This window comes from Pristis pectinata, chromosome 25 (genome assembly GCF_009764475.1).
Source record: "Pristis pectinata isolate sPriPec2 chromosome 25, sPriPec2.1.pri, whole genome shotgun sequence".
NCBI classification, from domain to species: domain Eukaryota; kingdom Metazoa; phylum Chordata; class Chondrichthyes; order Rhinopristiformes; family Pristidae; genus Pristis; species Pristis pectinata.
Genome location: NC_067429.1, coordinates 16,420,776 through 16,492,864, shown reverse-complemented (window position 1 = coordinate 16,492,864; position 72,089 = coordinate 16,420,776). Strand labels below are relative to the sequence as shown.

At 40.7% G+C, this 72,089-nt stretch overlaps 1 protein-coding gene across 1 annotated transcript; it reads left to right on the top strand.

Moving 5' to 3' along the window:
• The first annotated feature begins 39,629 nt into the window (after positions 1–39,629).
• Positions 39,630–58,405, top strand: LOC127582960 (peptide YY-like). Its single transcript, XM_052038618.1, has 4 exons — positions 39,630–39,700; positions 43,036–43,223; positions 50,434–50,509; positions 58,174–58,405. Exons 2-3 carry the CDS (start codon positions 43,036–43,038, stop codon positions 50,447–50,449), a joined length of 204 nt encoding a protein of 67 aa, XP_051894578.1. The 5' UTR covers positions 39,630–39,700; the 3' UTR covers positions 50,450–50,509; positions 58,174–58,405.
• The last annotated feature ends 13,684 nt before the right edge of the window (positions 58,406–72,089 follow it).

Genomic DNA, 72,089 nt, shown 5'->3' with positions numbered 1-72,089 from the left:
TAGTGAAGCAGGCATGAAGGGTTCAGTCAATGTGATTGACTCTGAACTGCCCTCTGAAATGGTCTGGGAATCCTTCTGATTCCAGAGTGATAATGAGAACTAAGTGCTTCATCCTACAACTTAATTTGAAAAACATTGGTAAATATGACAAATACTCTATCCCACCTCAGAATATAAAGAAAAAGACTCTCCGACATGTATTGGAAGAATCTCTGGCAATCTCTCTCAATCTAAAGTGACAAAAATAACTCTTTATTGATGGAAGACTTCAAGCTGCTATTGGTTGTTGGTTTTCTCAGTTGCCAATGGGATGGCTTAGCTGATCAGGGCCCCATGGTGGTCCTTAGTTACCTAATTTCTATTAAAGATATTCAATAACTGTCCTCAACCCAACACTATTTGCAGCCTGATGTGACTTTGCTGGTTTTTTTCCGCTGGCTCCCAATGACAGCATTCAATGTCATTAGCTCAGACCTCGTGTTGTAAGCTTTTAGGTCACATTTTATCAAATGCCTCCTGGAACTGCAAATGCATTGCATCTAATAGTTCCCATTCATCCACGCTGTTCACTACATCTTCAAATTTGTCAACTATCTTTTCCCTTCCACGTCTACATGTTTACACTGCTTGATTATATTTTAAATTTTTTACAAGTTCTGCTACTTCTTCCCTGATAATGGATGCCAGTATTTTCCCAATGTCAGGTGTCAGGGTACCTAACCTTTAAGTTCCTACTTTCTGTCTCCCTCCTTTCTTGCATAGGTTTGTTACAATAGCAATTTTCCAGTCTACTGGGTCCTATCACAACATCGCAAGCAACGCCTCCATATGTCTACAGGCACTTCCTTTAAGACCTTAGGATGTAGTTATCAGATTCAGGGGACTTATCATTTCTTTAGTCTCTACTCTTTGTCCAGTGCATTTTCCCTAATGATGCTGATTGTTTGAAAGTTCCACTTCCCGATTTGCCCCCAAATTATCTCTGCAAATTCCTCCAATTTAAGTTTTCTTTTGTGCCAACCCTGACATTTCTGGCTGTGCCTTTGGCTCCTGTTGTCCTAAGTTCTGGTATTCTTCCCTGTACTTCTCCATTGAGACCCTCTTTCATGTCTCCCTCTTTAAGCTTTTGATGACACATCTTGATCTTTTTTGGCTCAATGTTGAGTTCTATATGGTTATGCTACTGTGAAGCACCTTACAATGTTTCTTATTTTACAGGTCCCACGTTCCATCAAATTGCTTTACTTCACACTTGGTTCAGCCAATGAGAAGCCAGACAGTTTTTATTTTAATACTGCTCATTGGTAGATGGGATGCTTAAAATAAAACAATGCTTTTAGATGTGATGCTTAGAATAGGCCCCCCATTTTAAAGGTGCTCAAGGGCTTATCTCCACCTAATCCAACAGTGGGGATAAAGAGGCTATGGGGAGAGCAGAAGGTCAATTGAGGGAGTCTGAAAAATATGGAGACTGAATGCAATTCAGAGGTATCAAAGGATGGTTCTCACTTAAGTACATGAAGACTACATGCGGGCAAATCCTTACTTAAATGCATATGTCTGCTTTGATCTTGATTCCACAGGTTGATTAGGCAGTGGTCAACATGGAATGTTCTGCAGGAGAAGGACACAATGGATCCTGTGCAATGTTTCCCCGAGCAGATTGTCAATATCAATTGGCAGAATGCCTCATCATCAGAATTCACAAGCAAGCACCAAGACCCAGCTTGGCTGGTGGTGAGAGCGGGCTCCCCTTCAGATCCTTCCTGCACAGTTCCTAATGCACACTGGCTTCAAGATGGCTGCGGTTCAGATGAGGTGTTTGTCCACCTCTTTGTGGACTGCGCCTTTGCCGAGAAGGTCCGGAAAAGATGCAATGGTCCTCGTTGAAGTTCGTCTCAAGCAGCTGCCTAACAGAGGACTATCTGAACCACAGGCTGTTCCCAAGCACACATACTGAGACAGACATCGAGTGCTGCTGGAAAATCATCAACTTTGTGAAAGATGCACTTCGCCTTGCTTCCCTCTCCACTGATGCTGCACAGCTGGCTGAGCATTCCCAGTGCAACCAGATGTTCGTAAGTGAATGCTGCCAACTGGCACATTTCAGGGCGCTGAGGGATGCATTGAAGCTTGGCACAGTCAATGCAAAGGCTTTATGGGGAAGAACCACAGTCTAGGGTCCTGCCATCACTGGACATTGAGAGGCTGGGTCCTGTGTAACAGCCTCTCAAACACTTCATAGATACATTGGTTTAAGAGGAAACATGAGTAGTATTGATGCATTGTAGGAGAATGTATTGATTTGATAGCACAAAGGAAGATATATACTGATTGTATTTCCTGTATATATTTTTATGAGCAAAGTATATTTTTGAAACAAAAAAAAATAATTAGCAGTGTAATATTTACAGAGGGCCACATAAAGGCACAGGATACAATGGGCCTGTCATGCTGACTGACACACAGCCCTTCAGCTGGCAACATCTCGGACATCAGTGGATATTTGGTCAAACACAGAATCTGACCCTGTGGATAAAGGTAGGTAGTTTGCTTATTTTCCTCTATTTTCCTCTATTCTAATATTGTTGTTTGCTAACATTCTATTGTTAATTGAATTAATGTTGTAATTTTGTTTATTAAATAAACTGCCTTTAACTTGTTTGTAAAATTCAAAAGCTGGCTGTCAAAGGCTATCAGACCTTTATAGGGATGGTGTCTTGGGATGTGACTCCTGAGCCCTGTTCGCAGTGTGGAGCTCACTTTGTCTCCCTGTGGGGTGTGTCTTGGGTGCTGTCCTCCGCATCCAGAAAAATTAACCATTGACACCACAGACAGTGAGTCTGGGCAGTGGGCTAGATCCAGATTTGTACTGATCTACTTAAAATAATCAATGAAAAGAAATAAACTTAGTAAACGTGAGTGTGTGAAGTGATGACTAGAAACTGCAATTGCATATGTTTGATAGAGGTCATTTTTAGTACTTTGGAATGTGAAAATGAAGCTCAAACTCAATGTGGAACTCCAGTAATAATACTTTACCGGTTCTTCTTTGTGTATTACATTAAATTGTATTGACCCTAGGGAAAGAGGAACATGAAACAAAACTAAAAACAATGACATTTTAATTTTGTTTTCTTTGCAAAGTGTGTTTGTGACTGTCTGTGTTTGCACCAGCAGATCTCACACTTACTAATTTCTCATAAGAAACATTTAGACAGCACATGAGCAGGGAAGGATTTGAGGGATACAGATCATGGGCAGGCAGATGTGCAATTTAAGATGGCATCATTGTTGGTACAGTCATAGATAGATAGATGTCTTTATTAGTCACATGTACATTGAAACACACAGTGAAATGCATCTTTTGCGTAGTGTTTTGGTAGCAACCCACAAGTGTCGCCATGCTTCTGGCGCCAACATAGCATGCCCACAACCTCCTAACCCGTACGTCTTTAGAATGTGGGAGGAAACCAGAGCACCCGGAGGAAACCCACGCAGACCTGGGGAGAACGTACAAACTCCTGACAGACAGTAGCTGGAATTGAACCCAGGTCGCTGGCGCTGTAATAGTGTTACGCTACTTGCTACACTTTCTTAATGCCCAATGACGTACCAGCTAGAAGTGGTGAGGTTGTGGCACTGAATGATTCACAGAGCAAGAGTTGTCCAGAAGAATAGGGAAATGGTGGAGAAGTGTTTCAGTTGAAGAAGAAGCTTTGAGAGGTGGAGAGCTGTCCAGTCTAGGTCTCACCTTCTTGCCTCAGGTGAGGGACAGTTAACGGAAGAAAGAAATTACAATTATCCTGCAATTTTCACAATCTTAAGCTGTCACGTGGTGCTTTAGAGGCAAGAATTACTTGCTGAAGTCTCCTAGTATGCAAGTGTAAAGTAATTTTTATGAAGTACCACAACCGATGTTTGGTAATGTCCAGATCATCCAGTGTCATTGACTGATATTCCACAGGACACAAGAGAAAAAGTTCATTTTTTCCAAAGAATAGGAAGCAGAAAGAGCTTCAGTTTGACATCTCATCCAAAATTGCAACATTTAACAATCAAACACTTCCTCATCCAATTCCTCATTTGAACCAAGATTTGCTGTCTACTTGTATTGAACTCATAACCTTGTCACTGAGAGGTGAAGGTGTTGCCAACTGGATGGATGAAGAATGCAACTGTGTGCAAGCTTGGCTAATGAACATGTGCCACAACGAAGCAGTGTGAGCCTCCGTAGCTGATGATAGTGATGACATTGTGGGAATTTTCTGTTGCTTGCTGGCAGCTTTCAGCAATCAGTCAGCACATCCCCAGTCAAGAAGTGAATAGAAATATGTGGGATGATTGCTTGAAATTACTGCATTAAAGAAGTCTGTGCACTAACATGGTTTATTGTTTATACAAAAATAGGTGCACTCATTCTCTGAGGATTACTGGCAAGGGCATGTTGGGATGAAGAAGACAGATGTCTTTTAATTTTGTAGGACAGTAGTAGAATGAGGGAATGTGTCTTTATCCATTGGTGGGTAAGAAAAGGGCATTGTGAAAAGCTGCAACAATGCCTGTGACACTTTGGTAAGACATGGTCTTTCTGAGGGCTTGATGTGAGCTACTCTGCCTATATATTCTGCATGATCATGATGAGGTTAATAATGTGTTGTATCATCTGAAAAACACTGACTGACTTTGGCACCATCTTGTGTTGCTCTTCTCATGGGGTCATAGAGTCATACCACAGAGAAACAGGCCCTTCTGTCCACCACATCTGTGCCAAATGTTGCATCCATCTATGCTAGTCACCGTAACCATTTGGTCCATAGTCTTCCATCTCTTGGTGATTCAAGAGCTCTTCCAGATGCTACTTAAATGCTGTGAGAGGATCTGCCTCAACCACCTCCTCAGACAGTGCATTCCAAATTCCAACCGCTTTGTGTGTGAAAAAAATTCCCCTCAGATCCCCTCCAATTCTCCTCACTCTCACCCATGCCCTCTTGTCTTAGACACCCCCACCAGGGGAAAAAGATTTTATCTACTTTATCTATCTCCCTCATAATTTTCTATACCTCTGTCAGATCGCCCCTAAGGCTCTTTCGCTCCAGGGAAAACAAACAAAGTCCATCCAGTCTCTCCTTATAACTGCAATTCTCCAATCCAATCAACATCCTGGTGAGTCTCCTCCACACCCAATCCAGTGTGATCACATCTTTCCAATAGTGTGATGCAGGCTCACCTCCATGTTAATTCCTGATCTGTGAATTGTTGCTCTAGAGATCCTCCTGAGTGGCCTCAAATAGCCTTTGGAGCGAAAGATACTGAACTGTTTCTGAACTGCGGAAATCACAGTATACAAGTTTCAGAGGCCTCAAGCATGTGATCGTAGCAGCTGCTGTACTTCATAAATAGTCATTCAGAGTGCACTCTGTGAACCCAGGGTACTTGCAGCTGCTATGTCACCAGTTCTCATTCCCGCTGATATAAACATGATCTCAGTGGGCAGGCGGCTCGCAGCAATCGTAACATAATGCAGAGCAGAGAGGTCAATTGGTTCACTTAGCCTACACACATGTTCTTTCACCATGTTCCTCTAATTCCTCTTGCCTTTGCAATATTTGTCAAATTCCCCCTTGAAGTGTGCCAATGAATCTACGTTCACCACACTATCAGGCAGTGCATTCCAAATCCTAACGATTTGTGCAATTATTTGTTTTCTATACCACATCTAGTTACCTTAAGTTTATGCCTTGTGCTTGTAAATCCTCTAGCCATGGGTAATCATTTCATTTGCACTACTCAAACCCTTCATGACTTTCAACACATCTGTCAAAACCTTCCTTGCTCTAATGTGAACAACAATAGATTCGCAAGTTTATTCAGGTAATCCCCTACCACTGGACGCATTCTAGGAAATCTGTTCTTTATCCTCTTCAGAACCTTTGTCCTGTCTAACGTGTGGTGTTGGAATCAGACACAATATTCCAGCTGCTGCTGAACTAGTGCTTTATACAGATTTGGTTTAGCTTTCTAGGTTATGCTTCTATTTATAAAACCCAGAATTTCACATGATTTATTAACCTGTCCTGCCACTTTCAAAGATGTGTGTAAACAGCCTGCAGGCCTCTCTATTCTTGAACCTAGTTTTAAAATTGAATCGTTTAACACATATTATTTTCTTTGATTCCTCCTATCAACATACATCACTGCACATTTTTTTGGAGAAGCCAAACAATTCAAAAGCTGCTTGCATTAGATTTCCTCATATTTGATAAAAGATGAAACCATATATTACATTGCCACCATTAAATGGTTACCAGAATCAACATCAAAATTATGCAACATTTACAAAAACATAATCTAGGTGTCTTTCAAGACTTGAATATGAATTATTTATTGTGGGTTTATATAGAGCATCATAAGTTTAAAAAGCAGGTAACATTTTGCAATGTAACTCATACCCTGGCTCCTACAATATCAGATGCAGGATCAACATACTGATTAAATTACTGGATTGGTGTTCAAGAGCCTGGACCATTGATCTGAAGATGTGGGTTTTAATGTTGCCAAGGTGCATGCTTGTCATGGAGTCATATAGCAAGCAAACAGGCCCTTCAGCCCACCAAGCCCATGCCAACCAACAAACACCATTTACACTAATCCTACAGTGATCCCCTTATGTTCTCCCCACATTCCTAACAATTCCCTCTTGGTTCAACCATGTCTCTACACACTAGAGACGTTTTACATTGGCCAATTAACATGCAAAAGCACACATCTTTGGAATGTAGGAGGAAACCCGAACTCTTGGAGGAAACCTACCCACTCGCAGGAAGAATGTTCAGGGTAAGAACAAGTTCTGCCAAGCCGATGAGAGTGCTGGTGGAGGGGAACAGGTTAGAACAAGACCTGGAACAAAGATCCGACCAGCTCCCCTCCATCAACACTCTCATCCGCCCGGTAGAACTTGTCCTTCGCCTCAACAACTTTTTGTATGATTCCTCTCACCTCCTACAAGTCAAAGGTGTAACCATGGGCACTTGCATGGGCCCTTGCTATGCCTGTCTTTTTGTTGGCTGCATGGAACACTCCTCATTCCAAACTTACTCTGGTACCACCCCCAACTCTCCCTCTGCCTCCTGCACTTGTGTGGAACACATCAGTTTTATCACCTTTGTTACAAACTTCTACCCTGCCCTCATATTCACTTGGACCATTTCTGACCCCCCTCTCCCTTTTCTGGATGTCTCTGTCTCCATCTCAGGAGATAGACTATCTACTGACATTTCCGCTCCAGTGGTTTGTGTTTTTTTGCTCCAACTTCCAGTATCTGCACTCTCTTGTGTGGCCAAGGAAGGTACTGGAAAGACAATAGAGTCCTGTGAAGTGGGCTGGTGGTGATGGGGCTGGGGGAGGGGAGGGTCATCAGGGAGGGGGACTAGCATGGAAATTGTAATTTGTGAGCAAGTATTTTGGATATTTAGGGAAAACCAGAATTCACTTGAGGAAAAGCAATCCATGCAAGAATCCTCACAGTCCAGCAGTGGCCCAGGTAAGAATCGCCTGTTGAATAGCACAGTAGCAGATCTCCATTTAATATCTGCTTCTGTAGCTGAGGTCCAGGCTGTTCTTAAATACCATTGGCATCGTGAAGAAAAACACAAGAGCTCTCAGTAATGCACTGTATTGTGTTTGACATCACTCTTGTGCAGCCTTCATGCATACACACGCAGCATGTGTATTGAGTATCACATGACAATTTACCAACAAGCACTGTCTGTGTACAAGCACAATCGAGTTTTTCATAAAAATTCTATCACGTGAAACATAAAAATGTAATGCTACACAGCAGAATTGTTTGTGTTTGCAACTCTGGTGATGCTTCTTTATTAACACCTTCTCTGCCTCAGTTGGATTATTTCCTTATGCATCTATCATCGGTCTGAGAAAGATTCTCACTCCCTCCCCCCCACCCCCAACAATATTGAGTGTGGCAGAGGTTATTAATGAAAAAAAACAAAGGGAAATCCTTCATATGCAATACTAACAAGGTGCTGAAAAGCAACAGAGAGCACACAGTTTGAGCCCAGAAGCATGCAAAGATTGTGCTGCTTTGGAATCCGGTATTCTGCATATTCAGGATAACGTCTTGTTTGTGTGTATAATTCTGTTGTGGTTTCTCTGCCTCAGATGAATTGCTTCCTTCTACATCTGCTGCAGCTGCCAATTTTGTCTCATTATTTTCTTCCCTACCTCCTGATCCCAGACTCCATACAGAATTGTACTTCTAGCCTATGTTTCAAAATTAGACTGACATAACTAGTTTCCTGCTATGGAAATGCTCAAATAAGCTCAATGATACCAAACAAGCTCAACAGTCTATTTTAATGGGCAGCATGAGTCCATATACCCAGCAGCCTTGCAGAGAAATGGAAGTCTTACATATATATCTCTCATGACCTCAGAACATACATTGCAACAGCAACTGCATTTCAAAGGTTCTCCATTTGCTGGAACATGCTTTAGAATAAAAGGCACTATATGAAAGGCACTATATAAATGCAAATCTTTTCTCAGCATTTTACAACCAATGAAGAGTTGTTGGATGCATGGCAGCTAAGGCCACTGATCAGAAACGTTAGCTGTTTTGGCTCTCTCCAGATATGCTGCCTGACCTGCTGAGTATCTCCAGTATTTTCTGGTTTTATTTCAAATTTCCAACATTTGCAATGTTTTGCTTTTCAAAAGTAGCAGCTGGTTTTCCACAGCATGCACACACAAAAGGCCAGTGAGGTTAGAACCAGATAATTTATTTCATCACGTTGACTGAGGGATAATTATTAGCTAAGACACTGAAACTACTTCCTGTGATCCTTACAACGTCTGCGTCAAGAAGGCATGCACAGGTGGGGACTATAAACATATGATGTTTTTGCCACTCAAGAGCATTGTAAGGTAATATCAGTAAAATTTAAAGACATAGGTAAATAAGAAATAGGAACAAGAATCATCGGACCCCTTGCAGCTGTTCTGCCATTCAGCAAGATCACAGCTGATCTTCCACCTCACCACCATTTACTGCCCTCTTCCTATAACTCTTGATCTCTCAAATATCCAAAGTACATTAATCTCAGTTTTGAGTTAAATTAGTGACTGAGCCTCCACTTCACTCTGGGTGAGATATTTCCGATGATTCACCTTTTGACTGCATGGTAGCGTAGCGGTTAGCGTGACGCTATTACAGTGCCAGCGATCGGGGTTCGATTCCCGTCGTTGTCTGTAAGGAGTTTGTACGTTCTCCTGTGTCTGCGTGGGTTTCCTCTGGGAGCTCTGGTTTCCTCCCACATTCCAAAGACATATGGGTAGGTTAATTTGGGTTTAAAAAATGGGCGACGCGGACTCATTGGGCCGGAAGGGCCTGTTACCACGCTGTAAATAAAATTTTTAAAAAAATTTTTAAAAATTCTGCTCATTTCGGTCCTAGGTGGCAGAGCCTTTATTTTGAGATCACAATCCCTTGTTCTAGACTCCTTAGGCAAAGGAAAAATCCAGCCCTAACAAGTCCTCTAAGAATTGTTTGTGTTCCAATGAGTTCACTCTTATTCTGCTAAACAGTAAGGAATTAGGGCTGAGCCTACATAGCCTCTCCTTGTATGACAGGCAAACTATCCTTGGAACCAGCCTGATAAATCTTCGTTGCATTTAATCTGTAACAAATAGGCCCATTTTAGGTAAGGGGATCACAATAATATGCGATACACCAACTTGAATTTATGATAGTCATTCAGTGACTGAAAATCAAGAACTCTAACCTGTGGAATATTGGAACATTGTTATGGTACTATTTTGCTTGGCCTCCAACAGCCAATGTCATTTTTGTAGCATGTTTGGCTCCAACAATGGGTAAGTTTTTTTCAGTGATATGCCATGCTTGATTTAATGATAGCTCGATATTGAGGAATGTCCACGCACACCTTCCCATCTGATATTCATCTTGTACCAAGCCTAGATTAGACTCTGATGAGGCCAGAAGGCAAGTAGCTGAGCATTGGCAAGTAAGTTAATGGCAAACAGATGATCTCTTGATAGTATTATTCGTTACTACTTTGCTAATCTCCAGGAATCCGAATGGGCTAATTTATATTTGTCATTTTTGGCAAGTATATGCAGGGCCAATTTTATTGAGAAGGTAATAGTTTCATCGATCCACAATGTTCTATTGTTGAAGTAGTTTCATGAACATTGTTGTATCTACTATAATCAAATGATTTGTAACAGGTTCATGGATAGGAAAGGCTAAGAGGGATAGGGACCAAGTGCAGGCAAATGGGACCAGCTCAGGAAGGCACCTTGGTCACCATGGACCAGTTGGGCTGAAGGGCCTGTTTCCATGCTATGCTATGGCTCCGAATGTAGTCTCATCCTATGTAACTGTAGTAATTTTAAAGTAATTTCTTTGGAGAAACACGAGTTGGTAATCCAACAAAGGAAGTACTTTGTGCAATTATTCATTCATTTCCGCAACAGAGCAGCCCCACATGAAGAATAAAATAACAACAGATTTCATAAAGTGTATTTGTCCATCGAGCAAATTCCATCTTTTATTTTCAGATAAATGGTATTAAACATTTGCACAAAGGCTGAGCAATTGCTTGTAATAGCATCAATGAAGTGCTAACGGATTGGTTAAGCCTTTCCTCTGGATTGTTTTAATCGTAATTGATCTTAGTTCCACATCTGTGTAGAGATGAAGATCTAAATGGTTAACAACTACTCACACTTAGCTTGGTTATGTAAATATATGACACTGTATAAATCATCACTTGTATTTCAGGCAAGGCTGTCAGTTAGTGAAATGAATGTAATTTAGTTTTCTTTGACTGGAGACTTGTGCTTTAAATAGACATTTTGAAATCCTAGCAGCTTCAGTTGAATCCTCTTGATTGCCGACCTGCTGTGGTTTGACTCACTGAAGCTGAGGTGGATCAGTGACGCCATAAACGTCTTGGTCTTATAGCATACCTGACACACTGCTGAATCAGACTCAATTTGCAGCTAATTCTCAGTGTGAACAAGTCTGTCACGCTTGTCAGTAATGGCTGTGCATCTAAATTGTAGGATATTTTTTAAATCCATTCCGAAGATTATTAAGGGACAAAATCACAAAAGCACTCAGGACATGTCAGTGTGGAGGAGTGAAATGAGATCACATTTAAGGAGTGGTTATATTAGAAGTGCTTGGTCTTCGATCCAAATCACTTACTGAAGTGCTGAGCTGGGGGATTCCAATTGCACTGCTCTCAGTAACACTGGCATGCTGTAGGTCAGGCACAGAGCACAGACACAACTTTGCTGTTCAGACAGCTGAGTTTGAACATGCTTAGAGTGTGGACAGGGAGCAGACTATTTTCTCAGATTGGAAATGAATTCCTGAATTTGGGAAGACGGAAGAAGGAGGTGATTTTAAATGTATTGCAGTTATACCTGGACTCAGCTCCATTTTCGATATTAAGAAACTTCAGTGACCACCAATCTGCCCACACCTCCTCCCAGCCTCAAACACTCTGATATCACATAAAGAGGTAGGACTGGCAGGGTAACAACAAGGTCCATGTTTGTCTTTGTTTGTGCCAGAGGAGAGTCCGATTCAAGGGATGGCTGAAAGGAGCTGATGGAAGAGAGACAGCTCCATGTTTCCTGAGCACTTGAGATGAGCACTTGAAAGCACCGCTATGTTTCGTCTCATAATGATTCTATGCTCAAGTATTGAGTTGGGATCAATCCCTGAACACCCTTGAAGATGAATGTCCAATCCTGCTGGGGGAATGGGATTCAGGACCTTTCAGTTCCTAAGATTCTCACATCCTCTAAATCCCCAATGGCTCGCCCAGGAGCTTTCAAAATCTAGTTTTCTATTCAGTTGTAATTTCACCCCCTTAGTAGGATACTCAAGATGTATGAAGTTACTATCTGGAGATAGTTTCATACAACATCCACAGAACTATCTCTGGGAGGTAATCTCATACTGTGGGGCAGGCAGAACAATAATGATACCTGCATTGAAAATTTTTCAACAAAAGGATCCAACGTTCCCTTTGATAGAAAATTCAGAGGTAATGATTTACATTTATAAAACCTTAGCTTTGCTTTGTGGAACACTTGCTTCATTCTTGCTGTACCTGAAGCCTCATTTGAAGACTGCTTTCAAGGAGCTAATGCCATAGCTTATTATATTGCAAATTGTATGAATTTATTCAGAACTTCAAGATTCTGCTCACAAACCTATAACAGCAGTACAAAAATTTTGTTAGATTCCTTTCTGAAAACTTGTAACAGAATTCTTGATAGAAGCACAGAAACAGAAATTAGGATCTTGTTATGCATGGGACTGCTATAGGGGTTCTGAGAAGACCTGTGGACTTCCCAGGACATAACCCTTCATGTCTGGTTTCTCCAAAGTGTAACAAAGAATCAGAGGATTATAGAATCACAGAGTGTCACAGAAGGAAGTCATAGAAGGATTGCTATTAGTGAGACTTGGTTGCAGGAGGGGCAGGACTGGCAGCTTAATGTCCTGGGGTTCCGTTGTTTCAGACATGATAGAGGGGGAGGGATGAAAGGGGGAGGAGTGGCATTACTAGTCAGGGAAAATATCACAGCTGTGTGTAGACAGGACAGCCTGGAGGGCTCATCTACAGAGGCCATATGGGTGGAGCTGAGGAAAGGGAAAGGTGTGACCACACTAATAGGGTTGTATTATAGACTGCCCAATGGTCAGAGAGAATTGGAGGAGCAAATCTGTAGAGAGATAGCAAACCGATGTGAGAAACAGAAAGTTGTAATAGTAGGGGATTTTAACTTTCCACATATTGACTGGGACTCCCACACTGTGAAAAGGCTGGATGGCTTGGAGTTCATCAAATGTGTTCAGGAAAGTTTTCTAAATCAATATATAGAGGTACCAACAAGAGAGAATGCAATACTTGATCTCCTATTAGGGAACCAGACAGGTCAGGTGACAGAAGTACGTGTAGGTGAACATTTTGGGTCCAATGACCATAATGTCATTAGTTTCAAGTTAATTATGGATAAGGATAGGTCTGGTCCTTAAGCTGAGGTTCTAAATTGGAGAAAGACCAATTTTGTGGAAATGAGAAAGGATCTAGGAAGAGTGGATTGGGATAAGTTGTTTTCTGGCAAGGATGTGTTCGGTAAGCAGAAAGCCTTCAACGGTGAAATTTTGAGAATGCAGAGTTTGCATGTTCCTGCCAGGATTAAAGACAAAGTTAACAGGCATAGGGAACCTTGGTTTTCAAGGGATATTGGTGATCTGGATAAGAAAAAGAGAGAAGTGTATAGCAGATATAGGCAACTATGAACAAATGAGGTACCTGAAGAGTATAGAAAAAGTAAGAAAATACTAAAGAAGGAAATCAGGAAGGCAAAAAGAAGACATGAGGTTGCTTTGGCAGATAATGTGAAGGTAAACCTGAAGGGTTTCTACAAGTATATTAAGAGTAAAAGGATAGTAAGGGACAAAATTGGTCCCCTAGAAGATCAGAGTGGTCGTCTATGTGTGGAGCCTCAGGAGATGGGGGAGATCTTAAACAGTTTTTTTGCATCAGTATTTACTCAGGAAACTGACATCGTGGATATGGAAGGAAGGAAAATAAGCAGTAGTGTCATGGAACATATAGAGATTAAAGAAGAGAAGGTGCTTGCTGCCTAACAGCGAATAAAGGTAGATAAATCCCCCAAGCCTTGGGAGAGACTCGTGTAGAAATTGCAGGGGCCCTGGCAGATATATTCAAAATGTCCTTAGTCACGGGTGAAGTGCCAGAGGACTGGAGGGTAGCTCATGTTGTTCTGTTGCTTAAAAAAGGCTCTAAAAGTAAACAAGGTAATTACAGGCCAGTGAGCCTGACATCAGTAGTAGGTAAATTATTGGAAGATGTTTTGAGAGATCAGATATACAAGCATTTGGACAGCCAAGGGTTGATTAAGGATAGTCAGCATGGCTTTGTGCGTGGTAGATAGTGTTTAACGAATCTTGTAGAGTCTTTGGAGGAGGTTACCAAGAAAGTAGATGAAGGAAAGGCTGTGGATGTTGTCTACATGGACTTTAGCAAGGCCTTTGACAAGGTCCCACATGGGAGGTTAGTTCAGAAGGTTCAGACACAAGGAATCCATGGAGAGGTTGTAAACTGGTTTCATAATTGGCTGTGTGGGAGAAGACAGAGAGTGGTAGTGGATGACTGATTCTCATACTGGAGGCCTATGACTAGTGGTGTGCCTCAGGGATCTGTGCTGGGGCCATTGTTGTTTGTTGTCTATATCAATGATCTAGATGATAATGTGGTAAATTGGATCCGCAAGTTTGCTGTTGACACTAAGATTGGAGGCGTTGTGGACAGCGAGGAAGGCTTTCAAAGCTTGCAGAGGGATCTGGACCAACTGGAAAAATGGGCCTGAAAATGGCAGATAGAATTTAATGCAGACAAGTGTGAGGTGTTGCATTTTGGAAGGACAAATCAAGGGAGGACATACATAGTAAATGGTAGGGCACTGAGGAGTGCGGAGGAACAAAGGGATCTGGGAGTTCAGATACATAATTTCCTGAAAGTAGAGTCACAGGTAGACAGGGTTGTAAAGAAAGCTTTTGGCATCCTGGCATTCGTGAATCAAAGTACTGAGTATAGGAGTTGGGATGTTATGGTGAGGTTGTATAAGTCATTGGTGAGGCCAAATTTGGAGTATTGTGTGCAGTTCTGGTCACCTAACTATAGGAAGAATATCAGTAAGATTGAAAGAGTGCAGAGAAGATTTACTAGAATGTTGCCAGGTCTTCAGGAGTTGAGTTACAGGCAAAGATTGAACAGGTTAGGACTTTATTCCTTGGAGCATAGAAGAATGAGGGGAGATTTGATAGAGGTTTACAAAATTATGAGGGGTATAGACAGAGTAAATGCGAGTAGGCTCTTTCCACCCAGATTAGGAGAGATAAGTACGAGAGGAGATGGCTTTAGGGTGAAAGGGGAAAGGTTTAGGGGGAACATTAGGGGGAAATTCTTCACTCAGACAGTGGTGGGAATGTGGAACGAGCTGCCACCTGACATGGTAAATGTGGGCTCAGTCTTAAGTTTTAGGAATAAATTGGATGGATACATGGATGGGAGAGGCCTGGAGGGTTATGGACTGGGTGCATGTCAATGGGACTAGTGGAATAAAGTTTCGGCTCAGACTAGAAGGGCCAAATGATCTGTTTTCTGTGCTGTAGTGTTCTATGGTTCTATTTGGCCCATCGAGTATAAACTGGCTCCTAGTAAAGCAAATCTATCAGTCTCATTCCCTCGCTTTATCTTCTTGACCCTGCAAAGCCAATGCAGATTTCTTTAGAAGGCACTGATTAATGTTATTTTCACCACTGCTACAGGAATTCCAGATAGTAAGTGCTCTCTGAGTGAAAACAATTTCCTTCCCATTCCTTTCTTAAATTATGACCAATATTTTAAATTTGTGGTCCCTGTGATTCAACAATCTACTGATGGAAATAGTGTCTTCCTATCTAAACCAGTACCCTCAGGGGTGTTAACCATTGTACTGACACCAAATATACTTTTATATTTAGAATAATACTATTTGTTCACAATAATATAAAATAGAAAAGAAAAATTACCCGTATAACTTGCACATGGTTGGACCACCTCCCGATGAATCGGCAGTTTGTGTTGTTTCTCCTTGTGTCTGGTGTGACAATGACAAGCAAACAGGATATTTCTTTCTTTTTAAATTTTCCTTCCCTTTCATGAGATTTTGTGGGAGCTGCAGGTTGTCTTTAAAGGTGAGTAGAAGTAATGTCATGCACAAGTGAAACTTTTAGCCTGAAACAGTGCCCAGTGGACGAAATATTGTCAATATCTTTTGTGGGTCAAGTTGAAAAGGCCACAACTGGCCCTTTAAATTCCTTAAGCAGTGTGGCATGGACTCAGTATGTAGAAAATCATTCTACCAGGGAAGAAGGAATGCACCTTGCTCTGATCTGTATCTGTTGTGACGTTCATGATGATGAAAATATCAGTAACTTTCACCTAAGCACAACACAAAATATTTGAGGATTTGGTTAAAGTTGAACAGCATGAGTGCCCACCCAGGTCCCATTGCTCAATGGTGCAAGTTTTTAACAGGACAAATCATCATCCAATGAAACAGCTCTGGCTTTGAGATGGATTGCCGAACACTCCAAGAGTGTTGCAGGAGATGATGTAGGATGGGATAATTTGTGGAATTCAGGATGTGTGTATTCAAAAGGAGGCTGCTCAATAATAAGATACTGAATTTCAAGCAGCCGTTTGACATTGCTCAGGCAATGGAGAAGCAACACAGGATTCGCATCGTCACCCAGTGAAGGCCCAGAGTCTTAACAGGTTGGGGCCTATCCATTACATCTTCTAAAAATGGGAAGAACCTTCCAAAGGGAACATACAACATTGGGCTAATGAGTGCTGACACAGAGTCTGTCTGTCTGGTGCTCAGGGAAGTGTGTCAACATTTTGCTTGAAATCAAAACATGTCCACAGAGAACTCAAACAACCAAGCATTACAAAGCCAATTGAGAAGAAGAGTAGTGGGTGTCATACACATGAACTAGATGAGCAAGACAGTGACCTAGGTGCATCGTAAAGACTATTCATGTTGTCATAAGTCTATTGAACCTTTCTGTCCATAATATGCATTCAAGAAAAGAGACTATCAATAGAAATGACATGGTACTGCAGAATCAGTGAGACTGAGGAGGAAGTTAAGCAACAAATGCTACGAGTCATCTGCTGTTCCTCAGCCTAAAATGGGGAAGGAAGCATGGTGATAAATATATGTGAGAAGCTAAGGGAGTGAAGCAAAGCTCCCTCTTCAGATTAAACCAGGGCAAGGATACAACTGAATGGTGCATTATAATAGTCATTATCATATATACTAACAACTATCATCTTACCTTCTTTGCTCCAAGAAGCACATCCATAGTTTCTTCTGTGGTACCTCGTGGCTGAAATCTGTAGCTGAACATTGCACTAAATATTTTCTGCACCTTCTCTGGACCTTCACCTTCTTCCCGAAATGTGGTGATCAGAACCTCTGATTGCCGAATATCATATTGGTTGTTTGATTGTATGATCGTCCAAGTTCCCGTGGTTGTTTGCCTGATTTCAAATAATTAAAAACTATTATAAAATTCTACTGACATCCTCCCATGCTCTATGTTTGAAATGTGATGATGGTAGACGTTCCTTGCTCAGGATATATCCATGCTTTTTTATTTGAAAGTCTCTTGTGTTTTAATCTATAGCTTAGGATGTTTGAAGAGTATTTAACCAAGAATGAATAACTATCAATTATATTAATGATAATAGACTGAAAGTGTTTGATTTTAAAAAATGCTGAAATAGATTTTTAATTTCCACATTCCTAACCACATCTGAATAACATTTATCTCACTAAGTTGTGTTTTAAAGCAGATACATCAACTTCTATTAAAGTACAAAAATGCCCTATTAAGTTTAACTAGGCAGTCAATCATGCAGAAATATATTTGATCTTTTACAGCAAACTGTGACAGGATAATCACAAACCTGGATATTAGACTGAAAAGTGGCTGTAAACGTTTGTTAATCAATTCATAAAAAATGTCATAGGATCTGAACTCCCCCTATTTTGGAGGCATAGGCCTTCAGTTCTGTCAAATACCATTGAATTGTTAATGGATTGATGTTCTATTATAGCAGTTTCAAACCAATTTAATGTCCTCCAGCATTTATCGTATTTCATCAAAGGTTAAAGTACAGTGGATTATATATACATATAATAATGGTGGGTACATTTCAGAACTATTGTATTGGCAACAAAACCAAGGTTGTGAAGTTGTGGAAATTACTTCCTTTCCATTGTCTTGATAAGTACATTCTGTCAAGTTCCTGCATATGATTTTTAGAAAAGTTGTTAGCCTATTTAATCTAAATTTACAATCCAAACCACAGGCATCCACAAGAACAATAGCCCAAATCTTCTACCCTCCTGAGATTACCAGTTGTTGGCACCCTGGACCATGATTTTTTTTTCCTCTGTGGTCCCAGCCCAGTCTTGCCCTGGAAGTGCAGCTCCCAGCTGTTCAGTGAGAGTCAGGATAGCACAGAGCCTCCGCCAGTTCAAGAGGCTGGCTGCACTGACAGTGCGGATTTAACAGACGGTGAGGTTCACCCCCTCCTCCGCCCCCTTCCCCCAGTATCACTGACTGACAAAGTTACCTTTTAACTTCACTTCTTGTGAATCTGGAACACACAAGCCTAAGTGGGTGGTGGAGGCAGGTACACTCACGACATTTAGAAAACATCTATTACAAGCACTTGAATCACCAAGGCACAGAAGGCTACAGACCAATTGCTGAAAGGTGGGATTAGTATAGACAAGTACGTAATAGGTGGACGTGTACATGGTGGGCCAAAGGTCCTGTATCTATGCTGTATGACTCTATGACTCCAACATCACTCAGGATATATTAAAAGTAAAAATAATGTTAAAGTACTAAAATTATTAAAATAAAGGTTAAAGACTAAAACACACACACGCACACGCACACGCACATACACAAAATTATAAACATTTGAATTAATTAAATCAGATAAAATACATTACCTGCCATGCTCCCGGTAGCTGATTTCTCCCATTTATTTCAATAGCTTACCACACTGAGTACCACACTGAGAGCTAGCACAGCCCACATGTCCTGAAGCTGCCATTCTGCTGAAAAAATGGCTGCGTCGTACCCCAGCCATGGGCATACCTGCTGGCAAATCTGTGTGGACGGAAGATTGGCTACATTGTGGGCCGCTGATCACTGACACGCTGCAGTATCCTCCACTCATCCGCACGCCAACAATCCCCACACCATGCCTCACCCAGTCAGATTCAGCTTCCAGGGGCACCCATGCTCTCCACTTTGAACTGACTCAAAGTGAAATGCGTGGCTGAGGGATTGGAGCAGGGGGCAAAGATTCAGATTTCTGGATCATTGGGACCTCTGCTGGAACAGGTGTGACTTGTACAAAAAGGATGGGTTGCACTTGAACCCCAGGGGGACCAATATCCTGGTGGGGAGGTTTGCTAAGGCTACTGGGGACAATTTAAACTAGAATTGTTGAGGGGGTGGGAACCGAACTGAAGAGACTGGGGAAGAGGTGGTTGGCTCTCAAATAGAGAAAGCTTTTAGACAGTGCGAGAGAGAGGATGGGCAGGTGATAGAGAAGGGACGCGCTCAGACTGACGGTTTGAGGTGTGTCTATTTTAATGCAAGGAGTATTGTGAACAAAGCGGATGAGCTTAGAGCGTGGATCAGTACTTGGAGCTGTGATGTGGTGGCCATTACGGAGACTTGGATGGCTCAGGGACAGGAATGGTTACTTCAAGTGTCGGGTTTTAGATGTTTCAGAAAGGACAGGGAGGGAGGCAAAAGAGGTGGGGGAGTGGCACTGTTGATCAGAGATAGTGTCACGGCTGCAGAAAAGGTGGACGTCATGGAGGGATTGTCTACGGAGTACCTGTGGATGGAGGTTAGGAACAGGAAGGGGTCGATAACTTTACTGTGTGTTATTTTATAGGCCACCCAATAGTAACAGGGATATCGAGGAGCAGATAGGAAAACAGATCCTGGAAAGGTGCGATAATCACAGAGTTGTCGTGATGGGAAGTTTTAATTTTCCAAATATTGATTGGCATCTCCCTAGACCAAGGGGTTTAGATGGGGTGGAGTTTGTTAGGTGTGTTCAGGAAGGTTTCTTGACACAATATGTAGATAAGCCTACAAGGGGAGAGACTGTACTTGATCTGGTATTGGGAAATGAACCTGGTCAGATGTCAGATCTCTCAGTGGGAGAGCATTTTGGCGATAGTGATCATAATTCTATCTCCTTTGCAATAGCATTGGAGAGAGATAGGAACAGACAGACTAGAAAGGCATTTAATTGGAGTAAGGGGAATTATGAGGCTCTCAGGCAGGAAAATGGAAGCTTAAATTGGGATCACATGTTCTCAGGGAGAAGTACGGAAGAAATGTGGCAAATATTCAGGGGATATTTGTGTGGAGTTCTGCGTAGGTATGTTCCAATGAGACAGAGAAATTATGGTAGGGTACAGGAACAGTGGTGTACAAAGGCTGTAATAATCTAGTCAAGAAGAAAAGTTTACAAAAGGTTCAGAGAGCTAGGTAATGTTAGAGATCTGGAAGATGATAAGGCTAACAGGAAGGAGCTTAAGAAGGAAATTAGGAGAGCCAGAAGGGGCCATGAGAAGGCCTTGGTGGGCAGGATTAAGGAAAACCCCAAGGCATTGTACAGGTATTTGAAGAGCAAGAGGATGAGACATGAAAGAATAGGACCCATCGTGTAAAAGTGGGAAAGTGTGTGTGGATCCGGAGGAAATATCAGAGGTACTTAATGAATACTTTACTTCAGTATTCACTATGGAAAAGGATCTTAGTGATTGTAGTGATGACTTGCAGCAGACTGAAAGACTTGAGCATGTAGATATTAAGAAAAAGGATGTGCTGGAGCTTTTGGAAAGCATCAAGTTGGATAAGTCGCCGGGACTGGATGAGATGTACCCCAGGCTGCTGGGGGAGGTGGGGGAGGAGATTGCTGAGCCTCTGGCGATGATGTTTGCATCATCAATGGGGATGGAAGAGGTTCCGGAGGATTGGAGGGTTGCAGATGTTGTTCCTTTATTCAAGAAAGGGAGTAGAGATAGCCCAGGAAATTATAGACCAGTGAGTCTTACTTCAGTGGTTGATAAGTTGATGGAGAAGATCCTGAGAGGCAGGATTAATGAACATTTGGAGAGGTACTCTATAATATGATTAGAAATAGTCAGCATGGCTTTGTCAAGGGCAGGTCCTGCCTTATGAGCCTGACTGAATTTTTTGAGGATGTGACTAAACACATCGATGAAGGAAGAGCAGTAGATGTAGTGTATATGGATTTCAGCAAGGCATTTGATAAGGTACCCCATGCAAGGCTTATTGAGAAAGTAAGGAGGCATGGGATCCAAGGGGACATTGCTTTGTGGATCCAGAACTGGCTTGCCCACAGAAGGCATAGAGTGGTCGTTAACGGGTCATATTCTGCATGGAGGTCAGTGACCAGTGGTGTGCCTGAGGGATCTGTTCTGGGACCCTTACTCTTCGTGATTTTTATAAATGTCCTGGATGAGGAAGTGGAGGGATGGGTTAGTAAGTTTGCTGATGACACAAATGCTGGAGGTGTTGTGGATAGTGTGGAGGGCTGTCAGGGGTTACAATGGGACATAGATAGGATGCAAAACTGGTCTGAGAAGTGGTAGATGGAGTTCAACCCAGACAAGTGTGAAGTGGTTCATTTTGGTAGGTCAAATATGATGGCAGAATATAGTATTAATGGGAGGACTCTTGACAGTGTGGAGGATTAGAGGGATCTTGGGGTCTGAGTCCATAGGATGCTCAAAGCAGCTGCACAGGTTGACTCTGTGGTGTAGGAGGCATACAGTGTATTGTCCTTCATCCATCATGGAATTGAATTTAGGAGCCGAGAGGTAATGTTGCAGCTATATAGGACCCTGGTCAGACCCCACTTGGAGTACTGTGCTCAGTTCTGGTCACCTCACTGTAGGAAGGATGTGGAAGCCATAGAAAGGGTGCAGAAGAGATTTACAAGGATGTTGCCTGGATTGGGGAGCATGCCTTATGAAAACAGGTTGAGTGAACTCAGCCTTTTCTCCTTGAAGAGACGGAGGATGAGAGGTGACCTGAGAGAGGTGTATAAGATGATAAGAGGCATTGATCGTGTGGATAGTCAGAGGCTTTTTCCCAGGGCTGAAATGGTTGCCACAAGAGGACACAGGTGTTAGGTGCTGGGGAATAGGTACAGAGGAGATGTCAGGGGTAAGTTTTTTACTCAGAGAGTGGTGAGTGCATGGAATGGGCTGCCAGCAACGGTGGTGGAGGCAGATACGATAGGGTCTTTTAAGAGACTGTTGGATAGGTACATGGAGCTTAGAAAAATAGAGGGCTATGGGTAAGCCTAGTAATTTCTAAGGTAGGGACATGTTTGGCACAACTTTGTGGGCTGAAGGGTCTGTATTGTGCTGTAGGTTTTCTATATTTCTATGAGTTGTAGCCAGAATTCCACATGTCACACAATGGCTACTGGAGCAGATCAGAGGCTGGCTATTCTTTAGTGAATAATTCACTTCTTGGTTCCCTAAAGCCTTTCCACCATCTACAAGGCACAAGTTAGGAATGTAATGGAAGACTCATGGATGAGGCAGCTCCAACAACATACAATGCTCAGCACCCTGCAGGGCAAAGTAACCTATGTGGTCAACATATTATCAACTGCCTTCACTCTCTCCACCATTTTTACAGTGCAGCTGCTGTGTGGAATAGCTACAAAATACACTGAAGCAACATGTCAGCTTCGATAACACTTCCCAAACCTGTAAGTTGTACCAGCTAAAAAGACAAGGACAGTGGGTGAATCAGAGTTCATTGCTTACTAATTTGATTGTATGTCCTACTTCCATATCATTCTGGTTCAAAAGACTGTCCTTTGTCACTCTGCCTAATTCCTGGAATTCTCTGATTCACAGCTGTGGGATGGGACCTACACCTCAAAAACTGCAGCAGTTCAGGTTGGTAGTTCATCATTATCTTCTCAAGGGCAATCAGGGACGACGTGCTTGTAAATAACTCCATGTCTAGTTAAGAATTGGAAAAAAATTCCTACTTAGGATGTGGAGGTCAATGATGACAATACCTGCCCCTCCATGCCTTCCTTTGTGGGTCAGGGCCTGATCCACTTGCTGTTCATCCAATTGTTAAAATACACTCTATCATTCCACCTGACAGGAGATGAGCAGGAGTGGAGGTACCTATGAATGCATCCTTTCGGCAACTTCATGTATATCCAGCTGCAGAAGAGGTCATCACTGTTAATGCATTGACTGCATTAGAATGAAGCTATGGAAAGGCAGAGGCAGTGAAGCAGGCTGGCATGACTGACCATATCAAACAGTGGTAACTAGGAGAAGTAATGCACCATAGCTGAGGTCAGAAGATATATTGGTCAAGTTGAGAGAGGGCTGAAGCCAGAATGAGGGCTGCAGGAACAGAATTAATCACAGGAATGGGAAGCTGAAAGAGGCATTCAAACACTTTGGATGTAAAAGGAAGATTACAGATGGTGAGCAGCTGCAGAAAGTAGATAGATAAAGACAGCATGTAAACTACTTGTTATGTTCTATATGTAAGTACAAAGAAAAATGCATTTGGATTAATACTGTGCAGGAAACTACAGATTATCACACAACATGGCTATACGACATATAAGAAGAATCGGGAAACCAGAATAACACAGACTATTTAGCTCATCAAATATCATCCCTGGTGTATTCTGCAATTGTCTATCTAAATGTATTTTAAATAACCCTGCTATTACTGGGTAGATTATTCCAGCTTTTCTTGCTGTGATATGATTTTTACATGACACTACAACTGTAGTCTCAATTGGATTCCTGAACGTTTACATGTTATAGTCTTCTACATAAACCTTACTGCATGTGAAAATTGTAAAATGGATTCAGCAGGCATGCTACACCTCTGTTTTGGTGATTATATTAAAGAAGAAGTGACATCTTCATCTGTTCTTTACTGATATAAAAAATATCAGGTCTGGTTAATTCAGCAGAACTGTCTATTGTGATTGAATTGATGGGAATGTGAGTAGGACAGTTTTATGTACTGTGGCCCACTTGGACTAACTAAGAATGCTAATGGTATCAAACCAATGGATGCAGTACAACTGCAGCAACATATGAGTCATTTAACTGTTGTTAGGAAGTGGTATTTTAAGGCATTGTCTGCATATTCACCTTCTTAGCAATGCTTGAAATAAAATGAGATGCCTATATTTTACTGCCTACAAATTATTCCTGTGGATTTTCCTCCCCTCCTTGTTAAGCACCAGGTGCCCATTGATTCCTTAGCCATTCTCTTTGATGTTGGCAAGCCATATACCTGCAGCCATCAAACCCAAGTCTAATCCTTGTTGAAGGTCCATATCCAGGATTTCCATTACCCTTTTCTGGATGTCAACCTGGAGCATGAAATTCTATGAATATTCTGGGAGTATGGGGGCCAGTGGTAATGGGGCGATTGATGTTCGAACTATGAGTAGTATAGCTTAGATTGAATGGGGAAGGTCTTGAGTATAACTGGTCATCAGATCAATTCTCTGTGTTATTCAATCAGTTTCAAGAGAGACCAAATTCTACAAAAATGAAATTGAAGAACTTCTTCTATAAGGCTGAACCAAAAATAGTACATTTTAGAAAATGCACCAAATACATAACAAGCATGATTTATTTTTAAATAATTATCATAATCAGTTTATGATGTAGCAGTTTCTATGTTTATGCACATTATTCATAATTTGTATCAATTTTATACAGCTAAAATATTTTCATTGTATTATCCTGTTTATGTGATATTGTCATTAATATTTGTACATTTTCAATACTCTTGCTACATAATAGTCACCGACAAGTACATGAGCTTTAATTAGGCTCAGTTTGGATAATTTCTTGTATTGACTTGTTACATCTGCCATCTGGAGGGTATAAACAGCCTTTTGGCAATGAACCTGGGTCAAATACATAATTTGGGTCAAATACATAATTTGCATCAAACACTCCCTGGCCTCGATCATGCTAAATTTGATTTCAATCTTCAATAAAAACCAGTTTAGGTATTCTTGTTACAATTATATCATTTTGTGTTGCAAACTCTTTAATGCCTGTAATGTGTAAGTGTTCCATGGTGTAATACTCATGATGTGTGAAATATTGTCAGTCATTTTAGGTAATAATTTTATTGACTGTGACTTCTTCATCTGCTTAACACAATGCCATAGAAGTGATGCTCTTCATATTACACTAATCACAATCCCACCAATGACAATACTACCAGCTCAGAGGAACTACAGATGCAATTGAGTTTTCAACCTCTAACCTCTAATCTAGGTAAAGTAGTCCAACTACAACAGTGATTTCTCAAAATATCTTCAATGAGCACACCAAAGTTCTACATTTTAAATAAGGCTGGAATCCTGTGAAGTTGCATTTCTGATTAATCTTCTGTTCTGAACCAAATATCATGAGGTTAGAATTTCTGTTGCATTGTGCAATGTTTGTGTATGCTCCACAAATACATCTCTATGAAAAAGTTTTTATTCAGACAGTTGGAACATGTTGTTTGAGTTACAAAGTCCATGATTTTCCTTGCAGGCTTTTTGTGTGTCTGATGCACCTTAGTTGGCAAACACACACAATGGGTTCTAACGGCATGCAACACATGGCTGGATACCAGTTCTGTGATTTTGTGCATGTATGCATGGATGGTGTAGCCACCCATTGAAAGAGAAATAGACCGACACAACATGTGGCCTGCTTTATCCTAATTTGTAGCTTGCAAGAACACATTCCTGACCATAGTCAAACATAGGGGACCCATTTCATGCAGGTCCTGCCTAAGTGAGCAAGTCACCTCTCCTCTGGGCTTCTCAAACTCCCCTTCATAATCACTCCTCCAACTCAACAACTTTACAAACCTGCTTCTCAGTAGCTGATTGCAGCCCCCACTTCCTCAGCACAGCCTTTGGGGTTCAGAACCCCTTCCTGACTCCCACTTTCATCTCCTTCCAACATTTCTGGTCCCTCTCCTCCATGATACCTCCCCACAACTCCTTGTTTTCCTTCACATGCTTCTGAATAATCTTGGACCTCATGCGCTATATAATTTTGCACCGGTATACTCTTGAATAAAAAAGTAATCAGCCCATCTTGTTCCATTACTTCGACCTGCCTTCGTAAGTGCCCAATGCATTCCAAGGCCAATACAGCACCTGTCTTTTTCCCATCTTCTCCCATTCAAGTGAATGGAAAGCAGAGCAGTGGAAGACCCAAACCAAAGTGGCTGGAGCAATTGGCTCATTAACTGATTTACTTTTCCCCAGACTGTTCCCCATTTGTTCTTCTCCCCTTCTGGAGGCACTGGCTGTACTTGGACTGTGGAACTACAGGAAATGTTAGCTTTGGTTCCTGAACTTTCATCACATGTGAACCCAGACATTTGTTCTAGTTTGGGTTCCGTCTATTGGGTATATTATATCCTTGGCAATAACTTCACTCCAATCTGATGTCCACAAATACTCTCGCAATCAGGCCACTGGCTGATTTTTTTTCATTCTTCTTTGGAACTAAGACTGACTATGCACACTGAATACTGCTGCACCCTTACACAGGCGAAACCCTGACATTTTAATTTGTTTGGCTCACTGATATATTGGAATCGCAATATAATTTACTTGGAATAATAATATAGCCTTCTAATTCTTGGGATACCTGGTGTACTACTACATTCACCTGCAGCTGTCATTTTGTTTAATCATGCACTTTGATTTCAAGAATATTCTGAATTAATATGCCTTCTTGATTCTGCAGATGCTTAGAATAACTTGATAGTAACTTTGTGGCAGACTTTTCATTTCTTCAGAGGTAAAACTTTTTGATATTGAAATTATTCTGAGGAGGAACAGATTCCTCTGACACTGTAGTCACTTTGTGGAATGGCAGTCTACCCTGCTCAGAATCAGAATCAGGTTTATTATCACCGACAAATGTCATGAAATTTGTTGTTTTGTGGCAGCAGTACAGTGCAAAGACGTAAAAATTACTATAAGTTACAAATAAATAAATAAATGGACAGATAAATAGTGCAAAAGCGGAATAACAAGGTAGTTCATGGACTATCCAGAAATCTGATGGCGAGGGGAAGAAGCCATTCCTAAAATGTTAAGTGTGTGTCTTCAGGCTCCTGTATCTCCTCCCTGATGGTAGTAATGAGAAGAGAGCATGTCCCAAATGGTGAAGATCCTTAATGATGGATGCCGCCTTCTTGAGGCACTGCTTCTTGAAGGTGTCCTCGATGGTGGGGAAGATTGTGGCCGTGATGGAGCTGGCTGAGTCTACAATCCTATGCAGCCTCTTTCGATCCTGCACATTGGAGCATCCATACCAGGTGGTGATGCAACCAATCAGAATGCTCTCCACTATACATCTGTAGAAATTTACAAGAGTTTTTGCAAGACATACCAAATCTCTTCAAACTCCTAATGAAGAAGAGCCACTGGTGTGCCTTCTTTGTGATTGCATCAGTGTGTTGGGCCCAGGATAGATCCTCTGAGATGCTGACATCCAGCAATTTGAAGCTGCTCATCCTTTCCACCACTGACCCCTCGATGAGGACAGGTGTGTTTTCTCCTGACTTCCCTTTCCTGACGTTCCCAATCAATTCCTTGAATTAAAGGCCTGATGATTTTCTCTCCAGTAGAATTTTTTGCTGTTGAAAATAAGGATTGGGTTAAGATATACACTCGAGATGTTGACTAATTCTAAAAACACAACGTTGGTATAATTGGATCTAATCATTATTTTAATACTGTTGACCCAATATATTGGGGAAAAATACATATACCATTTTTCTAGCCAAAGAAGCAAACTGAATTTCACCCTTGCAACAAATGACAGGCAAAGATCATAACAAGAAATGGTAGACCAGGTGCTCTGGTTTCCTCCTACGTCCCATGCTGGTAAATTAATTGGCAACTGTAAATTATCCCTAGTGTAGGTGAATGGCAAAGGATGAAACAAGGATTGTTGAGCATGTGAAAGAGAATAAGTTGCAAGACTACAGGGGAAAAAAGAGAGGGGGAATGGGATGAAGGGGATTGTTCTGCTAGGAGCCAGCGTGGATGCAATGGATAAATGGTTCCCTCCTGTGTGTTGCCTTTCATATCCCTTTCAGGTTTTCCAGCCAATGAATTACTTTTCTAACATTGGAACTGCAGCTGCTTCTTCCCACACAGCGAGCTCCTGCAAACAACAACGTGATAATGATCAGGTAATATGATTTTGGGAATGGTAAATGGGGGATAAATTTTGACCAGAACTAAACAATGGAGCAGGTTGCTTGTGCTTTCTATTAACACATCAAATTAACATTGGGCAAGGGCAGGAAATGAGGGGCGCAGGAGGGAGAGGAGGGGTGGGGAGTTGTCAGGTGGGGATAAAATTGATGTCAGCTTGATATTGCCTGCTGTGCATCTGTTCCTGAAACTGCACTAAGTAGTACTGCTGCAGGTGTAATTCATGGTATCATTGATCAGGTTTTTCTTTCCTTGTGCTACAGAATTCATGTTGATGGATAAAAATACACTTCTCCTCACTGGTAACTGTGACGAAGATAAAGGCTGACAGAATCAGTGTTTTTTTTGCGCTTGTGTTTGAAGCGCTACATTTTTAGCACCTCTTGGATTTCCTTGGGTAAAATGACACCTGAGAGCAGTGTCGTCTACAGTGTGTTCAAATCAGCATCAGACGTTGCAGTCAGCTGTAATCTTTTTGTTTCCTGTGTTTCTTTGTTAGTTTTTGCTCTGAGCTTTCACAAGTGACAGAAGAAGCAAAGGAAACATGGACAAGAATAAACTGTTGAGATTAGTCACGTTATATACATAAGGACCATCAAGAAATATATGATTGACAGGTATCATTCCAACTTTGCTGTTGCCATTCCTGCTTTAAGTTATTGCTGTTTTCCTCTTGGATTGAGTATTTGTTTTGATAGTTTATCACACTATTCCTGTTACTGTTTTTAGAGTCACTGGAGACATTAATTGACTCATTCCAAACTTGATCACACCCGATACATGAAGGAAAGTGATTTAACCTACTGTGCAACACAGTTCCTCATACCTTATTTTTCCTGTGTTCAGTGGTGAATAGTAATATTATACCATGAAAAGAGAGTTGAGGACTCATACATGCAAATAATTTTGCAAAAATTAACATTTATGCTGATCTTTGCATGACACACACTTAATATACACATTTAATGTGGCCCTTCTCAGAGTTCAAATGAAAGGCATGAGGTGATGAAAAGTCTCTGGTGTGTGCCAGTTCTAACTAATGTAGTGCTGCACATGGTTGAACAGGGTAGTGACAGAAGGTAATAGCTTCTCCTAGGCGGCCTATGGATTTCTGTTACCATTACAGATACCAATTTTACAGAAAAATTGTCCTGACAAAATATATGTGTTTTATATAAAGGAATGAAGATTTGCATTTATATATCATCATTCCTGTCCCTTTCAGGCATCTCAAAGCACTTTACTGACAAGGAAGTACATAAGACGTGTATTCTCTTTTGTAATGTCTTTTTATTGAGCAGAAATTGTAGTTACCAGGTTACCACCAATACTGTATCAATCTGATAGGAAGTAAAAGTGACAGTGGACAGCTTTAATCTGACTTTACCTTCCCAGGGAGGTGATACCTTGCATTCTATTAATCACTTCTCTAAACTGGGAAACTGGAGAAATTTGCCACATTTCCATGATGGGCTGGGTGTTCCCACAGGATTTTGGCTCACTATTCATAGCTTATGCACATCTGTGATGTGCTTCACTAGATGACCATCAGTGGGTTGCTGAACTCCCATCTGAGTTCAGCTGGCAGTGTATGTGCCAGATTCTGTGCAACTGGGCAGACAATAGTTATAGTCATAGAATAATACAGCATGGAAACAGGCCCTTCGGCCCAACTGGTCCATGCTGACCACAGCATCCTCCCTGCTAATCCCAGTTGCCTGCGTTCGGCCCATAACCCTCCAAGACCCTCCCTTACCTTTCCAAATGCTTCTTAAATGTTGCAATTGTACCCACCTCGACCACTTCCTCTGGCAGCTCATTCCAGGTACTCACCACCCTCTGTGTAAAGAACTTACCTCTCAGCTCTCTTTTAAATCCCTCCCCTCTTCTCTTGTATCTGTGCCCTCTAGTTTTGAATTTCCCAACCCTGGGGAAAAGACTATGACCGTCCACCTACTCCATACCCCTCATGATTTTATAAACTTCTGTGAGGTCACCCCTCATTCTCCTATGCTCCAAGGAATAAAGATGCAGAATGGCCAACATCTCCCTATAACTCAGGCCCTCTAGTCCAGGTAGCATCCTCGTAAATCTCTTCTGCACCCTCTCCAACTTGACAATGTCCTTTTTATAACAGGGTGACCAAAACTGTACACAATACTCAAAATGTGGCCTCACTAATGACTTGTATATCTGCAACATAATGTCCCTACTTCTAATCTCGATGCCCTGATGAAGGCCAGTGTGCTAAACACCTTCTTCACCACCCTGTCTACTTGCGCGGCTGCTTTCAGCAAACTGTGCACTTGTGCTCCCAGGTCCCTCTGTTCCACATCACTCGTCAGTGCCCTGCCATTCGCTGTACAAGTCCTTGTGGGTAGTCATGTGACTGGCTCTCCCTTATGCCAATGACTTAATTTCCTTTGTGCCACAGATGACTTGAAGTGGAAGAGTGTCGGGGTGTAGTGTGCACATTCTCCCTGTGACTGTGTGGCTTTCCCCTGGGTGCTTTTGTTCCTTCCCACGTCTGGAAGACAAGCTTATTGTTAGGTTAATTGGCCACTATAAATTACCCCTTGTGTAGGTAGGTAGTGAGGAAATCAAGGGCAAATTTATGGGCATGTGAAAGAGAATGTTACTAGGATAAAATTGGGGGAGAAGTATTGATGAGAAGTATTGATGAGACTTGGCATAGACTTGATAGGCCGAATGATGTCGGAAAATAGGAGAAACATTTGGTAATATTTCTTGCCTGTGTCCCTTTATTGGGGGTGGGGAGTCATTTGAAACACACGCCCATCCAAAGGAAGGGTATAGAATCATAGAATTGTACAGCAATGCGGCCATTCAGCCCAACTCATCCATGCCAACCAGTGGGTGCCCTTCCTTATTAATTCCATCAGCCAGCACTAGGGCCATAGCCCTCTATGCCTGAGTGATTCAAGTGCTCATCTAAACACTTGTTAAATGCTTCAACCACTCTCTCAGGCAGTGCATTCCAGGTACTCACCACTTTGGGTGAAGAAGGTCCCCTTCATGTCCCATCGAAATCTCTTGCTCATTACCCCAAACCTACGTCCTCTAGTTTTATCTACCTCTGATATGAGGAAAAGTTTCCTGAAGTGTTCCCTCTCTATACCCTTCATAACTTTATATACCCGTCCCCTGTTAACCTCTTCCATTCCAGGGAGATAGAGACCCCTTCTCCAGCCTCGCCTGTAAATGAACTGCTCCATCCCAAGTAACATCCTTGTGAATCTCCTCTGAACCCTCTCCAGCACTATCACATCCTTCCTATAGCTTGGTGAACAGAACTGCACAGAACCACAGCTGAGGACTGACCAAGCTGTGGTCTGACCAAACTTCTGTATTTAGTGCCCCGTCCAGTGAAAGCCAGTATCCCATTTGCCTTCCTAACGATGTTATCTAACTGTGTCGGCACCTTTAAGGATCTATGGACTTGTACTCCAAGGTCCCTCTGTTCCTCAATACTCCCTAAGACCCAACCATTCATGGCGTATGTCTAGTCTCACTAGTGCTCCCAAAATGCATCACCTTACATTTGTCTGGATTAAACTCCCCTGCTGTGTTGGCTGCTATTTTGGACTAACAATTACAAGGGCACATATTGTTCACAAGATTCAGATTCATCTCACCCACCAGAGTCCTATACTGATCCAGATTCTTCCCAGAATCTCCCAGAGCCAGAGACACACACCACTGCAATTCAGCTGCAGCAAAAAATCTCAGCAGAGTTGGATCGCTGTATGGTGGCGGCTACTCAGTGACATAGCCAGGTGATTCAGCGCTCAGTACCACAACAAATGACTGGATGCACTGGGAAGTGGACAGTTCACCAAAGCTCAGGAGAATCCACCAATCTACCCACCTTCCCACCTGAGGCAAAGACAGGGACAGGTCGTCCCCTTGTTACCGCAGTGTTCCATTCCTGTGAGCTGTTCATAACCCAGCCAGTTCGCAAGTTGGAAATGCAGCCATGAACCAAGTTCTCAGACAGCAAAAGATGCCTGCAACTCTGCAGCAGCTGGCAAGTCTTTCCCGCCAGTCCCCCAAGCGCTCATTCGTAGTTATGGGCTGTACATACATCAGGCATTCATAAACTGTAGAGGAAAATCTGTATGCTGGTTGGTCGATCTGGGTCAATATGTTTTACTCTCACTCCTATGACGTTGTTAATGAAAGCAATATTTTCCTTATGTGAGATCTCATTGGGACAATGATGTGGTTTCCATGTAGTGTGATTTCTGTGGTTTCCCAACACTAGAACAAGTCAATATAGTAAATAGTCTCCTTATTTTGGAGCTAAGAACACTACCAGTAGTATGAACCCAGCATCCAGGAGTTTCATTTACACACTTATGACTTTTGATTTTATAGATGAATTTAACAAATGGTGAACACATTATTTTTATAGGTTGAAAGGGCAGCACAGCAGGTAGTGTTGCCACCTCACAGCTCCAGTGAACTGGATCTGATCCTGACCTTCGGTCTTGTGTGGAGTTTGCACTTATTCCTTGTGACCACAGGGGTTTCCCCCAGCTGCTCTGGTTTCCTTCCACCTCCCAAAGATGTGCTTATTTGTCGGTTAACTGGCTACCATAAATTACCCCCAGTGTAGGTGTCTGTGTGGAGAATCAGAAGGGAGTTAATCGGCATGCGAGAGAGAATAGGTTACAGAGAAACAAGTGGCAAGTAGGACTGATGGGATTGCTCTGAGAGCTGGCATAGACTCAATGGGTTAAAAGGCCTCCATTTCTGTCATAAGCAAATGTAAAAATATGAAAACTTAATTATGGACACGGGTGGAACTGGAATTAAATAGACTGGAAAGTATTTGATATTCAGTATTTACAAACAAGTATTGAACACAGTAAAAACCAATTTCATCCATCTAAAGAAATACATGAAGATAAAATTGAAATCAGAATTAACATAATGATGGAAAGATAAAGTAAGTGGGTGGCAATTATAATGACAGGATAATGGGTTGGATTGAGCTTGCCTCCAATAGTCCCTGCCTACCCATTCTTACCTGGGCTAGATGCAAGGGCCAAGTGAACTGACCTCTCCACACTCAGGCAACGACAGTAAGGTGCAATAAGCAAAATGCTGGAGGAACTCAGCAGGTCAGGCAGCATCTGGAGAGAAATGGTCAGCTGACGTTTCAGGTTGAGACCCTTTATCTGGACATCCAGTCCAGATGAAGAGTCTTGACCCAAAACGTCAACTGTCCATTTCACTCCACAGATGCTGCCCGATCTGTTGAGTTCCTCCAGCATTTTGTTTGTTGCTCCAGGTTCCAGCATCTGCAGTCTCTCGTGTCTCGGATTATAGTAAGATAATTTCAGGCCTCATTGTACCAAAATCCTGCCCCCAGAATGCCCTGACAGCCTTTGATAGGAGACAAAATATGAGAATTGATCTTTGTCTCCTGCTAAAGCTATCAAAGCTTTTTATCATCTTTAAATGTTTCTAACAATCAACAGCTATTAAAATTTTTGTAAATATTGTCAAAGCTAAAAATTACTAATACATTTTAAAAGTAAAAAGATACATTAATGGCGAGGACTAATTCAAAACGTAAATATAAACTAAGTAAAAATAAATCACTTGCTCTTTCCTCCAAATCTCCAGGCAGGGAATTACCATTCCAATGAATGGAGACTGGTCCTACTCTGGATGTGAATGGGCTAGGGTTGGCGAGGTGGATCCCCCAACATAATGCTGAGAAATCCCAGCAAAAGGGGAACCTGCTGGTGGTGGTGTTCCCATGTACCTGCTGCCCCTCTCCCTTTGGTGGTAGAGGTCACAGGTTTGGGAAGTGCTGTCGGAGTAACCTTGGTAAATAATTGCAATCTACTTTAGAGGTATTACGCACAACAGCCACTGTGCAATCGTGAGAATGAATGTCTTGAATTTTCCTGTTGTTGTGAAACTACAGTAAATCAGCTGTAGATGCCCAGCATCTGTAACTCAGGCCACCCTGGATTTACAGCAGGTCTGCTTATTTCTGAGACTTGGCAGTTCCAGAAAGAACCACCAGTCACAATCAGTGCAAATCAGCCCAGTATTTCATAGGTCACCCATCACCAGAATGACTGAGTTACAAAAAGAAGAAACTTTCTTAGATTTATTTTTTGCTCTACTGCTTAACAAACTTGAGTAAAGTGACTGATAATGTTCCAGATAAGTGGAAAATAGCTTTAAACTTTCCATCTTGAAAATGCAAACAGTAGCAAAATAGCTATTTACTCAGCACCACTACTATCTTTAAAAGGAAAGTTAATAACACAAGGATAAGGCTAACTAATGGACAAATGATTGGAAAGATGTTTACTTAGTGGGTGGGAAGAAGATAAGTGGCTCCCTCCATTGTTTGTGTGGGTGTCCGTGATACTAATGGACACATGGCTGAGATTGGGTGCTTGATCAACTGTTGGATTTGACACATGAAAGTGAGGGCAGTTCATCCTAGCAGCACCAATGAGTTGAATGTCAGTGATGGAAGAAATGACTTTTCTAAAATAGATTATCATTTAGACTGTCTCTAAGGACACAGAAATGCTAACTGTCTTTTAACATATTTCTGCAATGTAAGTTATACAAAGCACACTATTGCAAAAGACAGACCATTTTTATTTATAATTTTTTTGAGGGAATTCAGTACTGCTGGCAGGGTTAGCATTAATTGTGCATCCCTAGTTTCCTTGAGGAGGTTCTGGTGAGCACTTTCATGTCTTTCCAGTGGAGGTACTTCTAAAATGCTGTTGCGCAGGGAGTCACAGGATTTAGACTCATAAAGGAACGGGGATATTTTTTTCCAAGTCAAGATGGTATGCAGCTTGGAGGAGAACATGCAGATAGTGGTGTTCCCATGCACCTGCTGCCCTTGTCCTTCTTGGTGGTACAGGTACTGGTTTGGGAAGTCTTGTCAAAGTCCAGGGTATGTTGTAGATGTTACACACTGCAACACTGTCCAATGGTGGTGGTGGGAACAAATGTTTAGGGCAGTAGAAAAAGTGCCAAGAAGTGTGCAATATCCTCAAAGGTTCATAGAGTATTTCAATATGTTGTGACTTGCCTTGTAAATAGTGTAAAAGGCTTTGCCTAGCAATGGATTCATCACTCACTGCAGGATACACAGCCTCTGCCCCACTTTTGTACTCATGTGGTTGGCCTAGTTGAGTTTATAGTCAATGGTGAACCCAGGATGTTGATGGTGGGAGAATTGCTGATGCTAATGCTACATAATGTCAAGTTTAAGCGATTAGTCTCTTGCTTGATAGAGATGAGCAATGCTTGGCACATGTGGCACACATGTTATTCCCCACTTATCAACTATGCCAAGCTGTCAGCTAGACCATACTACATGATGGCATGGACTGTGAGAGTTGTTAATGGAACTAAACATTGTGTAATCATCAGCAAACATCCCCCCTTCTAATGTTTTGATGAAAGAAAGGTGATTGATGAAGCTCCTGAAGATGGTTGGGCCTATGCCACTGCCTGAGGAAATCTTGCAGCAATGTCCTGGAGCTCGGATGTATTGATCTCCAACAATCACAGCCACGATCCTTCGTAGAGATATGATTCCAGCCATTAGTGTGCTCTCATCTTGATGCCTATGGCCAGTTGCTTGGTCAAATGATGTTTTGATATCAAGGGCATCTTGATATTTTTAATCTTGCCATTGATTTTCTACATTAACAGTTCCACTTAACTCATATACATTAGATAAGATCAAAGAAAATAGCCAATTTACAGAAATGGAAATCACTGCCACCTTAAACCTTAATGAATGATAAATATCCTTGAAATTGGAAGATTTTCAGTGTCATTTTTGTTTTAGTATATTTTCCTGTATCTGCTTAGTGTTCCTCAGTTCACGCTTGTCCTTCGAGTGGAAAAGCTTGCTTCCAGAATTTTGCAAGACCACAAGATAGCACTTGGTACGTCTCTGTTGGATTGTTGTCTCTTTGGAATGCTCTAGGGAGACTTTAGTCAGACTGTTCCTAATTAGAGCAGCTCAGACTGGGAGCTGAATGAACTAAATCTGAATCATTCTTACATAGTGCAACTGAATGTTAATGCACATGCATTCAGCATGCCACAGTGAAATTATTGGTTTATTATTATTAATATCACATATACGGAGATACATTGAACAGTGTTTTGTTTTGTCCAGACAGAACATTCCATGCATGACTATGTCAAGGTAGTAAAAAGAGAACAGAATGCAGAATATACTATTGCAGTTACAGTGAAAATGCAGTGCAGGTAGACAAAGCAAGTGCAAGGACCACAATGAGGTGGATCAAGAGTTCCAAGAGTTCATCTTTTAGCATATGAGAGGTCCATTCAAGAGTCTTATAATAGTGAGATAGAAGCTATCCTTGGGTCTGGTGGTACTTGCTCTCAAGCATTTGCATCTTCTGCCTGATGGGAGAGGGGAGAAGAAAGAATGACTGAGGTGGGAGGGGTCCTTGATTATGTTGGCTGCTTTACCGAGGCAGTGGGAAGTGTAGATGGAGTCAATGAAGGGGAGGCTGGTTTTGTGATGGAGTGGGGTGTGTTTACAATTCTGTGCAATTTCTTGCGGTCTTGGGCAGAGCAGTTGCTGTACCAAACTGTGATACATCCAGGTAAGATGCTTTCTATGGTGCGTCTGTAAAAATTGGTAAGAGTCATCAAGGACATACTGAATTTCCTTAGCCTTCTGAAGAAGTAGAGGCATTGGTGCGCATTCTTGGCCATAGCATTCAGGTGGCTGGACCAAGACAAATTGTTTATACAATAGACAATAATTACACCCAGGAACAGGGACATTTTGGGTGAAAGTGGTAGACAGTACCACCAATCCAACATCACCTTACATCTCCAAATGTTAGAATCAATTGGTGCATTATAAAAAAACATTGTTCTAAAATATGCCCACTGATCCCTCACACTAAAAGTATTCAAGATGTCACAACAGCCTTTTTATTTGTTGAGGTGGTTATATTTACCCCGAAGGACCCCCACACTCAAAAAGTCTTAAGATCGTGGCTTAAAAACAAAATCTTAAAAACAAGGATCTCGATCCCTATTGCACTTTTACCTCAGTAAACTGAATGTCAAGGTACCACCTCCATAAAATCAATTTATTCACAAGAAGTTATTTTAAAAAATCATCGTTTTCCATTTATAAAACGACTTTAGAAGCTTTACGACTAAGATAGTGGATCAAACCGCGAGATAGAACCCGAGAAAATAAGACTGGCAACAATTTGCAGGGCTTCCCACCCAGAGATGTTTATAAATTAGGCCTGGCTGCCGAAGTGAGCAGTGGTTAATTGCGACACCTACACGTTTTCAGGGTAAATAGCAAGGACGAATGAGAAATAATCAACAAGGTACGATCTGAGGAAGCTCCCCGATAACAGGACTGCAGGAAGGTCTGTCAGAGCAGAGCCGAGAGAACGAGCTCCCTTACACTGCGGTTAAATCTTCAAGACTAGTTTAACATTTGTCTTTATAACCTAACCCAATGCAAAACAACAAACTGCTAGAGGAACTCAGCGGGTCGAGAAGCATCTGTGAGGGGAAAGGAATTGTTGATATTTCGGCTCGACAACCTGCACCAGGACGGGACACGAATTATTTTTCCTCCACAGACGCTGCTCGACCCACTGAGTTTCTCCAGTAGTTTGTTACTTTAGCCCGAGATTACAGCACCTGCTTTCTCTTGGATCTCTATCTTTCTAATCCATCTGGTAGTACCAGAATTACCTGTCCTACACCTTGCAGGTTAATGGTTTGAAACATTTCCATATTGCACGTCTGAATCTATTTTTCAGTGCAGTTAACTCCTTTCTCATTCGCCAAGCAGATAATGATTAAAATAATAAAATAGTTCAACGAACTAATGGTGCAGGATGAAAGTTAGTGTTAAGGTCAAGTCATATTCTATCGTGAAGAACTCATGGGTACTATTTGGTATAAACATCACAAAGAAACTAAAACATTTAAAAACCATCGGATCAATCGAAGAGTTTCAATTATCTGAATATGTGTAACATTTTAATGTAATACAGTACTCAAGCTGGTTCGTGTCCTGTTCTTGATTAATGTTCAAGTGAATGTGAGATATCACCCTTTGATTATGTGAAAACATGAAATAGAACAAGTACATTTTACACAGAAATTTGAAGGGACTGGGAGCGGTTGATACATAGAATCATACAGCAGGGAAACAGGCAATTCGAACCCACCCCCCTCACCCACCCACGCCCACGCTACCTAGTTGGGACCCATCCGTATTCACCCCATCTTCCAGCATTTGGCCCGCAGCCTTCTTTGCCTAGACGATTCCCATGTTCGTCTAGACACATCTTAACTGCTGTCAGCCACTCTGCCTCCACCACTCCGTCAGGCGGTGTATTCCAGGTACTCACCGCTCTCTGGGTGAAAAAGACGTGTCGGTAACAAGTCATCTGGTGAATTACGTTTATAAAATCCTTTACTGAGGGGCAGGGGAGTAGAGGCTTCTCTGGGCTGTATTATCTGCATTATCAATAGGGTCAATCTCCGTCAAAGATAACTGTTCGAAATTTTAACCCGTTTTAATATTGGCCTGGATTTATGCTTCATATCGTAACGTTGTGGCAATAGTTTGTACCTGGCCCGAAACGACTTTGAAAGAAACTTTAATTTCTTTTGCTGTCTCCGTTTTTGCTGCACGGAAGACCTTTAGTGTTTTCGGTTTAACTGGTTCCCGACCACTACTTTCACCATTTCCCCCTGTTATCAGACATGTAAACTCTCGATTTTAGATCGTGCAAGTGAATGAAAAGTTGACGCGTCTAATAGGCTAGAAATGAATTCGATATGGGAGGTTTAAATCTATCTTTTAAGCTGTATTTTGTCAAAGCCCACATTTAAGTGGTCGATACTGCTTGAGTTGAGCACTTCATACGAAAACACATCAATTGATCTTTTTTATTTCAGAAATAGTTTTAAGGACACTTTCAGTAAAAAAGATATCTCAAGTATTTTAAGTTTTGCCTGAGTTCTATTAAATTAAAAACTTGATTTACTACAATCACAGTGATATTATTAAAACATTTCTGCCTGCTAAATCATTAAAATAACGTGTTTATATATCAGAAGAAAGTATTTTTTAAAAGCTGGCATTAGAATAGCTTTGCAGTCTTAGACGTTTATTGTCCCAGCCCCTCCCAACTACTGCAGGCATCGATGGCAATGGCCAAGTGGGCACTAAGGTAACTCGGAAATAATTCGTAAATGTCAGATCTGATACTTGTCTGTTTGTTTTGTCATAACTACTTTTTACGAGGGACGGAGACTATTTTATGATTTTTGCGGAAGTTAAGCTATCTGTCAAGTCCGTGTGGGGTAACAAGGACAGTGAGTGGATATCGATTTTCCTATAATTCATTAATGCAAAGTAAGTCAAAGGAGGTGATGACAAAGAAGCGCCTCCCTCGTGGTCTTAGAGTCCGCACATATAAAAGGGACCTGAGATCTTGAGCAGCATCAGAAGCAAACTGAGGACGGCTGAGCAAATCAGTCAGGACAGGTACACTAGGATTTTCTCTGCTCGTCGGCAAGACATCCAGACAATAGAAGACGTGAGTACATGTTTTCTTTATCCAAGTGCATTGCCTCGAATTCCAAGTTACTTTATACTGCATTCCTCCCCCACCCCTATCGACACCCCACCCCCCCAGTTCAAACGTTCTAATCTCTCATAATAAGTGTAAGATTGTCGAAGCGGTGACAGCAGCAGCCAGCGCATGGAAACTTCAATGAACGCAACTTGTTTCAGTAGTTTTGTAGGTCGAAGTTATTCAATATTCCAAAAACATGTTGGTATTTTTTTGTCTATCACTGACTGTGTTCTGTGAAGTGTGGGATTGGCATGCGGAGGAGAAGGTATCCAATTGTCCACAAGACTCGAAAAAAAATCACCAGCTATTACTGAATATCTTCAAACTAAACTGCTTTAACCTTAAAAGCTAAGCATCTTTGTGGCCGGGGAAACAAAATTATTTTCTCCATGCTTTGAGTATGATGTGCTCAGGTCAGCTACAGGATTGATGCTAGGCTAATGTACTGTCTGAGAATAAAAACACGTAAAAAATACTAAACGCTCTTTGAATGAGAGGTCATTTTAATGCCGTGTACGGTGGTTTAAATGGTGCATTTAACATTGAGCACTGTTGCCGAGATATGACTCGCTACCGCTCTATGCTGCGACATTTTTCACAAGATCACAAGATAAGGGAGCAGAAGCAGGCCATTCGGCCCATCGAGTCTGCTCCAAGGAAAAGGGAAAAAGAAATGGGGTGGGAAAAAAAGAGAGAGAAAAAAAAACTATTCTAATCCCATTTGCCAGCCTTATCCCCATATCCCTTGATACCCTGACTATTTAGATATCTGTCTATCTCCTCCTTGAACACCCCCACTGATCTGGCCTCCACTGCTGTGCGTGGCAAGGAGTTCCACAATTTCACCACCCTCTGGGTAAAGAAACTTCTCCTCATCTCTGTCTTGAAACTGTACCCTCTAATTCTAAGATTGTGCCCTCTGGTCCTGGACACGCCCACCAAGGGAAACAGCCTAGCCACATCTACTCTATCCTTACCTGTCAACATTTTAAATGTCGCTACGAGGTCCCCTCTCATCCTTCTGAACTCCAGCGAGTACAGTCCAAGAGCCGACAAACGCTCATCATACTTAAGCCCTTTCATTCCTGGAATCATTCTCGTAAATCTCCTCTGAACCCTCTCCAACGTCAGCACATCCTTCCTAAGATGCGGGGCCCAAAACTGCGCACAGTATTCCAAATGAGGCCTCACTAGCGCCCCGTAGAGCCTCATCAACACTTCCTTACTTTTATACACTATACCTCTCGAGATGAATGCCAACATAGCATTCGCTTTCTTAACCACCGATCCAACCTGGTGGTTAACTTTTAAGGTATCTTGTATAAGTACCCCCAAGTCCCTTTGTACTACCGCACTATCAATCTTCTCTCCTTCTAGATAATAATCTACCCGCTTATTTCTACTTCCAAAGTGTACAACTGCACATTTCTCAACATTGAATCTCATCTGCCATTTTCTTGCCCATTCTCCTAAACTGTCTAGGTCCCTCTGCATTCTTTCTATTTCCTCTATGCTCCCTACTCCTCCACTTATCTTGGTGTCATCCGCAAACTTAGCCACACAACCATTTATTCCATCATCCAAATCATTGATGTATTACTGATTGATTATTGTATTATTGATGTATTATTGATGTATTATTGATGAATTACTGGCAGAACTTTAAAGATACAAAGGAAACTCTGGCCAGCAGAATTAGATCTCCAGATAATTAATTTCATGTTTATGTCTGAATCACAAGTGAGTGGGAGTGGGACCAGCAGAGCCCTCTATATTTGGAATCACAGTTTATTCACCTAAGTTCCACTGCAGTGTTCAGTGTTGGACATTGGTATAAGTGGAAGAAAAACATTCATTATTAAGCATCTTTTGCAGCAATATGAGGCAGAAATGTGGACAAATTTTTTATTAGTAACTCATGGTAACTTTTCTAAGTTAGCTTTACTGTTTTGTCACTGTGAGTGACATAGTTATATAGAATGGAACCAATGGAAAGAATTCACATAGAGAATGAGCATGTGTCAGCTGGTAGAACAGGAGATGTAACTCATAGGAAATATAAGGCTTTATTTGTGCAAATCAGCAAGAATTCAGAATTTCCATTCTTTATCAGTAATGCAATGTCTTTAATCCTTAATGTTACAGAACTAAAATGTACTATGATGATATTAAGATTGTTTATTTAAAATTATCAAAACATCTATGTCCATCAGTTGTTCTCCCAGATGCTATTATAGTTATTCAGGCTTTAATTAGAAATCTTGCCTTCTTTCCTTCAATATTTTCACGTCTGGAAGTTGTATAAATATAAATGAAGTGTTTCCTTTGCCATTTATCTTGTGTTTCAGGCATAAGATGTATGGCTTGCAGTGGTAATGATATTTAATCACAAGTAATGCTACTTGTGGTTAAATATCATTAATCACAAGAAGTATTTTATGATTAATGTAGAAAGCTGATCAGTTTTTTCTCCCTCTTATATTCCTATTTACTCTTCCCTTTATTTTGCCATTGTTTTATTTTTGTGCTGATACCACCCATTTGCTGTCTAATTCATGAACATCTGAGTTCCATTCATGTGACATCTCATTTCAAATAGTGTATCGTTGTTTATCCAGCATAGCTTTAAGTATTTTTTCTGACATGAACCAACCTGAGTACTGTATTACATTAAAATGTTACACATATTCAGATAATTGAAATTAGTCAAGACCCAAAGAAGGCTTTTTTCCCACCTTTATATTTGCTTGGCAAACTTTTCTTTAAAACCAACCATTGTCAGAATAGGTGGATTTGTATTAATTTCAGATTCTGTTCTTGGGTTTCTGTCTCTTTGGCAAGAACGCTGGGGCAAACTTGCTTAGTTCAGACATTCTGGTAGTCTCCACATCATCCAAAACGCACCCTCATCCCATTCCTCCAGCTTCTTCCTTGTTCGAGAACCACCATGTTGGCACTTCTCCCTACCAGGCTGAGAATAACACTGTAAATCCCACCAAGCCATGGTGCTTTCATAACAATACAAAGTTTAATGAAACTCTGATGAATTTCAATGAAAGCAGTTGAGCTCCTTTTTGTTTTGAGAATTCTTCTCTTTAATCAGTACTCATTGTGCAAAAAGACCTTTGAAATTGTTTCAAGGTCAAAATAACATAACATTAATAATTTAAATATGAAAACCAGCTTCTAAATAATCTAGGTCTACTCAACTCCTTTACTGAAGTCTTTTGCTGCTCTTTCAGAGTCTAATCTTGGTGCATTGCACTGATTTTTGCATTTCTTTCTCTATGTGACAGATGGTGGCTGTGCAGAAATCTTGGACCACCCTGATTGTTCTTGCTGTGTGTGTGCTGGTGTGCATAGGGACCCTTGTAGAGGCCTACCCTCTGAAACCTGAGTTCCCAGGAGAAAATGCACCTCCTGAAGAAATGGCGAAGTACTACTCTGCTCTCAGATATTACCTCAATCTCATCACACGACAGAGGTAAACTGGAACCACACATCATTGAATATGTAAGATAACAACCAAGTTAGCATCTATTCACACTGCATATTAATAACTCACACTACAGGCAGTTCCTGCTGCAGATCATTAACAGTGCTAAGCTGTCATATCATGTGATTGATCTGAATACTTTACTCCCTTTGTTGTTTAATGAATTGAATATAGCTATTTTTATGCAATATAAGCATCAGTTTCTCCATAGCTTTATTGGCAAGTGCACAGTTCAGGCATGTCTCCAGGCCAAATCCTAAGCACGGTTTGGTCTGTTAATCATGACTGCTGCTAGAAACTGTCATGACTGGACATTTGTTGAGCAAAGGGATAAAAAAATTGCATTTATGTGTCACCCATCGTGACCTCTGAATGTCCCAGTAGTGTACGTTTGGAGTGTAATTGCTATTAATGTACGACAAGAGCATCAGGTGTTCTCACTGTTTCTAGTAGACTGCCAGCATGAACAATCTAGTTACATACGAGAAATTTAGGTAGTTGTGTGAAGTACTGGCAGTAACTGGTGCATGTAGAGTATGAGCCAACAAAAATGAAATAAAAGCAATTTCAATGTTCCTATTTCATGCAGTGTAGCTACATGTCTTTACGTGTTATCTTTGAATTGAAGCCCTTCACAGTGTGATTTCTAAAACTATTTTCCTATATGCTACAGTCCTTACATTCAGGAACAGTATTGTTATTGTGGGAATATGAATTTCTAAATGCTTCTTCTAATGTTGGCCTGGTTTCAACAAAAGATTGAGAACAATTAAATTTATTGAGACCGATTCTCATAAGGAGTGCCTGACTGAATTGCGTGTTGGAATATATGGAAGGAAATAACTTCCAATAATGAAATGCTTCTCATGACCTCAAGGTATCAGAATGTGTATAGTCAAAAACGTACTTGTGAATTGTAGTCACAGTAGAAAACAAGGTAGTTATTCTCATTGGCAAACCTTACCCTTACAAAATACAGAGAAACAGTATTCATTCTGAATATCTGTTTTACTTCAGGATTGTATTTTTTCTTAAGTAAAAAGAGCAAGTGTTGGAAATACTCAGCAGTTCAGGCAGCATCTGTGGAGAGTAAAATAGTGCTGCCATCTCAGGTCTATTATATTGAACAATAAAAATCACAATTTTCCTTTTATGGAATGTGGCTATCACTGGCAAGGCTAGCATGGATTGTCCAACTCTACTTGTTCTTTAGAAGCTGGTGTTGTGCTGCCTTCTTGAACACTCACAGTCCACAACATGTACTGTGGTCTGTCCTGTTGTAATAATATCATGCTGAAAAAAATTGATTGATGTTGCATGCCCCAGCATATTTATTCAAAATATAACATTATTTTAATAAACATGGTCTTGTTTCAATTATTTACTTTCAAGTGCACTTCAGTATCTGTGCACCATATCCTTACATTATTCCCATTCTAGCTTGAATTAAGGGACAATGTGCATTTCTGGGGTTTTAATTTTGCTTCATCTTACAATCAATGGTAAAGTAAAGGCCTTCCTTGTCAGTCATTATAGTTTTATAGATGAAATACGCTCAAAAATTTGAAGATCTCATGAATGCAACATTTAGGCAAGCCATAACTCTTCTAGTAGAAGAGAAAATGCTTTACCAAAAATAAATACAAACTTAAGCTGAACCTTTTATGATTGACTGTCACCACATTGCCAAGTTTGAATGTTGGGGCTAATTAACGTTCTGACCTTCTGCTTTACTGATGCTCCTGTCCTTTCTTAAATCTGAAATCTGACAGTTCATTCATTCGACCTTTCTTATAGTACATGGCAGCAGTTTACTACTCATATCTTCACAGCAGTGGCTCTCTGATACTCCTTCAAAAGAGTACAGTCAAAAACAATTTCCTGGAAAGGATTTAGAGGAGAGTAGGTTCATCTGAAATAATGCAAAAAAAAAACTTGTGAATGCAGGACATTTAAAATAAAAGCTCAATATTTTGGAAATTCGTAGGATATAATTCAGGATCTGTAAAGAGGAAAATAAAGAACTTGAAGGTGTGTACCTTCATCATATCCTTCCAGATGGTGACTAATTTGTGCATTTGTTATATAATCTATTTTAAGTTCTTTTAAATTGCATGGGATAAGCAATACACCTCGTGTGATGTCAAAGTACTTAATGGGCCCTGGTACTTGCACATTGTCTACAACATCACAAACATTTAGCCCATTTAACAGCATGGTTTGTTTTCTTTACACAGATGAATTTAACAAATGACTCTCAAGTATCTTGGCTCTATGCTGAAAAAACAGAATGGGTTCATCTTTATTTTTAAAAATGTCTCAATTTTTATTTGGTAATAAATGTGATCAGAAGCCTTTTATCACCTGTTTAGTTAAGAGACAATGGACAACTGGTTTTGCATTGTTTGGAGTATCAGGGAGGTTTTAGAAACGATGGCGTCATCCTTCATCAGTTTGATATTTCCTTTTTCCCCAGTAAACAGTCTTGTTAATCTGGTGGAAAGACTCCCCTGTGAACTGGGTTGAGATTGAAAGAGTTTTTCGCACAAATCTCCTCCACCTGTATTCAAGTGTGAAGAAGGAGAAGAACTCTGGGATAACACAGAGAAGCAATTTGCTGATCACTTCCACAAAATTACAACAGACACCTTCTTACACAAAAATAAATATCTTTAGTTAGGAATGTATCCGTGATCTTTGTTACTACATCTCCAGTCACTTCGGTTATGCGTTACGCTCTTTTATTTTCTTGCCATTCATTAAGATTCAGGTACTCATAACTTCTTGTAAATGGATTGAATGAACAGAAACATCTTTCTATAAACCCTAAAGCACTATTGGGTCCTGATCTCATTTGCCAAAATTTCTTACTAGTCCAGGTTATGCTGAAATGGATAGATGACCCCATGCTTCTTTGCTACAAACCACCTTCTCACCTGCCTGCTCCATCCTCAGTTCTAACACAGTGCAAGGAACTTAGGGACTTTTTGTTCCAGAAAATAATACCATCATTTCAGCTGCCTCTGCTTTTACCCTCCTTTTCCTAACCCCTGGCCCAACTCCCTCTTATCCTACCATGAACTTGCATGTTCTGTAGCTTCTCTCCTATAACTCCATATGCTCTCTGAGCTCACCTTGACCATGAGATCCATCTTATGCTCCCACTGCCGTTCACCCAACTTTCCTCTCGGGCCCTCGTTATAGCTAATTTATTAATAGTTCTCTCACTGCAGATAATGAAACCTTCCCCTCAAATCTGTTACCATCAAACTTCTCTTCGAAGAAAAACATTTAACACTTAGACCTTGCAAATTACCACCCTATGCCCAACCTCTCTTTCCTTTCCTCTGTCATAGAATGTGCGACTACTTCCCAGATTCTTACTCATTTTTTCCAAATGTCTACATTCGAATCACTACTGAATGAGAAGAAATTTCCTCTGTGGATATTTGGGAAACAGCAAACCATTGTCTTCAGACTCTATCACAAATTCTGCCCACAGTCCCTCTTCCTTCCTGCAAATGCCCGTACCTTTCCCATCAGTTGCTAGAACTGCATCCATGATTATTATCATTAGACTACAGTATTGCAAAACAGTCCCAGCCTTTATCTCAATTTCCCTCTTGGTTATCCAACGAGTGCTTCCCATATTCTAACTTACACCTCTCTTTCGCTCATCCTAGACCAACACTAGCTCATAGATGATCAATACCTCAATTTCAAAACTCTCATCCTTTTTTTCAAACTTATAAAGTGACCTCTCTCTACCTCTGTATTCTGACATGTCCCTACAGCCCTCCAAGGTATCTGTGCTCCTTCACTTTCAGCTTCTTTTGAATTCCTGCTTTTCATCATTACACAACTGGTGGTCAATTCTTCAGCTGTCTTGATCCTGAACTCCAGAACTCCCACTCTAAATTCTCTGCCTTTTCAACTCTTTCTTTGCAGCTTTAAGATTCTCCTTAAAATCTATTTCTTGTTTGAGCTTTTGCTCATCTGTTCTAATATCTCTTTCTAAGACCTCAAATCAAATATTGCTTGTAATGTTCCTGCAAAACATCTTGGGGCTTTTTACTGTGTTGAAAGTACTATATAATTGCAATCTTTTTTCTTGTGACCATTGCTTTTAAAGTGAAGTTATTATTATTATTATAGAGTCAAATTGAAAACTAACCAGTAAACAGCATAGTCTCCGAATCAGCAAACAAATAGATGACCAGATAGTGCATATGGTTATATTCGTTGAGGTATGGTTAATTGTCAGGATATCAAGAGAACTCCTTAGTCCTATCAAAATACTGCTATGGATGCTTTACCTCACTTGAACAGACAGATAGTGCCTTAGATTAACATTTCATTCGAAACATGATAGTGCTGTCCATAGTATTAACCAGACTTCTGTATTTAATTCCCAGAATGATCTTGTGCTCCTTTCTGAAACAAGTAAATGTGCAACCAACTTAACCAACCTACATGTGGCATGTACACATTAGTGACGTTAATGGTAAAAACCTGACCGGTTGATGGGTCTTTGATTCCTCATTATTTTTAGGGCTTGTTGTTATGTGTTTTGTACATGCACTCAACCCAAAACTAGGGACAGACATTGGTGACTCTCCAATTAGTTATATGCAATTTAACTGCAATAATTTAATATCTTCTATTAGTTTAAATGATTTTAGAGTATAAATAGCCAAATGGGCATTAATTCAACATTTTTAAATAAGTGTAGGTGTTTGTCTTGCAGCATTTGCACTGATCCCAAGCTGCTGCATAACCACATGTCGTGCCAAGCCAGTGATAATGAGGGAAAATAGTTGGCATGATAGTTGACTTTTTTTTTTAATTACAGAAAAGGCATGAGATTAATATTTACAGTGGCATGAATCGCAGATGAGCTGCAAAACTATACATTTAACTGCAGGTAGCTACAGTTCAGAGATAATTGATCATTGAATAATAGTACTGCCTTCAAGCCTACCTTGCAGGCACTTTTGTGGCGTGTGGAAGAGGAGAGGACTGGCCTCCCTTCTGATGACACTCTTGATAAGTCATCTGCCAAGAGTTTCATTTATCCAGTCAGACAGAAAGAACAGTCATTTCGGAAATGGCACTGAAATATCCCCAGTGCCATTTCCCAGTGTAAACCATGAGAGGAAGAGAGATTTGGCAAAAAGAATGATCCAACAGTTTACACATTAAAAAAAACCTGTATCTGATATATTTAATAAAATCAATTACAGTAAATAGCCCACATTACATATTGCACAATATCATGAAATGGTGTTTGATTTCAGAGGTGAAAGGCAATATGGTGTATTGACACAGTAATACAGTACGTCTTACTTAGGGCATTACCCAAAGTAAAGCTCTTTTCTCAGTTGCCATGATCCTCCATTAGCCTGACTGCATTAAGAAATCTTTCCGAACCATTTGGTGCCAATTAATTTAAGGCTGACCTAGTGGTTTCCTGCTTTTTATCTTAACATATCATCAGCTTGTCCACTTTTTTCACATGTCTATGCTATTTCATTTTAGTTCTCCTGACTTTCCTGCTCAACAGAAAATTCAGAGGAATAATATATTTTAAAAAAGGCACAGAGTGAGAGAAAATCATTTGACCTATTAAACTGCCCCCTCCACAGACCAGTTCTAATCAACATCATCTTTAATCAATCCATCACAACTCCTGATGAAACATTCATTTATTTGCTCCAAAGCTCCCAAAGGTAAATACAGAATATTTATCTAATCTCTCAATATAAATTATTCATTCTTGATCACTTTCCTGCGAAGACATTTGTCAACATCGTACATGCAGGAAATTCTATACTCCATAAAGAAATTTCAGCCAAGAAAGTTCACCAGTGCCTCTACTTCCTCAGGAGGCTAAAGAAATTTGGTATGTCCCCTTTGACCCTCACCAATTTTTATTGATGCACTATAGAAAGCATCTTATCCAGATTCATCACAGCTTGCTATGGCAACTGCTCTGCCTGTGACCACAAGAAACTGCAGAGAGTTGCGGACAGAGTTCAGTACGTCAAGGAAACCAGCCTGCCCATACTTCTCACTGCCTTGCTAAAGCAGCCGGCATAATCAAAGATCCCACTCACCCTGGACATTCTCTTTCCTCCCCCCTCCCATCGGGCAGAAGATACAAAAGCCTGAAAGCACGTACTACCAGGCTCAAAGACAGCTACTATCGTGCTGTTATAAGACTATTGAACAATTCCCTAGTACGATAAGATCGACTATTGACCTCACAATCTATCTCATTATAACCTTGCACTTTATTGTTTAACCGCATTGCACTTTCTTCTCAACTGTAACACTTAATTCTGCATTCTGTTATTGTTTTACCTTGTACTACCTCAATGCACTGTTGTAATGAATTGATCTGTATGAATGGTATGCAAGGCAAGTTTTTGACAGTATCTTGGTGCAGATGACAATCATAAACCAATTTACTAATTTACCATTGGGAATAGTTAAAGTGAGGGGCATAAATTTACTTAAAGGGAAGCTAGAGTAGTACATGAGAGGGAGATAGGAGGATATGTTGACAGGGTGTGAGGTCTTATGTGTTGTATAAAAACGTCTCTATAAATCACTTGGGCCATGAATTCAATGTAATTCTTTGTAATCAAACTTTCAATCAACTGCTCCACACAGTTTTATCATTCTCAAACTCATAAGGGAAGTGTTCAATGTTTTGCTTTAAATAAATTTCTGTTTTCTTACAAATACAGCACCAGCACAATCAACAGCAACTTCCAGGTATATGATATCCCACAAATTTTTACCTGATTTGCACATAGAAGATATATGAAGAGTGTAATACTGATGTTAGGAATTACTGGAGAATGTGGTTTACAACTCTTTTGTAGCTGAGCCCTGCATTCATGGAGTAAAATCAGTATTCACTCATTAGGTACCCTTTGTCACATATTCTGAACTGATATATTTCCAAAGAGTGCTTGAATAGTTAAAATATATCAAATGTACATTTCCCATTTACTAATGGGAATCCTGCACGATATATTTGTATGGGTGACTGGACATCTGTATGAACTATTTAATTTGAATTACAGTCGTCCAGATGTTACTGAATGGAAAGTTTTTTGATATATTGTAACTAAATGTATAAGGGAAATTATTCTGTAATTGAACTGAATTGTTTTTTTCTCTCTAACAGATATGGGAAGAGATAATCCAGAAGCTTTGTCAGATTCCCCTTTTGATGAAAGCAGAGATCATGTTGGGAAGTCAAGGTAAATACAGCTTGGAGAATATTACTAATGCTTGAGAGGTCAGTGTCCTACAGTGCAAGGATGCTGATTCACTTCCTCACTCAGACACTTTTAAAGCAAATCAATAATTATAAAGATAATTCACATCTTTTGTTAGCATCTTTTTCAAAGAATATATGGAATTCCTAGAGCCCACAGAAATAGAGCATTTAAAAAAATATTGTTGTAATAAAGTGAAAAATCAAACATTATTTTGATGGGAACTGATAAGGCTGCACTCCCAATGTAGATAAAATTAATTTTTAGAGCCAGATGGTTTGTTCAGCTGTAATCATGCCTTAGTAATCCATTAAAATCTCAGACCAGGTATTTTTCAGGGTATTGTGTGGTAGGACTAATTCATTAGTAGCTTCAATGCATATCAGTTTAAATGATTGTAGCTTGATGTCAGTGGACAACTCTGCCAATAGTACAGCCTGTGAAACTACCCGAGACCACTGACATCAAATTTTGGATTTTCACATTGGAAGTATTTGGGATATTCACAAATATATAACATTATTAATGATATAGATCATAGAACACTACAGCACAGTACAGGCCCTTCGGCCCACAATGTTGTGCAGACATTTTATCCTGCTCTAAGATCTACATAACCCTTCCCTCCCACATAGCCCCCTATTTTTCTCTCATTCATGTGTCTATCTGAGAGTCTCTTAAATGTCCCTAATGTATCTGACCCCACAACTTCAGCCAGCAGTGCATTCCATGCACCCACCACTCTCTGTGTAAAACAACTTACCCCAGACATCTCCTTTATACCTTCATCCAATCAGCTTAAAATTATGTCCCCTCGTGTTAGCCATTGTCACACTGAGAAAAAGTCTCTGACTGTCCACTCGATCCATGCCTCTTATCATCTTGTACACCTCTATCAAGTCACCTCTCATCCTCCTTCTCTCCAAAGAGAAAAGCCCTAGCTCGCTCAACCTATCCTCATAAGACATACTCTCCAATCCAGGCAACATCCTGGTAAATCTCCTCTGCACCCTCTCTAAAGCTTCCACATCCTTTCTATAATGAGGTGACCAGAACTGAGCACAATTCTCCAAGTGTGGTCTGACCAGAGTTCTATAGAGCTGCAACATCACCTCGGGGCTCTTGAACTCATTACCTCGACTAATGAAGGCCAATACACCGTACGCCTTCTTAACAATCCTATCAACCTGTGTGGCAACCTTGAGGGATCTATGGACGTGGACCCCAAGATCCCTCTGTTCCTCCACACTGCTGAGAGTCTTGCCATTAACCTTGTATTCTGCTTTTGAATTTGATCTCCCGAAGTGTATCGCTTCACACTTATCTGGGTTGAACTCCATCTGCCATTTCTCAGCCCAGCTCTGCATTCTATCAATATCCTGTTGTAATCTACAGCAACCTTCTACACTATCCACAACACCTCCAACCTTTGTATCATCAGCAAACTTACTAACCCACCCTTCCACATCCTCATCCGAGTTATTTATAAAAATCACAAAGAGCAGGCGTCCCAGAACAGATGACCATTCCAGGAATGAGAGGGTTGACATATGAGGAACGTTTGACAGCTCTTGGGCTGTACTCCTTGGAGTTCAGAAGAATGAGGGGGGAACTCATAGAAACATTTCAAATGTTAAAAGGCCTGGACAGAGTAGATGTGGCAAAGTTGTTTCCCATGGTAGGGGAGTCTAGTACAAGAGTGCATGACTTCAGGATTGAAGGGCGCCCATTCAGAGCAGAGATGCGGAGAAATTTCTTTAGCCAGAGAGTGGTGAATCTGTGGAATTTGTTGCCATGGGCGGCTGTGGAGGCAAAGTCATTGGGTGTATTTAAGGCAGAGATTGATAGGTATCTGAGTAGCCAGGGCATCAAAGGTTATGGTGAGAAGGCAGGGGAGTGGGGCTAAATGGGAGAATGGATCAGCTCATGATAGAATGGTGGAGCAGACTCGATGGGCTGAATGGCTGACTTCTGCTCCTTTGTCTTAAGGACCCCACAGATGAGGGAGTTAGAATATAGAGCATAGTACAGCACAGAAACAGGCCCTTTGGCCCACGATGTCTGTGCAAACATGATGTGAAATTAAACTAAATCTCTTCTGTCTGCAGGTGATCCATATCCATCCATTCCTTGCATATTCATGTGTCTATCTATAAGCCTCTTAAGTTCCACTATTGTCTAGTCACAGACGAGGTCCCAGAGGACCTCTAGGCACAAGCGAAGTCTTAGAGGATTGGCAACTAGCTAATGTTGTTCCTTTGTTCAAGAAGGGAAATAGGGATAATCCTAGAAATTATAGGCTGGTGAGTCTCACATCAGTGGTAGGGAAGCTATTGAGGAGGATTATTAGGGATAGAATATATGAACATTTGGAAAAGCACGGCCTGATTAGGGACAGTCAGCATGGCTTTGTATGGGGCAGGTCACGTCTTACTATCTTGATTGAGTTTTTCGAGGAGGTGACCAAGGTGATCAATACGGGTAGAGCTATGGATATTACCTACATGGATTTTTGTAAGGCTTCCGACAAGTTCCCTCATGATAGGCTAATCAAGAAGATTAAGATACATAGAATCTTGGCCATTTGGATTCAGAATTGGCTTGCTAATAGAAGATAGAGGGTCGTGATCAATGGGTCTTCATCTGGCTAGAGGACTGTAACACCGTAACTAGTGGTGTTCCACAGGGATCTGTATTGGGACCTCAGCTGTTTGTGATGTATATATCTATATCTATCTATCTATCTATCTATCTATATATATATATGACTTGGTTGAAAACGTGGATGGGTGGATTACACAAAGATTGGTGTCATTGTGGATAGTGTAGAAGGTTGCCAAAGGATACAGCGGGATATAGACCAGTTGAAGATATGGGTGGAGAAATAGCAGATGGAGTTTAATCCAGGCAAGTGTGAGCTGTTGCACTTGGGAGGTCAAATATAACAAGAAAGAGTTAATGGCAGAACCCTTAACAGCGTTGACGTACAGAGTGATCTTGGGGTTCAGGTCCAAAGCTCCCTGAGAGTGGCTGCACAACTCAACAGGGTGTTAAAAAAGGCATATGGCATGCTTGCCTTTATTAGTCAAGGCACTGAAATCAGGAATTTATGCTGCAGCTTTATAAAACTTTGGTTAGGCCACATCTGGAGTATTGCATTCAGTTCTGGTTGCCCCATTATAGGAAGGATGTGTAGGCTTTGGAAAGGGTTCAGAAGAGGTTTACCAGGAACCTGCCTGGATTAGAGGGCATGTGCTATAAGGAGAGGTTAGACAAACTAGGGTTGTTTTCTCCGGAGCTATGGAGGCTGAGGGGAAACCTGAGAGAAGTTTATAAATTATAGGAGGCATAGGTAGAGTAGATAGCTGGTATCCTTCTCCCAGGTTTAAAATGTCTAATATTAGAGGCCATGCATTTTGGGTGAGAGGGGGAAAGTTTTTTTTACACAGGAAGGTGCCTGGAATGTGCTGCCTGGGGTGGTGGTGGAAGAAGATAGGACAGAGGCTCTTAGACAGGCGCATTAATATGCAGAGAATGGAGGAATATGGACCATGTGCAGACAGAAGGAATATTTAGCTTAATTAGTTTGGCACAACATTGTGGGCTGAAGGGCCTGTTCTTGTACCATACTGTTCTATGTTCTATGGATCTGCTTCCACCAGTACCCCTGGCAGCCCATTCCAGGCACTTACCACTCTCTGTGTGACAAAAAACTTACCTCACACATCTCCGTTAAACTTTCCCCTCTCACCTTAAATGTATATCCTCTAGTATTTGAGTTAACTGTAATATTTCCATATTTGTGGATGAAATAAAGCTGGGTGGGATCGAGAGATGTTAGGAGGATGTAGAGAAGCTCCAGTGTGATTTGGACAGGTTGAGGGAATGGGCAAATATGTGGCAGATGCAGTTTAAGTGTGAGGTTATCCACCTCAGTGGCAAAACCAGTAAAACATTATTATCTGTACAGTGAAAGATTAAGAAAGGGGGAGGTGCAGTGTGACATGGATGTCATTGTGTACTGGTCAATTGAAGTTAACATGTTGGTACAGCAGGCAGTTAAGAAGGTAAATGGTATGTTGTCTTTCATTGCCAGAGGGACTGGGAAGAGGAACTGGATGTCTTGTTGCAATAGTATGGGAGCTTAATGAGCCCATACCTTAAGTATTGTGTGTAGTTTTAGTATCGTTATTTGAAGAAGGATATTCTTGCCTTGGAAGGAGTGCAGTGAAGACAGATTCTGGGAATGGCAGGACTGATATCTGAAGAGAAATTGGGAAAATTGGGCTTATATTCACTGTTTAGAAGAATAAGAGGAAATATCATTGAAACTTATGAAATCCTGATAGAGCTGGGCAAACTAAATGCAGGAAAGATATTTCCAAGCATAGGGAAGTCCAAAACCAGGCAGAGCTTTACATTAACAAAGAAACTGCGGAGACATCTACCTATCTACCTACTTGCCTGTCTGTCTGTGTATCCACTTTAGTTGGTGAGGGTGAGAGAGAAAAGGAGAGACTGTTAAATGTTAGCGGTCAAAATAGTTGGTGATCAATGCATGAATGAAATAAACTTGAAGTGGTTTAACTTGGAATGAATTTCTTCCAATGTTACATCTCTAGAAATTTAATTTTTTGTTGGGGATGCTGGGAGGTTTCAGTAATTTTCACATAAATATTGACAGTTCAGTTCCCACCCAGATATAGTGCACAGGGTGGCTGCTGGTAGGAAAGAGCATTCTATGCCTTGAACTTGTTGTAACTTCCCAGGTTTGTCAGTGAGGGTGACGTGGAAAGGTTTCACAAGATGGAAGGAATGGGTTGGAGACAGTTGTTGGGGATGGAAGGCCCACAGGAGTACTTACCTAGAAGGCTTCCTAGTCCTTGCCATAAATTGCTCACCTGTTCAGCCTGGTGACTTTCCCACTCAGACATTGATTAAAATGCCACCAGGGTCCCAATGATGCAATAGGACCCTGATTTGCATGCATCTTCTGGTTCCTTCTGGAGGAATAACAGATATAAGAGTTGACGTTCAAGTGGCTAAATTATGTTCATTTTTAACTGCCTTCTGTTTCTCCTGGGCTATTAGGTTTAAGATCAACTTCAATATTTTTATTACACCTATTTAGTACTACAATAAAATTCAAACTGAAATATTGCTCTCAATAGCACATAGTAATGAATATTTTCTGAAGAGTTTATAGTAATCAGCAATTGTTTGTAAAATACCTTGCTACATGCTTTACCTAATCCCTTGATGTTTCAAAGGGGGCACTTTCAGTTCCTGGGAAACCACATTAGCCAATTTATATGTAATAAAGTGTACTTTTTCAAAAACTGTATCAAGGTAAGATAATTATTAAGAATATTTTATAGTAGTGTCCATTGGAGTCCTAAAGAAGGGAAATACAAACTTCATAGAGCTGGAGCTAGAAGGAGGAACATATCAATAGCAATCAAAGGTCAATGTTTTGATTTTTCTGTTCGATTTAGCAAAGCTCAAATTAACTGAGTGCAAACCAACCAATTAATAAAACATTGCAAACTTGAACAGTTGATGTTTTAGGTCAAATAGAGGAAAAGTTGTAAATCACATTATTTTGCACCATAATTTATTTATTGGCACCAATATGCAGGGGCTCTGGTGATTTCTTAATCATAAGGCCTATTCCTTATAGAACAGGATTGAAGTAATGTATATTGAAATTAGCAGATTATGATCATTATTAGTGTTTCCAAACCCACATTCAGAAAATTAAAAACTTAAATGGCACCAGTACACATTACTAATTATCAGAGTTTCAGGACATTCACACAGCATGAGGATATCACTTAATCTGAGATCTGAAGAACAGAATTGGTAATCCAAGTGAAACGCTATTAGTTCTATGCACATACATTATACTTTGTTCACATAATCACTTCTCTGAAGATAAGAACCGTGACTGAACTGAAACAAACTTATACCCAAGTTTAAGTTGGACTAATTTTACATTTAACTTCATTGGAATATATTTGATTGTACTGTTAACACTACTGTTAACACACATTTTGTATACTTTGGAACATTACTTTCACCTACTTATTTTGCTTTTCTTCTATTAGATCCTTGCTGGATCTTTTTTTTTCTTTTACTACTATAATTCTAAACTCTTGTGATGTCATCATGTGACAGAAAAAACATACATCTGAAATAATGGTGTATTTTATGAAAATGATTGTAGAAAAAGTATAAAGTCAACTTTAAGAGGCATAATTAAAAAAAAGGTAAATTTGTTTTATTGAGAAGCCCAAGAGAAGGATCCACTGTGAATCATTAATCGGAGAGACTTCATGTAAATCAAGGAGTACTAACTGGGATTTTCAAAAGTTCCTTGAGGGTCTGGCAGTAAATGTTCAATAGAATGAGTTGTGGTTTAAAAACTGTGAAATTATAAAAAATAGAAAGAGCACTTAAGGAAAATACGTGGAGCTTAGGAAAATCTTTAATATTTACCCAACCTTTTTGTTTTATTTGTGTGTCCATGGGATGTAAATGTTTCTGGCATAACTGCTATTTATTGCCCATCCCTGATTGCCCCAGAGCTGAATGGCTTACTAGGATTTTTCAGAAGGCACTTAAGATTCAATTACATTTCTTTAGGCTGGAGTCACAAATATAGCAGACCAGGAAGAATATCTAATTATCTTTCATGAAACAGATAGATTTTATGACAATTTCTCAGTTTCATGGTCACCATTACCGAGACTAGCTTTTCATTTCAGAGGTATTTAATGATTTGAATTTTAATTTCCTCAACAGCTGTGGGTGGGTTTCAAACTTGTATATCTCGATAAATAGGCCAGACATTTGGATACAAGAGCATTAACTTAATCACTATGAAGCTGTAGTGTTCCATAAGTGAAACATTTTATCTTAAACATCCATTGTAAGCACACAACTGCCTAGAAATCCAATCACATGACTCATTTCAGTGTTGTGAATAAAAATCAAATTTTCCTGGAGTGAAACGTGATGATGGATATTTCTGGGTCACACTTATTTACTTTGATCAACTCTCCAACTAATGTCCTGTGGTTATCTCTTGATTCTCCTGACTCTTCATCTCCAGACCTCACCACAATCTCCCTGTCCCCAGTCTTGCCTTAGACCTCATGCACTATAGGATATCACAGGCCTGGGAGCCTCGAACTAATCTGGCATCTTACAATACCTAACACCTCCATTTTCTGAAGAATTGTTCATTTCTTTGATCTCCAGTGCTGTGCAAAGCAATTGATTTGTAAGCTTAGATGTAATGACAGTTTAAATGTGAAAATATGTCGGTTAAACTCAGGCTAATAAGAACTCAGGTAAAACTATTGCACAGTTTTCCAGTAACTTTAATCATAATTGATATTACTGTTGATGTCTCCTGAGTAAGTTGGCTGTGAAATTCTGTTTGCAAGAGTAAAGTGGTTCTATTAATAACCATTTAATAAGGTACACCACAGAATTATGCCACTATGGCGCAAAAGTTTATTCACATCAGTAACCAAACCAGATATTTAATTACTTGCAGTTCCTTTGGCAGTTTTATGGATATAAACCTTCATTTTATATGCATTTCAATTTCTCATCTGTTTCAATATTCCTTTTCACAGATACTATGATTCCTTGATGTGGTGATTTCATCCTCATTGTACCTTTTGTGTTTATGCATTTTAATTATGGTGCGGAAGGACCTGACCTCTAAAGAATTATGACAAGACTACACCAAACCAAAAGGATCACTGCATGCAAACCTTTTTCATGCATTGAGAAACCATTGAAGCTTTTTTGTGGCAGGCAATTGTACATAATTTATTGTTAAAATAATATATGGCAATCAAGAAAAAAAACAAAATGGGGGGTCTTTCTGAGAAAAAAATATCTTGTTTGTATTGTAAAAATGTTTATGTGCAATTAAAGTTTAATCAAATTAAAGATCAATCAAATTTGCATCCAAAATGAAGTCTCTGCTTCTCTGAAATTACATGGCCAGATATTCTTGGTGTAGCCCTTTGTGTGTCTTTGTGACCTTCATGAGTTTTACGATCTAAGGGACTTTATAAACTGTTCGCAGGCAATTTTGAAATGTGGTCCCAATTGTAAGAAATGTCATTGCCAATTTGCATACATCAAAGTCACAACAAAGAGAAAATGTACATTGGTTGAAGATAGAACACTGCTTAGAATGTTTCCCCACTCTTTGGATAGTGCCATGAATCTCTTATGCTCACTTCAGAAGGCAGGCAGGGCCTTAGAAGGCCTCAGACTTTTTTTATATTTCAAAAATAAACCTTATTCATAATAAAAAAATATACAACAGAAGAAACAGTGCAAAGCATTTACATTCATGGTCAATACATTCAGTAGTGTTAGCTTATTTTTTTAAAACCATCGTACCATTGCCACTTATATGGCCCCTTGGAGTGAGACACCCTTTCATTGTTTGAGGGGCTTCCCCACCCGACTTAGTCCTTCCATGTGTGGTAGCAGAAGGAGCCTAGACTGTGGTCCTTCCCCACAGAGCCTTTGCATTGGCTGCACTAAGCCTCAGTGCATCCCTCAGCATGTACTCCTGCAGCATTCCTTACTGACACCTCACTGTGCTGGAAGACCAACAAGTTTTGGGCAGACCAAAGGGCATCGTTCACTGAGTTGATGACCTTCCACTTGAAGTCTGTCTTGGTGTGTGCCCCTGGGAACAGCCCATAGATCAGAGACTCCTCTGTTACGCAGCTTCTTGGGATGAACAGAGACAAGGAGCTTTGCATCCTTCTCACATCCTCTTAGCAAATCCACAGTCTGCAAAGAGGTGAGTAAGTGACACCAATCTGGAGTGACACTTGAACCCACAACTTTTGATTTAAAAGGTGCAACCAACTGAGCTGAGTGTGACACCTCTCAGATGTGGTGGATTTAGGTTCACATCATGATCAAACCAACTGAGTGCATTTATTAAAAAAGCAACATGTACTCTACAAGATATTTATCAAAATATTGATGATTTACGTTGAAAGAAAATTTTATTTCAGACTTTGAATTGGGACAACTTTTAGTATTTTAGTATATGCTTCAACATAAGGAGAATGTCAGCTGGTTTGTGCATGAGGTGTGCTGATATTTTCCAAGGAATGGAGCCATGACCTTAAGTTGATTGCCTTCAGTAGGATATCACTGGAAATGATGTGACCAGCTCTGTGAAAACTTTATTAACAACTCCTCATTCACTTATCCTTTCAGACACCATATGTTGCAAGTAAAAATGCTTGGAACTTCCTGATATGCTAATGAGAAAAGAAATAATTAGTGCATAAATATTGAAATTTCAAATACTTTGATGCTCATGCCAGTTAAGTGCCCTTCAATACATTATTAACTGCACCCCCAGCAACAGAGGAACAATGTAAAACATCCTCTGTAATTTATGGCTTGATACATTGAATGTAGTACAGCTTCTTTTCTCAGACCCTGCAAGGGATCATCCCTCAGTTAAGATTATGGTTATTAGCTTTCCTTTACAATTTGCATTGCATGAATCACAGAAGCATTGAATGGTTGTGACTCAAAAGGAGACCATTCAGTCCATCAAGTCCATACCAGTTCAACATAGAGCAATCAATCAGTCCAATTCTCCTGCTCTTCCCTGTAGCCCTGCAAATTATTTTCCCTTGTGCCTGTTCCTTTCAGGAGCCCTGTTTGACGAGTGGAACATGATTATGCTGGTTTGAATTGCGGCACTCTGGAAATTGAATTGGACTTTTCCTGTCGAGGATTGCACTTACACATATTAAGTGTTTATATATTGGATGTGCATACAACAATATTATAGTCACTGCATGTTGGAGCAATGCTGGAAGATGTTGATCATGTTGATCCAAAGTCTACCTGTCACTGAGTGCTTATAACTTAACCAGATTTTCTTAGTACTGCTTGTTCTGCAGCTGCATGATTTAAAGGTGGCCTCCTGGAGCAGGTGATAGCCCAGTGTCAGAAGCCTGACTTGAATAGGCCCCCTTATGTTATTCCCCCTTCTAGCTCTATCCCAAGTACCCACACTGTCTTCAGCAGAACCAATTCAACACATCTTGCCTGAATATCTCTGTCTACTGATCACTAGACCTATCAATCACCCGACCAACTGTTCCACTGATACACCATCCCCTGTGGATCACCCAACCCATCCATTTGATTCCTACATCCATCCTACTCTACTCAACCAGGCATCAATCAATCCTCCTCCAAGCACCCACTGATCCCTCACCCCCAGCCACTGAGTGCAGATATTCAGAACCCATTCCCAGATATCACAGGACCACAACTCCCTAATTGCAATAACAGGCATCTGAGCCTCGTCCTGAACTGCTGTCTGAGCCATGGCCCTATTCTCACTTCCCTAGGCCCTGTCCCAGCCCTAAGCTGACCTAGTGGTCTGCACTGATAGAACTTGAGAATGATAGGCCTTTCCTAGCATGAAGCTAATTCAGTAGAGCTTGATACTATATCCTCAGCAGCACTGAATTTCTGAGGGGTATGCTCACAAAGAAATGGTTGTTGCCTTGGTATTGAGGTTCAGCAGAGACATTTGTTGATATTTGATTGGGTGTTTAGCATGGACCAATCAATGACATTAGAAGCTCAATATAAAATTCCCCAGTCAGGTGGTCTCAATGAGGTGTGATGATCATGGAAAGCACAAGTTAAAAAACACTTGTTTTTTTTAAAAAAAGCATTTACTTGATTGAAAATCCCAGACTTTTGCCTAGGATTGATTTACCAGTGATACCCAAGAAGAAATTTAGGCATAGGAATTTAATAGAGACACAAGAAATTCTGCAGATGCTGGAATCTGGAGCAATACACAAAAAGTGCTGGAGGAACTCAGCAGGTCAGGCAGCATCCTTGGAGAGAAATAATATTATTACCCTGAAGGTAAAGCACTGGATTCCCAACTTTATTCTGTTTTGCAGTTATTTTTATGTTCAGGGAAGATATCTGCATGGCTACAGGCTTTTGGCTCACCAAGTCTGCAATGATCATGAAAACACCCATTTACTCTAATCCTATTTTATTTTCCCTATGTTCCCATCAATTTCTTCCCAGATTTTATCACTCACTTGCATTCTGGGGCAATGTGCAGTGGCCAATTAACCTGTCAGCCTGCACATATGTGGGAGGAAATCAGAGTGCCTGGGGGTGGGGGTGCCCATACATCCTCAGGAGAATATGCAAATTTAACACAGGCAGCTGCAGAGGTGAGGATTGAATCTGGGTCACCGAAGTGGTGGTGGCTGGAGATTAGATGCTGGATCTGGAGGTTTGGGTTGTTCATAGTTGGAGCAGATGCAGGGAGGGAGTAGATGAGGGGACCCAAGGACTGCAACTAAATGAGTAAAAGGGGATCTACCTGGCTCAGCTTTCCATAGCAGGGCTGGATCTCTTCCACGAGGCTGCTTTTAAATCACTCCTTGGCACAACATGATTTAATCTTCTGCTTTGAGGAATGGCATCGTTCCATGCACCTTTGATGTAGGTACTTGCATCATCAGTGTAAGGGTGCTTTTAAGCTGGTAGTGTTGAGTTGAATTTCAAGAATGGCATGTTCAACCTAGAAATATTGATAAAAGTATTCTACTCTTGAAATAAGCTTTTTCTTTCCCCAATGCATAGCCTTAAATTTCTAGGCCTAAATATTTTTTTTCCTCACAGCATCAAAATTAACGTAATAGGGGGGAAAAAAACAGGACAAATAGGAGATGTTCACAACAATCAACACCACAACCATTCAAAAGAATTACAGTGAAGAACAGCTCAGCAATGTTAAATCTGAGTGGTGTCAACATTTTTTTGGCTCTCAAGCCAGAAATGACAGCATGCCAAACTAAGCAAAGCAGTAATTTGTGGTAGATCTAGATGGCGTTAGAAAGAAATGTGTGTTGTCAGTTTTCCAGTTGAACTATTGTCACTGGGAAGCTAAAGTGATGATTACAACTGCTGCAAAAAGCTTGGTACATTTTCCAGACTAATGTTACTGCGATCTTGTATTGCAAGGAAGTCTGTAATAGATTGCATTCCTCTCATTCTTCACATTCCCATATTACTTTTGCTGCAGTTCGTGTGTTGTTTCCTGCTGCAATAAAGATACATTCAGGCTGAGGTAGAGCTTAAACAGACATCCTTCATTGAAGTCTTCAGCTAATGAGAAGATATGCACAAGTGAGTATCGGAGTAATACACATGATACGCCTGGGTTCTTAAAAGCATCCTACACACACATACGCCTTGCATAGGAGTTCAGAGGCACAAGAGACTGCAGATGTTGGAATGTGGAGCAAAAACCGAGCTGCTGAAGGAACTCAGTGGATCAGGCAGCATCTTTGGAGGAAAGTGGATAGTCGATGGTTTTGGTCAAGGCCCTTTATCTGGACCACTGGTAAAACTCTCAGGTCAGAGAGCATCAGTGGAAAGAAAAACAATTAGCAGTTCAGATCTTGGAACCTTTCATCATAACTTCTTCTGTGCTTGGTTTGTTGGGTCATAAGTTTTGCAGTGTATGGAAACTAAAAACTGCAACTTAAGTTAAAGGGGAAATCACAAATAGTTTTTAATTTTGTTGGGAAATGTGTTTGGAATGAAGGATTTTCCTTCAATGAGCATAGTTTATAACAATGTAGGCAAAATTAAACCATCCACCAGCTGCTTCATTTTTTTAAATGAGTGTCAGCCATGGTCAGAAGCCAGCACACTTCTGAGTTGGAAGATTATGGGTTTATGTCCCAGTCCAGAGGCTAAAGCACAAAAATTTAGGCTAACACGTTGGTGTAGCACTGTCATGGGTGGTGTCTTTCAGATGAGACATTAAACCGAAGTGCCATCAGGTGGATGTAAAAGATCCCATAGGAACTATTTTGAAGAAGAGCAGGGGAGTTATCCCTGGTGGCCAGGCCAGTATTTATTCCTATTCCAATTTTGCTTATAAGGCACCTGAATGGTCATTATTCTGTTGCTTGTGGGATCTTACTTTGTGTAAATTGGCTCTTTCTGAAATTACATTTTAAAAGTTACTTTATGGAGGGGATTACAAAATAAAATAAAACAAAACAGCCAATGGGTTGTTTGATTTTTGCCAACATTGTCATAATCTCTTATCTTAAGCCTCTTTGAAGCAAGGAAAATTCATTCCAAACGCATTTCTCAACAACTTAAAAACTTTTTATGATGTCCCTTTTAACTTTTTTTTTGGACACTCTTGTCCCACATTGGTCAGATTCCATGCACTGAGAAATTTCTGACGCAGGAAACCATGCAGAGAAGTTATGATGAAGGATTCCAAGACCTGGAATGTTAACTGTTTTCCTTTCTACGGATGCTGCCTGACCTGTTGAGTCAGGCTGGAGAATTTTAGTTATAAAGCTGGGCCAGGGTGGTTTTCTCCTGAACAAAGGAGGTTGAGAAAATTACTCATGCTCTATAATTCAGAGGTCCAGACAGGGTGAATAAGGAAAACCTGTGTCCTTGAGTTGAGTAGTTAATAATTTGGAGACACAGATTAAAGGGAAGTGGTGAAAGAAACTGAGGAGAGCTAAGGAAATTTTTTTCACTCCTCTGCAAATTACTGCCTGAAACTGTGGCAGAGCAGAAAGCCTTCATGTACGATACAAAGAAGAGCACTTGAAATGGCCATCCTTTAGGGCTGTGGGTACAGGCTAGTGAAAAGGATTAGCCCAAATTATGTGAGAAACAAAGAAGGGTCCTGACCCGAAATGTTGACTGCCTGCTTTTCTCCACGTATGCTGCCTGGCCTGCTGAGTTCCTCTAGCATCATAGAGTTTTTCAGCCCAAATTGTGTGTTGTTCTTTTTTGGAGGGGATGAGAATGAAGGACTATCTGTGCTATAAAGTTTTAATTTTAATTTTAACTGGTATATCCATTGGAGATGTGGTACAGTATCTTTCTAATACAGTAGAAAGGTACTACAGCACATCTCCAGTGAAGAGCAGCATAATGACCCTCAGCTCTGGTGATCCAGGATGAAGTCAAGTAAAGACGAGTTCAAGCCAAATTGAGTTTATTGTCATATGCACAAATACAGTGAGGTACAGGTACAATGAAATACTTGCTTGCAGCAGCATCACAGGCATATAGATTCAGACAACAACACACAGAACGTAAGTTATACATACATTATAAATTTATACTGGACAATGAAGAAAAAAAAGACCGCACAAACAAGATATTAATGGAAAAAAAATCACAGAGACAAGTCCATGGTAGTGCTAGAGGTGGTTGTAGTGTTCTGTTGCTGAGGTAGGATTAGGGTTGTGCATGTTGGTTCAAGAACCTGATGGTTGTAGGGAAGTAGCTGTTCCTGAACCCGGTGGTGTGGGACTTCAGGCTTGTTTACCTCTTGCTTGATGGTAGCAGCGAGGAGAGGGTATGACCCAGATGGTGGGGATCCTTGGTGATAAATGCTGCCTTCTTGAGGCAGCACCTCATGTAAATGCTTTCAATAGTGGGGAGGGCTGTGCCTGTGATGGACCAGGCTGTGTTGTCTACTCTCTGCATCCTCTTGCATTCTGACCTCCGTCACTGTCTGTGTAGTTTGCATATTCTCCCTATGAGCACTGGGTTTCCCCTGTGTGCATTGGTTTCCTCCCACATCCCAAAGATGCGCAGGTTGGTAGTTTAATTGGCCACTGCAAATTTCCCCTAGTGTGTAGGTGAGTTGTAGATCCTGAGGGGATTTGATGAGAGTGCGGGGGAGGTGGAGAACAAAATGGAATTAGTTTACTTTGATGCTTAATGGTTGGTGCAGAGTTTGGTGGGCTGAAGGGCTTGTTTCTGTACTATATGGCTTTGTGTTATATCAAAGTCACCTTTCTTATTATTTTACAGCATGAAAACAATGTATGTTCGGACCCTTTCCTTGACGGAATGCCAGCGCAAACATCTATGTTGTTATATCTTTTTGGTCAGCCGGTTTTCCTTTTGTTCTAAGTTAATGATCTGCATCATTATGTTTCTTACCTCTGCAGTGTTTGGATGAATTTGTTGCCATCAAAGCTCAACAGAATTCTCAAGCTCCTTATGTCAGGGCTCCCTCTGCCATAGGTTTGATGGGTCCATAATTGGCCCCATCAGTTTCTCTTAACTCCAGAAACATTAGCTTATGGCTCCACCACAGAGTTCCAAAGAGCTGAATATGCAATGAAACAATTGTCTGTAACTCTCTGATAATTCATTCATATTTAAATCTTGAGATCTAAATTTTATTGCAACATTCACTCTTGTAATCTGTGTCCTGCTTAGCAGATTGGCAATCGTTTGCTAGTTTTTAATTATTTATGCATCGTCATGCACAGTATCATGGCCATTCCCTGTGAGCTGTTTTTGTGAATGGCTGCAGATTGTACACTAAAGTTGTTCCTATAACCATCTTGGGTAGAAAAAACTAGGATTTAACCCAGAAATATATCTCATGATTTGATGGGAAAATAGAAAACTGGAGTAACTTTTCCATGATGATAGCTTAAAAGTTGTTGGTGTTTAGTGGGATCTGGATGTTCTTGTACACAATTCCTGCAAATTAATGTACAGGTACAGTAAGCAATCAGGGAAGCAATTGACATGTTGACTTTTATTGCTTGAGGATTTGAATACAGGAATAAAGACTACTTACTGCAATTATATAGGGCCATGTCAGTTGTCATTGGTGGGGCAGAGGTGGAGAGAGTAAGTGGCTTCAAATTCCTGGACATTAACATCTTGGATGACCTGCCCTGGGCCAAGCACATTGATGCAATCACAAAGAAGGCACACCAGCATCTCTACTTTCTTAGAAGCTTAAGGAGATGTGGCATGTGACCAAATACTCTAACCAACTTCCACAGATGCAATGTTGAAAGTATGCTGACTGATTGCATCGTGGCCTGGTACGACAATTCCAATGCACAGGAATGCAAGAGGCTGCAGAGAGTAGTAGGTACTGCCCAGTCCGTCATGGGCACAGCCCTCCCCACCAGCATCTACAGGAGGTGCTGCCTCAAGAAGGTGGTTTCTATCATTATGGATCCCTGCCATCCAGGTCATGCCCTCTTCTCACTTCTCCAATCAGGCGGGACGGACAGAAGCCTAAAGTCCCACACCACCAGGTTCAGGAACAGCTATTTTCCTACAACCATCAGGTTCTTGAACCGACCTGCACAACCCTAATCCTACCTCAGCAATGGAACACTAAGAACCACCTCTTGCACTACCATGGACTTGTCTGTGATTGTGCAAAAACGAGACATTAGTACAAAAAAGAAGTCTTTCTCCTCTTCACTATCTTGTATCATTTATGTACAATTTATATTTTGTGTTGTCCGACCCTATGTACCTGTGAGTAAATTTTTCATTGTACCTGTACCTCACCATACTTGTGCACATAAGTAAAATCAAGTCAAGTTGAGATTGTAATTGAAACTGCACCTAAAATAGGTCTGGTCTCCTAACCCAGCAAAGCATATACTTGAGATAAAAGGGGTGTAGTGAAGGTTCACCAGATTGATTTCTGGGATGGTGGGTTTGATTAAATAGACTGGAGTTCAGATGAATGAGAAGTGATTGCAATCAAATACACAAAATTCTTACAGGGTTCTCAGAATAGATGTTGGATGATGTTTCCCACATGACACCTTGTCAGTCCCAAAACAAAGGGTTGGCCATTCAGGACTGGGACGAGAAGAAATTTCTTCACCCAGGTGTTAGTGAACCTCTGGAAATTCTCTATCCAAGAGGATGTTCAGTTGCTGCATATATTAAAGGCAAAGTTAGGCAAATTGTTGACATTAAGGGAATCAAGGCATATGGGGTTAGGGGAAAGTGATGCTGAGGTAAAAGATCAGTCACAATCTTATTGAATAACAAAACAAACACAAGGGCTGAATCTCCTACTCAGCTTTCATTTTTTGTGTTGGTATGGATGGTCTGCAAGGGACAAATGCCTTCTCCATCCAGGTGGTGAGGATATGGGAAATGCTTCTGAAGAAAGATGGTTGCCCTGAAATTTAATTAGATGATGCTTTATTTTCCAGTGTTATGAAATTGAAGATTATTGTCACTTTTTCTGGAATGAAACATTATAATGACAATTTCTGTTTATTTTGCATCTCTCCAAAAATTTGATTGGGCACTTCCTGGCATCAATAACCCTTGTAAACCCCATGTGATCTCTGGGATGACATCATTGCTTGTCCAGTGTTTCTTTTGGAGCATCAAACTTGTCCCATGTTGTCCTTGTGAGTGGCTCCTGCCTGTACTGCCACAATTCCACTACACCTTCTGAAGGTCAGACCATCCCAGCTCCATAAACTGATCACCTAACCAGCTTGACCATGTGATTCCCACCCACAGATCAGTAGCAGCTCTCAGTTTTCCTCCCAATCCCTGTCCCCACTCATAACGACCTGAAATGCTGATCCTCCTCACCCCCAATCTGTAACAATACTGTTGCTTCTTCCCGCAGGCTGGTCCAGTCTGTCCTGTTCCTGATTAAACACAACCACAAGTGGTGGACTCTAACTGTGTCCACCACCCACACCCCTCCCCGCAAACAAACACGTGTGACTGAAAGTACTTCCTGGTCCTGAGAGCTCAGTTTGGTGCTTCTTCAGTCAGTTTTGGGCCTTGGGAGCAACTGATCATGCATTAGTGTTTCTCGGCAAGTGTTTGTACACTTTAACCTTTCATCTCTGTTAGTGACCTATCCATTATTGTTATTGTTTCAGCAATCATGAATTGCAGTAACAAAGGTAGTTGGAGTTTAACATATCTGTATTTATCCAATATTCCACACGGTGGTGCCATGGTCCAAATTGTAAGTAGTTAAATAAAGGGATCGTCCAAGATCTCTAAAACCCAGCTCAGTATCTGTGAGGTCCTGTATTATCTCTCATTTTTCAGTAGGAAAATAGGCTCAGCCCATGATATCTAAAAGAACCACTGCCAACCTTAGAACAAAGTTAACACACTGCTCTTAAAACATATTTTATTTTAACAACGATAGGTCATGTGGGTTTCGGAATATGAAACAATATTGGCTAAAGGAGGAACAGGAGAGAGATTTGGGAGTTAGGATTGATGGGGGTGATTGATGAGGGAAGATTTTGAAGGAAATGGCGTAGGCAGCTGTGATGGGGAATTGCTTGAAGTGATAATTGAAGCAAGGTAACTGTCGAGGCAATGATCTGGATTGGGGGTTGGCTGATTTTCGAAGGGATTTTGAGGACGTGGTCAAAGGGATCTTGGTCAGGTGGTTATTCAGCCTGGGAGTTTGAGAGATGATATTGGGCAACTGGGAAATGAATGGTGAGGAATAATATGGAATGATACAGTGACATCAGAAGGCTGGTCCTAAGTGGGACTGGTAGGAAGCCTGATGACACCAGTAGCAGGGATGGTTAATAACTGTTGAAGATAAAGAAGGCATAGTTTGGAGAGAGGTGGATATTACCACCTTTCCAGTGGTGGTCCAGGTCTTTTGACTAATGATGAAGCAGGCTTTCACTCTCCAGTTAAGATCTGAGTCACGTAGCACAGAAACAGGCCCTTCTGCACACCGAGTCCCTGCTAACCATCAAACATCCATTTACTCTAATCCTAGACTCATCCCATTTTAGACTCCCTATATTCCCAACAACTTTCCCTCATTCTACCACTAGCCTACAAACTAGGGGCAATTTACAGTGGCTAAAAATAACCTACCAACCTGTACATCTTTAGGATGTGGTAGGAAACCAGAGAACCCAGAGGCAATCACAGGGAGAAAATACACAATCTCTGGTGGTCAGGATTGAACCAGGGTTGCTAAGGCTGTTAGCCAGCAGTTTTACCTCCTGCACCACCATTTGAAGCACATGCTGTTTATGAGCCTCATATGAATGGTTAAAATGCATTGTTTGCCATTTGATGTCTGCAATCCCAAGTGGTCTCCATGCTGAGGTTCACAGGTCTACTAGCAGTGGACAAAATATCAGGTTATTTATAAAATGTCAGTATTTAGTGAATAACACTGTTACACCATAGAATAATTACAAGGCCTTCATAGACTAAAAACTGAATCTCTATATACTCTTGAGTCTCCTTTATCTGGGCTCTGACTTTTAAATCAAAATACTCCTTTTAGGAACTTTTTCTTTGTCTCTATTGAATAGGCCTCATTTTGTTTAATTTTGGAATACATGTTTGGACATTTGCTGTAATTATTTTTCCTATGTGCATTCTAATGTTTTATTGTGCGCAAATGCATAGAATTTCAAAAGCAAAAGTCAGGAAATGATTAAATTGCCCTTTGTCAAAGAAAATGCATCCCACACAGAAGCAAGCTAATGATGTGGTTTAAGTATAGTAATGCAACCTGTGAACAATTGCCAGTCATAGCATGTGTGTGCACTGTGTCTGAACTTTATCTGGATCAATGCCCATGATACAAATGGGATGATTGTGTCTCTCTACCCACACAAGGAAGTTTCAATGGACTCAATCTAGTTTTTAATTGTTAATGTGTCAATTAAGTCCCCTCACTCTTTCAAACTCTAGTGACTATAAGCCCAATTTGTCCAATTTTTCCTCGTAAGACAACCTCCCATTCCTGTCTAGTAAATATTTTCAGAACTACTTTCAAGCATTAACATCCTTCCTTAAATAAGGAGATCAATACTGTACATAGTACTCCCAGACGTCATATTGCTAATGTTCTATAGGTCTGAAACATAACCTCTTTAGTTTTATATTCAACTACACTAGCGATAAACAATAACCTCCTGTTTGCTATCCTAATTACTTGCTGGACCTGCACATTAGCTTTTGGGAAATTTTTCTCTCCGATACCCAGATCCCTCTGCATCTCAGAACTCTGCAATTTCTCACCATTTAGATACTATGCTGTTTTTTTCCCCCATTTTTCTTGCTAAGATGGACAATTTCACACTTTTCCACATTATACTCTATTTGCCAGATCTTTGCCCACTCACACAACCTATCCATAACCCTTTATAGCCTCGTCATTTTCAGTTTACTTTCCTACCTACCCTTCTGTCAACAGCAATTTTAGCAACTGTAAGTGTCAATTACATACATTGTAAAAGGCTGAGGGCCCAGCACTGATCCTTGTGGCAAACTACATGTTACATCTTGCCAATTAGAAAATGATCCACTTATGCCTAGTTGTCGTTTTCTTTTCACCAGACAATCTTCTATCTAAAATGTTACCTATCCATAGAGAATTCTCAATTCTTTTGCCCACTCTAGGAAAATATAATGACATTCCTCGTGGTCCATGACCAGTGTATTCCTCCCAAAGAGAAATACCTCTGCCTGCAATCATGTCAATAATGTTCAGCTACATTTGATGGAGATTGGCACCACCAGCACACTGATAGTGCAAGAGGCAAACAGACACACCCTTGTATGAGAAATACTTTTTGGAAAAAAAGAGGCTGGATGATGAATCAGTGCGAGAGAGAGAAAGATTGAATTGCTAAGTATTCCTGGCCTTTCCTGTTTTGGTGTGAGATTATAAACAAATCATAAGGAAACTATTCGTTGCAGTGTTATATCAAACTTATTCACAAATAATGCATGCCAATCATGTAATCACTGTTGTTCACATTTTGATACTGTTTTCCCCAGTTATGCAGGCTTTGACTAGTTATAGACCACTGGGAGGATGTTCAACATGATCTGAAAATAGTACTCCCTTGGTGACTGTATTGTTAACATGGTCTGAGCATTCTCTCTGTATGTAAGATTTTGGCACAAGAACTAGACATGTGAACGAGAGCAAAGCCAAAAACCAGGCTACCAAGTATGGGCCCAGTTAGGTACTAATAGAGAACAGCAATTAATGCAGAGCACAAATTTCAACGGGGAATGCTATACAATAGCTTGCTCTTGTCTTGTTGCATTGATCCATGAGATCGTTTTGCAAAAGTCTAGAATTTCTGGGCAAGGTAAAGTGGAAGGAGCTTAAAAATTCTGAATATATCAGACCTATAGCTGCTCTTTAGGTCCTAAGAAGTTACAATGGGGAAAAATACCAATGTAATATTGGAACTGCACAGTTTATTAAACAAACTGCAATATTCTGATGATCAGCTGGTTAAAATTAGCCTCACCAGTATAATGTTATCTATTTGGAAGTCAGCATTAATAGTCCTCTAAGCTTAGACCACTATTATTTTTCCTTCTTCCTGTAAATGAATTTGTATCACTGAAATCATTTCTGAAAAGTATTTCTCTCTCTTCCAATAGTGTAATTGTTAATAATTTGCCTGAGCTTCATGACATTCACTGAGACTTGTTTTTTGGAGCCAAGGATGGCCTTTCTGTTTTGGTTGCAACTTCCTTATTTGACCATCTGCATTGTGTACTTCCAGAATGAGCACTTTGTTGGAAGGTTGCTCCTAGTTTGATACCCAAATACAACAATCACTTCAAAATCAAAGCCAATGTCCTTTGTTGGTAACCAATGCACAAACGCAATTAGTCCTCTCTT

Coding starts and splice junctions, on each gene's coding strand:
- LOC127582960 (XM_052038618.1), top strand. CDS start 43,036: ATGGTGGCTGTGCAGAAATCTTGGACCACCCTGATTGTTCTTGCTGTG.